The sequence below is a fragment of the Haliaeetus leucocephalus genome, unplaced genomic scaffold (assembly GCF_000737465.1).
Source record: "Haliaeetus leucocephalus isolate CR32 unplaced genomic scaffold, Haliaeetus_leucocephalus-4.0 Scaffold730, whole genome shotgun sequence".
In the NCBI taxonomy this organism is placed as follows: Eukaryota; Metazoa; Chordata; class Aves; order Accipitriformes; family Accipitridae; genus Haliaeetus; species Haliaeetus leucocephalus.
The window spans coordinates 2,050,708-2,120,093 of record NW_010973166.1 but is presented as its reverse complement, the minus strand read 5'-3'; the positions used below and the strand labels follow the sequence as shown (position 1 = coordinate 2,120,093).

Here is a 69,386-nt window from a genome sequence, read left to right as displayed (position 1 = left end):
AGCTCTTGCTCTGTACTCCCTGGATCCAGAGGACGTGAGCTCATGGCCCCCTGATTCTTGTGGGCAGAGATACTTGAGGTGGAGCTGTCTTGATTTCTGAGGGGAACACATAAAAGAACACTCACTAGGAGCCACGCTAGGATGCTGGCTCACTGTCTCATGTAGTCTATACTTTGGCTTTCAGTGCATGCCTTGGCATGCATCTCATTGTACAGGCTTATTTTGGGCTTGAAGATGGCTCTGTCCTGTTGTGTTCCAAACTGGATAGAGATTTGATTTATATTAGGAGTGTCTAGAAGACTGACTATAATTACAGTCAAAATCTGGTGAACAATAGCATCTCTGTTTATTGGAGGGTTAAATGGTATTAGAGGGGGGCAGTGGTAGACTTCTAACACCTGGTCTGGGTGCTTTAGTAAAAGAAATTCCTTGGTCTCTTCCCAGGGTGTGAACTGGGAGCCATGGAAAGGCCATGAATTCTCCATCCCTTTTACCGAGATGAAGATCCGTCCTCAGTCTCCCAGTAATGAGCCAATCCTGGAGAGGAAGAAGAGGTCTCTACCAGGGAAGAGGAAGGAGATTAGGTTTTAAATTGAATGTTGTGCAGTACCCAAAGATAATGATTCAGTATTTCTTAACAAAGTCAGATTCAGATAGCTTTCTCCAATACATTGGAGACAATTGCTGACCAACGTGCACCCGGGGACCTCTGGATCTGCAGCCCAGCCTGCTTCCAGCCTTTGGAGCTCCTGATGGGTGATCTGTCAGAGACTGGGAGGGGGCTTGTGGGGAGCATCCCATTTGTAGCTCCCCTGGTTGGCTAAACATGACAAGGACCTGCTTGATCCAATGTGTGCAACTTCTATGAATTTTACATAAACCAAGCTTTAACACATGCTGTTCTTTCTGAAAACCCAGGCTCCTGACTCCTCTTAATTCTGTCCTCTGGTGTCATCCACTTCAGACTTCAAAAAATTAAATTTGAACCCATTAAAATATAATAGTCTAACTTACATGAGAGAGTTTTCCTGAGATGATCCCCTCTCCATGTCCTGGTCTGTGGTCCTCTTTTCCTTTCCCCTCATCATTTGGGGCACATACCCTACTCTTCCTGCAGTCAAAGAGCTGGGTTTTGGGAAATGTCAGGCTGCTGGCAAGGCTTGTTAATCCAGATGAGGTCTGTAGTCTGGGTTCCTCAACCTCCAGTATTGCATCTCTCCAGGTTAAAATCCTGCTCTCTATTTTGCTTGTCTCTTCTTGTCTCCCACCCTGAAGAAAAGCCTGAGGAGACATGCAATAAATTAATGTTCACACTCCTGGGTGAGGCCCAGAACAGGGTGAGTGTAAGGGCTGTACTCCTCCAAGCTCTGCCCCCCCATCTCAAACCTGCCTCTTGCATACTCCTTGTCTAAGAGGCTGCTTACAGACCATAAAAATAATTCTCTATCTGATTGTCCCATCTGACACCTTCTGCTTTTTCATTAGCAGTGTGGTAGCTAGTGATGCTGAAGTGATAATGCTTATCATCTGCCTCTAAAACGAGCATCTCAGAGTTAAACTGATCCTGCATGCCTTCCCTCGGGCCCCAGTGCATGTTTTCACATTTGGCTGCTTGTTTTCCTCACAGCCATAAAGGTGAGTTTTATTTTCTTTCCCTGAGCAGATATTAAAATTCTGGACTACCAGCTACAGCCGAGGAAGAAGTATGATCTCACCAAATGATGCTTGCTCAAAGGCTTCCTTGTCTGAGCAGATTGGAACGTGATTGTCTTATGTCTTAATGGCCTTTCCTATCCTAATGCTAAGCTGAGTAATACATTTTAAAGAATCCTTCCCAGGCTTTGGGGGAAGTAATAAAATTGCAAATAAAGCAGCTCTTAAAATATTTCTGTCTTCTTTGCTTTGGGTGGCAGAATTATTTTTCTTCCTATTTAAACTAAGCCTTCCTTATGGAGATGGAGCAATACCCAGGCCCAGACCAGGGCTGTGAAAATTAGATCTTTGGAGTCTGCTCCAAAACAGGGATGGGGACTATATGATCTCTTTGTGACTTAATACTGCAAAGCAATTAATTGATCTATAATTGCTAGGACCTGGCTGAGGAGACCTAACTAGAGAGTCATCTCGAAGGCGAGTACTAAATTCTTCATAGTACTTTCAGGACTGTGCCTCTTGCATGGGTGGGCAGGCAAAGACTCATCTGAGCTGCTTTAAGATATCCAAGCCCTGGGTTGGGGGAAGGAGGAGAGGGAAGGAAAATTGCACTTGAAGTGTTTTGCAGGCTCTGTGCTAAGAGCATGAGAGAAGGACACAGGAAAACTACGAGGGTGATGAAGTGATTTCTCCCTGTTGCCCACTTGTCTGTAGGTAAGGACAGGTTTCACTATGTTGTTCAGTTGAAGGGCACAGTGTAGACATGAGGAAGGTGACTGAGGGGGACCGGAGGACTAGCCTCCCACATGGCCCCTCTAAAAGTAAGCATATGCTCTAAAAAGCAGCAGGCGTGATTGCTGCCAGCAGCTCTTTCCTGTGCAGAGGCAAAACATGGTTCTCTTCTACAGCTGAATCTTACTCGAGAGTAGAGAATATTCTCTTGAGCGGTATGAGCTTTGTATTTCAGAGATAAAGGCAAATGAGACACGTTATTTGCAGTTTCTGAGGAGGGTTTACTTGTCCCTCCTAATGACATGCCCCTCTTTCACCATGAAGGGCAGTCAAAGTGGTGGCTGCTGGAAAACCGCTGTGGGAAGTCAGTATTTCCGAACAGCCACAGGATGGCATCATCTCTTCATGCTACTAGTGCAGGAGAAACGTCCCTGTATCCAGCTGGCCCCTGTGGAAAGACTTTCTGGGGGTTAACCAGAGTCTGTGCTACAGCTTTAGAAGTTGGGACTGCTCAGATGATGCAGTTTGTTTGCCTTAAGGAAATGTCTGTTCTGTTTTCAAGGCTCAGGCTGCTTGGGGTAGTCCCATAAAAATTTCACATCCTCTTACTACCTGTGTTTTGCTGCAATACCCAGCTCTGTAATGGTGATACTGTAGGGCCAAAACAGATTTTTGAAACCTCTGCCCTGAGATCACTTAAATTTTATAGCCAGTGAGGTTTGCAACATGCCCAGGAGCAGAATTTGAATCCCAGAAGGATCCTTTCTGCCTCGGCATTACTATGTCGATGGGGGCTGTCCTGTGGCTGGGCCCCAGAAGCCGGGACCTATCTGTTGTGATACATCTAGGGTGCAGCACAGCCAGTGCTCCTGTGGGGGACCCCAGTGAAATGCCACTGCAGGGGAAGAGGTGGTGGATTCTTCAGCCACCTCCCCACTGTCCCAGCACTGACCCAGGAGGAGGAGGGAGAAGGCATGCCTCATCCCAAAGATGCTGCTCTCTGGTGTAATTTGAAGAGAAGACAGAGTGCCTTACTGCACTGGGCACTTTCTTGGAAAGCAGCAGTGTTACTGCTGGTCAGGGCTCTAGGCTTTGTTGGCTCAATAAATAGAGGAAGTCAGTGAAGGTCCCATTCTCCCCTCCTAGTGGGGTTCCATGAGCCTGTGGGGGCAATTTTTGTATCCCCCTCAATCCCTGGACTGCTTCAGGATGCTCAACTTGGCTTCAACCCCTGCCTGTTTCTAACCTGGGACCCAGCAACCTCCCCTTCCCTCCGCAGCCCATGCTACCGATGGGCACCTGGCCCTTAATATGTTGTGCAGGGCTGCCGTGTGAAGAGAAGCAAGGTGTGCACTGCTCCTTCCTTCCCCCCAAAAGTCTGTCTCTGCCACTTCTAGCCACTCATCGCTGCCGTCCTGCACATCTCCTACTGTCAGTCTGCTCCAGCAGCTTTGTCGGCAGGGTGCAGCTTGGTGCATTGTCCAGCTGGGAGGCAGATTTATTTTTGGCCTTGTGGAGGGAGAGCTCAGCAGTGCACAATTTGGAAAGGCTCTGCCCAACAGAGGTGCGTGCCTGGTCCTATGACTTGCCCAAGGCAGACGGCTGCGAGAAGCTGCAGACACTGTGAAATACTTATGCTGCTGACCCTCTGCAAGGATAAAAAAAACAAACCCTCTGCAGCCCACCTCCTGCAGTGTACAAACACTGCTTTTCTTCTTCCCACTACTTTTTGCCCTTGGGGAAAGGAGCTTGGTTGTGTTCATTAACAAGGCAAGGCCATTAAACTTGATTAAGCTAAGCTGTTTCTTTAAGAAAATGTCTCTGGGCTGCACAGCCTCTGCCCGCTGAGCTCTCACCATGTCTTATCTAGGGCCAGGACACAGATACAAGAAAGATTTCCCCAGGAAAACAAACACATGACTGAGATCTAGAGACACATTTGTTTGCAGTTTGAGAGTCATTTATTTTTGGTTAAAAAAAAAGGCAAAAAGTTTGTTGGTTTTTTTGGCCGTCGCCCCCCCCCGGCCTTGCATGGACTGTTTAGGAAAATAAAAGGTAGATACTGAAATGCAGTTGTGGGGAGGCAGTGCAGAGGTGTCTGGAGCGCGGGGACTCACACAGCAGTGTTTCTCTACCATGCATCTCCTGCCACCTTCTTAGCGTGGGTGCTGCAGGGTTGCTGCTGCCTGGCTGATGGGTGACAGGTTCTGGTGTACCTTGGGTTGTCACTGCTCTTTTGCTTTGGTGTCAAGAAGCAGCTGATTCAGTGCATGGTTTGCCTAAAACAGCAGTGCTCGAGCAAAGTCAGCCATGGGGCTGCCATGCCTTACGGGGTGCAGAGACATGGACCATCCGCTGGTCGGATGGATCAGGGCAGGGTTGTATCCTGGTCCCTCCCTGTCCAGCCCAGGGGTGGTTTGAATGATGATTTTGGGGAGATCTTGAAATTCAGACCTGGTTCTGAACTCCCTAAAGCCTGGATCGGAGATGCTGTGTGTGACACAACACAGACATTTTCTTGACAGTTCTCTGGTTCTTGTAGGAATCGGCTGCCCTTGTCTGAAACATTACTTGCTAACCCTTGCAGCGAAAGACCTTCTTGCAGGGAGCCCCGCAAAGCCCAGCAGCTCCACAATAAGTAGGCTGTACTCTGCCAGAGCCGGCTGCCTCCATGCCCCTGCTTGTTCGGGTAAGCCTCTGGCCTCCCATTGCGTTACCCTTTGCTCTGATTTTTTTCCATTCCTCCAGGCAGCACCACCCTTCCTCCGGGGCTGCTGGTGCCTCTGGATTGCAGCAGGAGCACCTGCGTGGGCAGCTTTCCTGCCCGTGGGAGGAGACTACTTTGCCCACCTGGTGAGCATGGAGGCAGGAGGGCTGGGAAAAGTACCTGCATGGGGGAAAGGAAGGAAGGAAGAGAGAATAATACAAGTGCAGTGCTGGTTCTTTGGGGTCCTGGACGGACTGAGGGTTTGGGACAGAGACCAGAGCTATTCTCGCATGTTTCTCTCGAGGATTAGGTGTGTCAAATCCTTATTTTTTTATAGCATTCTATGGTGCTTTCTGTTTTGGAGGAGAAGGGAGTCACTTATTTCAATGCTAACAAAGCAAGCTGGAAAATAAGGTACATATGGGGTCAATTTAAAGGGCTGTGCGAGGAGGAGCCTGGCCTCTCGGCTGTTACCAGCACAGCTGCACGCAGCCAAACCCCGTGACGTGATGTTATAACATCATCGCCCCGTCCGCGTTGGACAAAACAGGCTGTGCTGGGACCAGGTGGCACAAGTGGCTGCTTCTAACCAATGGCTTTGCCCCCCCCCGCCAGTGCGTGCCCCGGGAGCCAGGGGAAGGCAGCACTGCCCTTGCCTGGGCTGGAAGCGGTTGTGTCCAGCAGCTCTGTCCAGGCTTGCCCACATGGGTTTGGCTGCTTGTCCCCCAGATGTCTGGCTCTGGCTGGCAGCTCCAGTCTGCTCCAGCAGCTTAAGAACTGGAAGAACACAGGAGGAAAACATCCAGTGTACAGACACAAGGCAAAAACCAGATGTGATGGGGCTTCTCACAACACGTGTGTATCCCTTGCTGGCAAAACAAGCTGGGGGAGACAGAGCCTTGCGGGGTGGGGGGGCAGAGGAGACCCCCAGCTCCTGAGGAGGTAGGCTGGGCACGCAGGCCTAGGGAGAGCAGAGGGTCAAAACCAGAGTACGGGTGAGAGCTGTGTGTGGTCTCATTAGCTGCTGTGCCCGGCCGAGCCGTCGCGTGGCCAAGGGAGATGAGGATGGACAGGGTTGCAGGGTCCAGCTGTACGATGCATCCCTGGGTAAGGGATGACTGTGGGCATGAACTTTACTCCCCTCTGCTCCTACAGCACATCCCAAATCCTAGAGTTGTCTGGTTTGACAGCCACACAACAAGCCCTCTGTGTGGCATACGGAGCTGCCCACGTGGCACCAGCTGGCGGTGGGTGCTGGTGGGTCTGCGTATGCACAAGGGCTGCAGGGAGAGGGGACGGCCGAGTGTGCTGGGAAAGCATGTCTGCTGCTTCAATACTGCTTCGGTGTGCCTAGCCCCACAACAGAGGGGCCTTTGGTCCTGCTCTTCTTTAGTAGTCATTCAATAAATAACTCTAATGCCCATAGCTAAGCCTTTACACAGCCTCAGCTTGTGTTTCTGCTCTTGCAGTAGCGTGGTGGGCTCTCTAAAGGCAAGTCTGTATAAAACAGTCTTTCAAGGAAGATTTTTTTTTTGTAAGTAAGTGCTGGTGCAAAAGGGCTGGTCTTGCAGCCTCCTCTCTCCTCCCTGCCTCTAGCCTGGGTGGCAAAGCATCCTTCTGCTTCGCTGCCTTAAGATGGTGTCTTGAGGTCTCTAAGGTTGGGCTGAGGGCATCTAGCTTCAGATGCTCTCAGTTGCCTTTGGTTTGGTGGCCGGGGAGATGGCACATCTTTGAGCTGTGGGGTTACCCTGCTCTCGGCTTTTTTTGCATCTCCAGTGTGAGCTGGGTTTGGATGGAGCCTAGACAGTCAAGCTGTGCCATCTCCATGGCAGGGCAAGCAAACGAGGCACGCCTGAGCTTGATTCACGTGCAGACGTCCGTGTTTGTGCAGGGGGAGCGTGCAGGCAGCTTGGTCTTTTGAGTGCATGTGGTCCTGCACACCCTTGTCTGCGCCATGGTGCCTGTGCTCGCACACAAGTGCAGAGGGAGAGCCTTGCACCCAGTTCGCTGCGTGCCAGCCCGGTGCGTGTGCGTTGTGCTCATGGCGGGAGGTATGTACAGCCTGGTGGCAGGTCACCCTTGCGTGCTCAGCAGGGCATGTGTCCGTGTGAATGCCCGTCCTTTGCAGGGGTTTCTGCCCTTGGGCACACCGTCATGGTGGAAGGGAAGGGGCTTGCATAAACCTGTGCCCGACTGCCTTGCCCTCTGCTGGCCTTTCAACACGCTGGTTAGCTGCTGGGATCAGCCTATTTTGAAAGTCACCATAAAGTAGCAGCTTTGGCATCTCCTCACCCCTCGTGCAGAGCTGAAAAGACTGGCAGCATCTCAGAGGGGAGGGCCTGAACGCCCTCCTGTCCACTAGATGGGCAAGGAGGGTCTCTTGTCCAGCAAGAGCAGCTTGGGCTGAGCCGAAATCCACAGGTCCTCTTCATCCTTCTTCTTCTTCTTCTTTTTCTTCTTGTTTTTCTCGGCATGCAGCTGCCCGTTGCTGCTGGGGCCACCTTTCTTCCTGCTTTCTCCCCTCCGGCTGCAGAAGCAGCAGTGGCAGCAGATGAAAATGAATGCAATGAGGACGACGAAAGGCAGACCCATCAGCACGGCCAGGCAGACGGTGTTGAAGACACCTTCCTCATGCTTGGTACGGATGAGCTCCAAGATGGAATTAAAGAAAGAGCTGATCTTCTGTTCCATGTCAGCTCCCGGGCAGGTTGCCTATGCTGCTCCCTTCGCTTGAAGGCCCTTTGGGATATGTTCAGCTCCTGCAAGCAGCTAGTGGGCTCCACAAACGTCCTTGGATGGTGCCTGCAGAGACAAGACCACATGGATCAGGTGCCTGCTCCCTCAGCAATTTCCTCCACGGAGCTGCCAGCACAGCCAAAGCCGCAGCAGGGTGAGAAGTCTGCTGCCACAGGGGGCCAGCCATGCTACTGGCCACATCCCTTTGGGTGTCCCCATCTGAGAAACGCAGTCTCCTAACCTCTCCTGGGGTTCGTTCCTGGTGGTGGGGATGGGCAAGGAGGGCTTTGGTTAGGCATCCCTACTTGCCTTGGCATCTGGCTGAGCACAAATGCTGTCCCCCTGGACATACATCTCAACCCTTGCTTGGCAACCAGACTGTGGAACCTTTACAGCCCTTTGTAGGGTTTATTTCTTGGTGGACGAGGAATCCTCTGCAGTAGGAGCTTTCCTGTCTACGAAGGGACTTGCCTGGTGTGGGCAAGGGACCACCACAGAGAGTGGTAATGCTGCCATCAGAGCCAGGACTCAACACGTCATGGGTCTCTCCTTAGCCCCGATCCACCCTGGGACAGGGTGTCTGGTTTGGACAGTTTCTCATGGTCTGTGGTCTGGGACGGGCAGCCGAGCTGCTGTGGGCAGGGCACTGCCCGGTGTCCGGGAAGCACAGAGGCAAGGTGTGCCTGTCCCGGGCACTGCGCTGGGGTCTGGTCCTGCTGCTCTGGCCACCGCCGGCAGGTTTAGGGTGGGGGCTGCGGTTAAACCACCTGGATTTTTTATGGGAGCTACAGTCAGTGGGACTCGCAGGCAGTGGTGAGGTGGGTGGATGTCGGCAAAGCAGCCTTGCACACAGGGCTGTCTCTGTGCACCCGGGGCTGGCTGCAAAGGCGGTGCGGGGGGAGGATGAGGGTTGGCTGGGGATGGAGGAGCCATCGCCGTGCCTCACCTGGGAATTGCTCCAAGGGTTTGGGTAGGGCTGAGAAGCATTTCTGTGGTCTGACGTAAGGTCTTCCCCTCCCTCAGGGAGGGAGAGGTGCTGCTGAGAGGCAGGGCTCCGAGGGAAGCCCTCCTGCAGGGGAAGGGAGCTGCTGCCTCTGCTGGGGCCAGGCAATTCTCCCAGGGGTTTTGAATAGGGCAGGGGGCTTTGTGCCATGAGTTTGCAGTTCTGGTTCAACGTGGGGGTCACTAAATTTTGGGTTGTACAGATGAAGAGCTGGCAGGGGCAATATCAGGCTCTAATACCATGTTTCACCCTCGCTTGGCATTTCATACCAGTGTCTTTGCCAGCCTTTGGGATTCAAGCCCCGCAGCCTCTTGAGGGAATGCTGAAGTCCCCGTGTGCACAGGAGGGGAAACTGAAGCACATTAAAAGGAAAGCCAACACTTCCACCTAACAAAAACTTGAGAGGTACAGCCTGAACTCCAAAGGTGTCCCAGAGGGGTTGCTCCACTCATTCCCTGTGACCACCGACTTGTTGGTTCTCCCTCTGGTAGCTCTCGCAGAGCCTGGGCATCTCTAGGGAGGAATGGGAAGGGGACCCAGGCTGGGTTCAGATAAAGCCTCCTTGTCTAAAGCGCTACTGTTCCTTGCTCTGAATTGCATTTATTGCTGTCGTGGCACCTGCTAAGGGACGCTCTCTTGTACCGAACGTTTTGGGATGCGCCAGTTCACCCAGTTGGCACCACCGCGCATCCTCCCGCCTTGCTTTGCAATTACACCCTACCTCCTAACAAACAACAAAGCTACCAGCCTTGCCCAAAAAAGAAACCACGAGTCCTGCCTAACCACAGCCCTCGTGCTGCTGCTGAGGCACAAGCTGGTGGGCATCCCCCAAAAAGGCGGCTCCCAAGGGAAAAACCTGCCTTTGGGAACACAGTCCTGGGACCTTCAAAGCTGTACGGGGTCTTGTTTCACCAGGCACCCCTGGCCACTGGCTTTTGGACCCAACTGCCAGGACCCCAAGAGCCGAATCCTTCAGTGCAGATGCTGAGCTCTCAATTTGGGACTTCACAAATGCTCAGATCCTATTAAAAAGAAGGGGTTTACCCTCCCTGCCCCTCACAGAAATAGACTGACCGCTGCGAATTTATTGTTTTGATCTGCACGAAAGCATAGCTGAGCGAGCACCAATTAGCTGGTGGTTTCTCTTTTGGACATACACATGGGAAATGTGATGAAAATGCGCGTATGAATTTCTGGGGGTGACTTTCTGAAAAACTCTCATTTGAGATTTACCAAATGAGACACAGTGCTCTGGGAGATGCTTTGGGCTTTGGCTAAACGAAGACATTAGTAGCTAATGTTTTATTGCTGGATTTTTGTCCAGTCTGCTGCATCTTCCAGTTTCTGCTTTGCTAGAAGGGGAATTAAAAAAAAATAATATATATGGCGGGGTTTGGTTTTTTTGGCAGGTAGACAAGCAGGATGGTGGGGATGCCAGGCATGCACCCAGGAGGGAGGGATGGCACTGCAAGAGGCAGAAGAGCCTTTTCCACCCCACTGCTGCTGCAGAGCAGCTTCTCAGCCTCTGAAAACCAGCTGCTCCCTGCATTGCCTCATTCCCCTGCCCAGCAGAGGCTGGTGATATCACCGCCGTCCCCACCTGAGAAATCACGGGCTACCACCAAGGGGTCACAGACTGAAATCCCATCCATCCTCTTCCTACCCCTTGCCTGGAGCCAGCGGCGAGTGTTACAGATCTGCTTTTGCTCACAGGGGAGATACGCAAGGGCTCTGGGTGCTGGTATCTGCTGCCCGCAGGCATTACAAGCAAAGGGGAAAGTGGAGAGAGCTGCTGCTTAGAACTGCTCCCTGTCCCAACCTTCATCCTTGCTGAGGCCTTTTTTCGGGACAGCTGTAACAAAGGTTAAATTGCAACACAAATAAACAGAGCAGCTTTTCCTCTGCCTGAATCATCTGTGTGATGCAGGTTTGCCATTTATCCATAAATATCCTGACAGCTCATTATCCAGGCAGGAACACTGGACGCCTATGATACACTTCACTCCAAAAAAGAAGTAAAAAAACCAACCCCAAAACAACCACCGCCTTAATTTCAGACAAAACAGGATGTACAATTTTATTCCTGCGCTGAGCTGCTTTATATTTATTGCCTCTAAACGTCAGGGGAGGGGAGGAGGGCTGGAACTTCCTTTTAAACTTGTAATTAATTGTTTACAGAGAAAGAAAAGAAAGAAAGAACAAAAAAAGTAGCAGAGCCTTTTGAAATGTTTCCACTTTAAACTGAATGCGCTGCAGAGGCCCTCACTGCTTGTACCCTGGAAGTGCCCAGCTAGGGATGTGCGGCCGCCCTGGGCAAGCCCAGAGCAGCAGGAATGTGGCCAAGCATCCCTTGTAAGGGAAGGCAGAGGTACCTGCCACCACCCTCAGCAAGCAGCGCCAAAATCCCAGGGCCATCTTTCAGCATGGCTATGCAGCTGGTTTTCAAATGCCTTTTCTTTTTGGTGCGTGTATCGCCTTTTGTTTTGTAGATGAACGGATGTCTGTGCGCTAAATAAAGGGGTTCTTCAGTTTACTATAAAAAAAAAAAACAACCAAAAACAAACGGGGAGGGGCAAGTAGAAAAACTCGTGCTTTTTGAGCTGGCAACTCCAAAGGCAGAGGGGTTACCCAAGGCCACCCATTGCCAGCTGAAAGCCTGTGTACGCAGCGAGGAGCTGCATTTAGGAAAAATTTGTGCTGCTGCTCAATTTGGTGTGACAGCAACATCTCCCCTTAGCGAGGGGACGAAGGGGGAGAGCTGTGCCAGGATCCACCACGGGTGTGAACTGGGTGCCCAATGCACATGGGAGCTGCAGCTGGGAGGTCGGCTGGTTTTTTGGGTCAAGGTATGGGACCAAAAAACGGGGCCAGGGAGGCACTGGGAGACAGGGCAGCATCTCAGGGAGAGAGCTGCTAATTGCCCTGCTAAATGAGCTCTTTGGTTTTGGATAGCCGGTGCTGGCAGCGGGTCAGGGGAAAGCTGACATGGTAACTTGCTTGGGAAATCCTGCTGCCAGGGATGGATGGCAGCTCTGCACGGCTTTTGTAAGTTTTAATCGAAGTTGGGCATCCGACATGAGGTTCTCTAATCCATACTGGCTCTGAAGGAGCCGGTTTTTTCAAGGGTGGGGAGCATCCACCACTCCTCTAGAGTTACGGGCGGCCGTGGGTGGAAAACAAGCTCCTTTTGAGGGCCAGCTTGGGATGGCACCACAAACCATCGGCGTGCACAGCTTGCCTGGCTGAGCTGGAGGGGTAAAGGCTGCCAGCATGAGCATGGGGAAATCAAAACAGAGGGGTTGCCTTGGCAATGCTGGCTTGCCCACATCCTGTGCACTGCAGAGCAACCGCAGCGGCTGGGGATGGAGGTAGAGTTTGCAGAAAAAGTTGCAGTTTGCTGGAAACAGGGGGCAAAGGGCTGGAAGCTGCTACACAGGGTCACGGTGGCAGAAGGGAGAGAGCTGAACGTGTTTTAGGACCTGATTTTGCAAGTCCTTTAAGGCTCAACCCTCGACAGGCTCTTACGTCCGTGTGAAGTTCCCTCCAGCCTAACAAAGCTCAACCCACTCCTCTCGGCTGACACGCAGCTCAGCTCAGGCAGGAGCAGGGCTGCTCTAAGGTGCTTATCCCCGCATCCACACTGAGAGCAGGGGCAGCTCAGGAGGACAACTGACCTACAGCCCATGACCTGTGGGGTTTGGCCCCAAGTACTTCTGGTTATTTGAACTCCCCCGCACTCGGTGTCTGGCTGCAACTCAGGACTGGTCAAGGTGACATGAAAGGGTCTGACCTGCTGCCACCCTCATTTCCTTAACGCAGATGAGACCTCACTTCTGGGGAGACCTCACGTCATGCAGTTGATGCTAAGTGGTGCAAAGCAGGAATCATAATATTAAACTTGACCATTTCCTTCTGTTATTGGCTTTATAACAGCTTTATACCCACTTTCCTCTGGCAGCGATAGCTATGGGTCAGGCTAAGAGAGGCTAACTTCTCTGACAGAGCCTGCAAGCTCTCTGATACGATACAACTAGCAGAGACACAACTACGCACACACACACGAGTGACATCTATTTTCCCGTTTGCACCTGCAGACTTAAAGGAAAATTGGATGAAACCTGACACTGAGGCTGAGCAGTTTCCTTAGCTGGGATTGCACGTTACTGTTTTGGAAATGGTGAATAGTAAGAGTTTTGCCGCTGGCCTCCCAGAACTCACAGCAGGCTCCAGAGACTTTCCTCAAACTTTAAAAAACAAACACTAAAAGCCACCACCTAGCAAACAAAACCAACTAAAGCTTCATCTTACTCCCACCGCCGTCAAACCTTCCAGCCAGAAGCTGCGTGTAGATGCTTTCATCCCTTAAAGGGAACAATTTGGAAAACTACTGATATGAACGTTGGATAACAGGGTTAAAGTGAAACTATTTTGCAAGCTGCTGCCTGGAGCTCACTCCACCATTGCCATCTGCACACGCGCAGCTGCCATTGGCCCTGGGATCGGCGCAACTCCTGGCCAAAAGAACCAGTTTTGCTTTTAGAAAAGCACCGCTGTTATCTCTGGCAGCACTGGGAGCTCCCTTGAGCCATCTTGGTCTCCTCTAAATTATGGTAGAGGCAGCGCTGCCTCCCCCGGGCTGGCAGACAGCCCCCCACCCGGCCCACCCATGGCCCTCCCTGGGGTGGATCGCAGGGATTTTTGGTTGCGGGGGCTCAGGGGGCTGCGGATCCACCTGGGCCAGCCCCGCAGCTTTCTAGGGGCAAAGGAACAGCAAAGTTTGTTGGCTCAGCCTTACCTCTAGCTTTCGCGACCCAACCCCCCTGGTGCCGGGCAAGGCTTCTTCTGACAAACGTCCCCTGAGAGCTGGTTGCTCTTCATCGCCATTTCTCAAGTGCCACCGTCCCCAGCCGGCTCTGCCACCACCTGCCCCGCAGGCTGTGCCACGGTCCCACCGCCCCTGCCCAAACCCCATCCCAACCCCGCCGCGGCAGAGCAGCTGCCTGCACTGGGGGTACGGGCAGCGGCTGGTGGGCCCGTAAAAAAAAAAACCAAACAAAAACCCCACCACCAAAAAAAAGAGAAAAGCCCTGCCTTTGGATAATACAAAGCCAAAAGATAACGCCCAGCCCGGCTGGGCGATGCCCGGCGGCTGCGGGGAGCGGCTCCCCCCCGGGACCCCTCTCCCGGGCGACCCCCGGGACCCCCCAAACGTACCTCGGCGGCCCCTCGGGTCGTCCTCCCGCCCGCCCCGGCAGAGGCTCCCGCCGGCCGGAGGAAATGGGACGCCCGGTCCCGCCCGCCTCCGCCCCCGGCCCGGCCCCGCCGCCCTCCCTGCCCCACCTGGGGCTCCCCGCCGCGCCCCGGCCCCGGTTCTTCCCCCCCCGCCTCACACAGCCCCGAAACCCTGCGGGGGAGGGGGGACCACGGCCGCTGAGGAAGGGCTGGCGAAGTTGCAGTTGTTTAGTCTAGGAAAGAGGCGGGAGAGCGGGGGGGGGAGCTACAAAACCGGGCCTGAAGTACGCCAAAATTTGCCGGGGAGAGGGAGAGAGCAAAGTTTTCCCGCACCGGGAAGGAGGCCTGGGCTTCGGTGCAGCAGAGGTTTCCCCAGAAGCTTTTTTTTTTGGGGGGTGGGGGGGTGGGTTGCAGGGGCAGCGATGCTGCTTCTGGTGGTGGGAGGCTTTTAAAGGCAGGGCAGAGCTCCCACCTCCCGAAAAGCAGCACCCCGGGTGCCACCCTGCACCCTGGTACCACCGCGCCGTCGCGATGCCCACGCTCTGACCCTGGAAAGGGGACGCTGCAGCGGGGCAGGAGGGGACACCCTGGGGGGCTGCTCTCGGCCGTGCTCAGCACCCGGCAGCCTTATGGGTGCTGTGCACCCACGGAGATAACAGATGATGTTTTGACCTGAGGAAGGCACTCCAGGTCATGCAGGGGTTTGATATTTTAAAAATTTGATTTCAGTTCAATTTGGATTGCCCCCCAATTTTCACTTGCTGCTTTCTCTCCATCTTATTTCTTTTTTACCTCCCTATGAGGGATATCCAGGAATCACCGGATCCCAGTTGCTTTCCATTCCGGGGCTGAGCAGTCTCCACGCAGTGTTGTGATGTTGACAGCCGGGGCAAGCTGCGACTAGAGAAAAGTTTTGTCGGAATTTTTATGGCCAGCTTGAATCTTTTCGGCTTGCAAAACCCTCGCACTTGCTCTCCTCGTCCTCCTTCACGCTCCAGACCCAGCGGCTTCGCTTTTCCACTTTGGCCTCAGTGCTAACTCATCGGGCTGGGGTAGCTGGGGCTGCCCGACCCTTTGAGGCTGCTGGAAAAGAGCCTGGTGCTGCCCGTGCCACGGCCCGGCAGCTACAGGAGCAAAGCTGTGGTGGGAATATGAGGAAAGAGGGGCAGAGAGGAGGGATGGAGGCAAGCTGCCTGCCAGCCCCGACTGCCTCCGCTGCCCTCCCTCCTGGTGCTGAGGCCGGAGGTGTGAGAGACCCCAAGAAATGCACGTTGCAGGCTACAGCTTGTGCTAAATGCCTCCTAGTAGCCTTTGGCAAGGTGTTCATGTGCTGTGGAAAGTACCAAACATTTTTTTACCTAAAGATTTGCTGCTTGTTAATGCCAGAAAATTTTTCCTTCGTTTTATGTTACAACACGGAGATCCCTGGGCTTTGCACCATGTCCATGGCTCACCCTGTCCCAGCTTACCCCGTCCCATCTCACCCCATCCCGGCTTTCCCCTTGTTTGTGGGTACCAAATCCTCCTCGTCACTCTACGAAAACGCCCTTCCCAGGGCACGCAGAAGAAGCCACCTGGCTGCTGGCAGTCACCCAGGAGACACCCGGCCACCCTACAGCACCAGACAGCGTAACATCACCTTTGAAACCACCCTTAACAGGATTGCCTGGAAATATTTATTATTGGAGGTCCCTAAGGGCAGGCGTGGCTGGAGGCATCAGGCTCAGGGGTGCCCATCCCCAGGGTCCCCCCGCTGGTTTGGGCACCTTCCCTGGCTTTTCGGGGACCCCTCCGAGCACAATGCTTTGGCACCCACTTGGCTTCAGGCAGGAGCATTGTGATGAAGTGGCAGAGCTGGTGGGCACCGATAATGCTGACCTCAGCATTTAAACCTCTTGTGATGCTGCTACCTGTAAAGGAGAGTCTTGATGCCATTGAGTGTAGCAATACCATTAAACCGAGTTGGGGAGCATCGGATAGACTTAAAGAAACTTAGAATTAATGCAAGAATATACAAATATAATCAGTCAGACCATGGCTCTGTGTAGCCCGGCATCCCCTTCCCCACAGTGTTCCATAGGAGATGCTTTGAAAGAGTCTAAACACCATTTGATGCTTGATCCTGTGCATGTCTCCTGCAGCAAGGAGTTCCACAGCTCCTTCACATGCGGCGTGAATAAAAGTACATTTTGAGGGGGTATATCTGAACCTGCCACTTCCTAGTTTTGTTTGGCATCCAGCGTATCTGGGCTTCAAGGGATCGCACTTTGTTTTTCAGAAACTTTAATGGGCGAGAGGAAGCCGTGACTCAGCCGCTGATGAATCACTGCTGCTCCAGATTACGCGTCTCCCTGGTTGCTGGTGCCCCTCAAGCACAGGAACCAAGTAAGTCCGTACCAGACAAGCTCCTGTCACATCATGGGATTTCAGTCTGAGCCCAGGCCTGGGACCATCTGGAAATCAATTCCCACTTCCAGCCCCTGTTTTCCATCTGTCCTTCCCAAACTCCTTACTTCCATCGAGATCAAAGCCTTTTCCATGCTGAAAAGCCCCCCTGATAGTTTCCATTTCCTCCGAGGTCCCCTCAACCCATAATTTTATTTGGAAAACACTACTAATTTTACACTGAAAATAGAAACAGCCTCTTGTTTCCCCTTTGTTTCATTGCGTTCAGGTGATTTATTTACCAGTTTGCCCCATTACACAGCTGGGAGCCTCACTCCTGCGTTGATAACACTCAGCTGGTACCCAGGGCCGGTATATTTGGGTTTTTCTCGGCATGGTGGGATGGGAGAAGATGTGAAGTGACTGCAGACATGATCACACCTTTCTCTCCAGCTGCTTGCTCTGCTCTTTGGTTGTCATTTCTGTTTGCAGATGCTAGCCTGGCTTAAAGTAAGCAATGGAAAACTCTGCTCCTGGAGAAACATTCCTCTCATTTTTCCCCCATGTTTCTGCCTTTCCCCCTCCCACAAAAAAAGCCTGCAGTTTAAACACCAAAAATAAAACATGTCTGGCCGTGGGCTGGATAAAAATAGCAGCCCTTGGTATTTACTTTAGCAGCAGCAATGGGTTTTCCGGCTTTGGAGGAGAACAGGAGGAGAACATGGGATGGGATGGGATGGGATGGTAACCCCTGTGGGGGTGGAGAACAAACACTGAGCTGGTGCTTTTGGGGCTGGCAGGCTCCGTGACAGCTGTTTCATCCCCTTCTCTCCCTTGGTTGGTGCCTGCCGGGCTCTGTCCCCTCCCAAAAAGACAGGCTGGGCTCAGGTGTCCGGCTCCCACCTTGCTGCCGATGGGCTGGTTTGGGGCTGCCCTTAAATGCCTGGGGCTCAGTCTTGTGTGGGCAGTGATGGGGGAAAGGCTGTTCTTAGGTGAAATGCCCCCAAACTGGTGAGATTTTTGGTGGTTCCTCTTCGTGACCCATCACCTGGGAGGCTTTGGGTGCAGCTAGGCTTGCTGAGGTGGGTCGGGGTCTGCTGGAGCATCCCTCCCTGGTGCTTAGAAAGGTCTGGGGTGGGGAGTAAGGTGGGGTCCTCAGGTGCATCCTCAAGTTCCACTTGGTGCTTGCATCGAGCAAAGACAAGGTACAGGGACCTGAGTGTGTTTGGGGAGGAGGGAAGGTGCGTGTCTCTGCCCGGGGTGTGTTTTGGTATGTGCTGCAGGGTTTGGGAGGAAAGCAAACCCATAGGTAGGGCTTTTTTGTTATTTTAGAGCTGATGATTGTTTTGTGTGCGCGAGCCTTCAGGAACTCCTTCCTGAGGAAATCCTATGGGCAGCGCTGGCGGCGGGCGAGGGGGAGAGGAGACGTGCTGGGAAGTGGGGAAAGCGCTGGGGCCAGGCGAGTCCCGGCAGTGTGACGTGGTGCCTTCCCATTTAGGAACGGCTCAAGGATCAGTTACGTGAAGGCCAGGGGGTGAAAAAACCATGGGCGAATGGGGAATGCTCCTTCCCTCAGCATGGAAATGGGGTCACTGGCAGCATCTTGCTGTCACCTCCGGAGGGCTGGATTTGTGGGAGGTGTGAACCAAAGGCAGAGGAGTAAGTGATGCCCTTTGCCCTCCTTAAGCTGCTTCCATGGGGGAAGCTGTTCCTGGAGATCTCTGGTGAGCTTGGGACCACGTGAGGATTTTGGCTGGTGCCACTGGAGCGGTTGGCCAAGGCGTGCCCTCGTACCAGGATGTTTTGTGCTGCCTTTGGGGCTTAGCTCCTGCCTGGGGACTATTTGACCCTTGCTCTTCACAGTTCAAAATCTTCCCGCTCCTCATGTCATTTGCTAATGGGGGCTTGGCAGGGAGGATGCAGCTGGGCGCTGGGGCTTGGGCATGGCCGCTCAGCGGGGACTCACCCACCCGCAGGGAGGGAACCGAGAGAGCAATGCAAATCGTGGCGCGTGAAAGAGGAAAAACACACCCAAGGCCTTTCTCCTGAGGGTGTTTCGTCTCTTTCCGCCCCCCACGAGGGAGAGTAGGTTCCTTTATTTGGAGGGGCACAGTCCCCCTGGGGCAGGGGAGAGTGGTGGCCTTGGGTCACAGGTGAGGAACTGATACGAGACGGTGAGCGGGCAGATGCCTGCTGCTTTTGGCATGACTTGAGTGCAGTGGGGGACGCAGGACCGGGAGGAGGGTCAGAGCCTGCGCCAGGAGCGGGGGGATGCCGGCTGCCAGTGATGGTCCTCCAGCCCTGTCCCCTCAGCTGCTCCTCTCCTGGCTGCCCGTTTCCAGTGTCTTCTCCTGAAATTCTTAGAGGGAGGGTTTCTCAGTTCATCCTCCCCTTCTCTCACGTTTGGGGAGGATTTTTCTCACAAACATTTGTGGAGTTACTTCCTTCGAACCCCTCTTTTGTTGCCATGTCACCAAACGCAGGGGACAGCACGGGGACAAGGGGCTGTTGTGGCGAACAGAGGCGGCTTGTGTTCCCACCAGCATCCCGGTGTGCTCCGCTCTGCTGTCCAGCAACCGCACCAGGCCCTGGTGCTTGCGGAGGAGTAACACCGGGGAGATAACTTGGGTGGGAGCAAGAGGATTAGCCATGCTGCTGGGAATAAGTGTGCTTATACATTGCATGGTGCGTGCTATAGGGGGCTGCATACCTCTAACTTCCCTACTGACAGCAGAAAGCAAGCTAAAATACTGGGAAGGAGAGAAGTGCCACTGTAAGAAAGTCCCTAATCACAGCTAGGATCTTGCTTCAGATATGATGTATGTAGTATGGATTATTTTTTTTGGTGTGGAAGATTGTTGAAACAGGTTGGAAGAAGAAAAAGCACTGCATGTTGAGGCTGTGGCTGTAGCGCAGGGAAGGGGGAGTAAGCCTGTGGGCTGCTATTCACAGCGCTTCTTATCCCAAGAAAAGGGGACAAATCCATAAAATTTAAAAGCCCTGCATTTAGATTTGATTAAAAGAGATTTTTTTTTTTTTTAAACTCCACACAATTAAGCTTTAGAGCTTGTAGCCACAGGAGTTGAAAATATAAAAATGGGAATGAGGGTTTTAAAGGGATGATGTGCACATCCAGGCTTACGAGCGGGAATTAAAACCCAAGAATGTTAAAGATGGTGCTATAAAAATCACATCCCGCAAGGCATAAGCAGCTGTGAATTCATGGGACAAGGATGCCTCTTCATTGACCTGCTCTAGCCTTGCTCCTGCAGGCATTACACCTCCTCCCGCAGTGCTGCTTGCTCCTGGGCCACTATTTCCCTTGTTTTTTTGGGCTGTGGTTGCAGGGTGTGTTGCTGGGAATGCATTGCTTGAGCTCCAGGTTTGGGATTCACGCCCAGCGCCCTTGCTGAGGACCTTTGTACACCCTCCTGCTGTTTGCTGGTGGAACAAAGTTCCCGAGCATCAGTCATGCAAGAAGGGGACTTTGGTAAGAGGGCTGTGTTGAAATATCTCTGTACAAAGTGCAGATGGAGAGGGGGGGTGGCAGTTGGACAGTTGGATGGTCTCTGGTGGCTGTAAGTGCCCCAAGATGAGCGTGGCTGCCAACAGCGTGGCCATGCTGCCTGTGGGTGTTGCCTGTGCAAAGCCTGGGCTGCCCGGGGACGTGCGCTCCTTGGAGAGGCTGGAAATGTGGGATCCCACCATGTGTGATACCGCAGGACCGTGTCTGGAGTATACAGATGGTTTTGAGCTGTGCAAGGGCAGAGGGGGCCAGAGTGATGACAGCGGTGGGCACCTGTGATGGGTGATGGGGCAGGAGCTCCCCAGGGGTCGGTTTGGTGGGGCAAAACACCTCCCTGGCTTAAGTCACAACTTGGACTTCTTAGGAAAGGGCTTGTGCCAGCCCTCACCCCCTTCTCATCCCGTCTGAAGCATGGAGCTGGGCCATGGCTCTGAATTTTGGGAGGTCCCAAAATGTTATGGTCCAGAGGGATGCTGCGGCTCCACATGCTCCTGCCTTCTCTAGGTACCAGCCTCCAAGTGGTGTGTGCCCACCTTGTGCATCTGGTTATCGCAATGGGAAGTCTTTTTTTCCTTCAGGTGAGCTTTTTTGGGGTGCTCTGCAGGGATTGGGGGTCCTGGGAGCCCCACTTGGCCCCAGATGTGCTGAATGGAGAGTACAGTGGAGGGCACTGCCCTTCTCTGAAGAACTAGAAGTGACACCCGCTGCATCGGGTCAACTGCTTGGCCAAGCAGGGTGAGACTGGGATGACAAGCATTAGCGCAGGCAACCCTTCCTCTCCATCCCAAAGCCATCTCCATCCCTTGGCTCCTCCATGTGCAGGGAAGACCCCCAGGCTTGCCTGAAGGGTATTCCATGGCATTTACCCCGTTCAGACATGAAGAAGGTAATTTAATCCAAACAGTTGAGTCCATTGGGCTTCAGGCTCAGCTTTTCGGTGTGCCGGTGACCCTGGCCAAGGCAGGGGATCCCCATGCTCACAACTTCCTTTTTTTTTTCTTTTCTCTTGAATCAGAGCAAGAAAGAGAAGTGGAGAAGCTGCTGCAAAGCAATTTCCCCTGTTTTGTCTCTCTGAAATTAAATTTAGAAAATATTCAAGCGGTCTGGCAGAAGAACTTCTTTTGGGCTTTCTCATCTGGCCTGGCTACGTGTCAAATGTGAAAACTTAAGACAAGGAGGTCTAAATAAAGTCTGCAGGTGAAACAAGAGGGAACTTTCAAAATCCTCTGAAATTCATACTTGTCCCAGAGATTTTTGCTAAATCAGTGTTGGTTGGGGTTTTTTTTGTTTTTTTTTCTTCCACAGGGAGCATGTTCTGCTGGAAATAGCCTTGCAATTTGGTTTTCGGTTGTGTTTTCATCATGCTGGGAACAGATTGCTGTCTAAATCGGGAGAATGGCTTTAACTGAAGACTTCGGGGTTGTTTTGCTCTGCTCCTGAGCATTTGCACCACAGCTTTGCTTTCTCTGGCTGCAAACTGCAGAGCTGAGGGCCTCTCTAGCTCATGGGAGCAGCTAAATTTATTAACAAAACATCTTGTGCTGGGCTGAGGCCAAAGTGCAGCTCCCTGCCTTACTGAGGTTAAAGGACCAGCCACGCTGACCCGACTTTGTGGTCACTTTCCTGTTATTTATTTTAACAGGATAACTCGGGCAGGGGGAACCTTGGGAGCCTCTGGTCCAACCTGCTGCCCAAGGCAGCCCTGGGGTTGGACGAGGTTGCTCAGGGCTTTCTCCAGCCTGGTCTTGAGCACCTCCAAGGATGGAGATGGCACGACCAGTCAATGTTGGGCTACCCCCAAAATTTCCTCCCTCTGTTTTTTTTTTTTTTTAATCCTATTGCATGTACTTTGTCTCTCAGCTGCTCTATTCCTCACGGTTTGTGTTTTCTGGCATGCTTTGCAAACGAGGAACGTGCTTTCTTCCAGCTGCTGCTGGGCTCACCGGGGTGGCTGTCTCAGCTGTGCAACACCTTGCAGCTCAGCTGCAAACCGCCGAGTGAAAAACCAAGCCTCTGTGGTCACCTGCTTCGGATGCAAAAGTATCTGAGCTCCACTGGGGCAGGGCATGCCCTTGCAGGAGGGTGAGAGCATGCAAATCTCTGCTAACGAGCCCCCCCACCCCCAGTGCTCCTTCTCACATGGGATAAATGAGGATTAGGGACAGGGGACACACATCCCCGCTTGGCAAGAGGTTGGGGCTGTGATGCTGGTGGGCTTGGATGTACCAGGACCCTGCTCCCAGACAGGCACACGGCTCGCTCCTTCGGTATCTTTTATTAATGTATAGAAAATGCATTAAAAAAAGGAACTATACATAGCCTAAGAGCGGTCAGGACTAAAAATACTAGTTAACAATGGTTAACAAGCGTCGATCCCATTCTCTGAGCTACGTTTTCATTACGGGGTGGGGAGGGTTGTTTAATATATTATTTATTTATATTATTTATTTTATTTATGCATTTATTTGCTTTTACCTTCCTGCTTGTTTGGTTGCGTTGGTTTGTGTTTGAGTTCATCAGAACCTGTCCAAGGGATTCGTTGCCTCCGTTCTTCCTTCTTATTTATGGTTTTTAATTTTTTTTAAAGTAATAAACACAATTCCAGGGTAACACCTGTACACAGGGGGCTGCTTGTTTGTTTGTTAGGTCTTCGTGTCACCATCCTTCTGAGAAACCACTGGCACCTGGAGAGCTGCAGGCTGGGTACTGAGGTGGGTCTGGGCATCAGCATCTCCCCAGGGAAGAGCCTTTCCCTCCCCCTTACACCGAACCTCCCCCAGCAAGCAGCTGCCACCACCATCTGGGCACCACCAGGTTTAAGGAAGGGGGAAGGTGACCCTGCAGGGTACCAGTGGTCCCCAAGGGGCTCGGTTGGGTTTGATGGCCATACTGGGGTGCTAGGTTGGCAGAAACAGGGATGGGCTTCTTGCTTGGCCCTGGACAGAGAGCTTCATTAGTGGGTGTAAGCATGAATTAAAGTTTTTTTTGGGGTAAGAGCTCTTTGCTGGCAGTGTCTGGTAAGGTCAAAGCTTGTGGGCATTGCTGGGGAGGCACAGGGCAGGGGGTGTGTCGTGAGCCCAGGGTGCGATGGTGGGGACGTACCAGGAGGGTGGCTCTGACTCTGGATGAAGGGCACGTGCTGGCACAGAGGCGATGCACCAGCTGGGTATTTTGGCTCCTGCTATATTTTAGCAGGTCACTCTAAGCCTGTTGCAGGCACAGGGCCACTCCAGCGTGGGGACACCACTGCCTGAGCCCTCGCCTGCTGCACCACTGGGGATGAAGGTGGTGTGAGCTGTGCTTTCCACACCCTGATGCTTCACCTGGGCTAAGCATCACTTTGGGAAGGAGTTAAGAGGTTGGGGCAAGAGTGTGTTTAGACTGGTACTATGCTTTGAGATGCTCATGGTAAAGTAATGCAAAGATAAGGAGTAGAAACAAAAGCTTCTCCCCAGTCTTTGTGTGGATACTCTTCCAGCATCTGTCTCCCAAAACCCAGCTACCTTTGGGGAGGGCCTGGCCTCTCTCCTTCCCCAAATTATTCCTTCATAAATGCTGTCTTAAGGATCACTTTACTAAAAGCAGCTTTTCCTTTTAGGGCTTTGTTTTTCTTTGGTTATGTTTTAGTGCAGTGTGTAGTGAGAAGGTGGGCTTGGAGGTCTGGCAGGAATGGAAACAGAGGGAAATTAAAATTGGGCAAGAGATGAGAAAGTCCCTTGGTGTTTTGTTCCAGGATTTGGGGGTTAGAAATAAGAGGCAGCTTTGAAAGGCTGAGAGGGTCCTGGGCATGCGTGGTGCTCTGCTGGGTGAAGGACCTAACGTGCTTCTTCCTGCTTGATGTTATGGGAGTTGGCATCTCGCAGTAGGTAGTGTGGTTTGGGTAACATCTTCAGGTTCCTTTTTGGGCTCTGGGCCAAGCCTGGGTCATATGAGCTGGATGGCAGAGGACCCACCAGAGCCCAGCAATGGTTCACATGCTAGAGCCAAGGTCTCTTGAGATGAGCACTGTACAGGAACCAGGCTTGGTTTCTGGGAATTTCAGGCTTGTTGCCAAGACTTCATTCAGTCTTAATGCTGTGCTGATGGGGGACAGGGCCACACTTGGTCTGGTTGGAGAATGAATTCAGAAAAAGGGCTTGCCCAACCAGTGATGGCGGGTGAAGAGAGACTGTACTTAATCACCTGGAAATTCTGTAGCATCAACATTAGGCGCAAATTTGGTTGAAACCACTGGCAGGAACTTCATCCAAAAAAAATTCATCAGGCAATGATGAAAAATAAATTTCTGGAAGATTGTATCTTGTATATGGACAATGTGAACAAGTGACAATGGCCCAAATGTTCGGGTCGTCGTTGCTGATTGTGTGCCTAGGCTTGGGTTAGGTTATCATCAGGAGAAACCCATGACATGTAGCAGTCTTTCCTTTAAAAGATTTTTAGCAGCTGCGTTTAACCATGGTAATGGAAAGGCAACACCCTGGTATCATGCGTGAGATCAAGGACCAGCATTGGTATATAATGGCACCGGAAGGTTGGATATTATCTCCAAGGGTGTCCTTCAGACTTGACGATGGAGTTGTGTCAACCGGGCCCTCTCATCCCAGTTACAGGACTTGTAAAAGGGATGACAGACATGAGCAGGGAGCGAGACATATACGTCAGTAAATCTATTTAGAGAATAATCAGCCTTTTTGAGGATCTTCTTTTGAACCTCCTGGAAAAGCTTGGCCTGTTTTGATTTTCTGTTTGACTCGTACTTTTGAAAAAAGAGGTTTCTTGCCTTCCACTTGATTGTGAGTGATGAGCTCCCATGTTTCCACTGACGTCTCTTCCTTTCACCTGGGTAGATGAGCAAAGAGCACCATCTGAGGTAGGCGATGAATGCCATCCACTGCCAATCTCTGCTCCTAGTTATAACCACTGCGCTATAGTGCTTTTGTGAGGACACTTCTTGCCTATAAACTCTTGGTGATGTTGGGAAAAATATTACTGTGCTGGTCTACTAGGAGGCTTCTTAGGTTTTAATCAGTTCTACCTGCTGCTTCCTGTGGGCTTTTGGGGCCTAAAATAGGGCAGGTTGCTCGGGAGGCGTGACATGCTGCCACCTGTGACACTGGCTGTGTCCTGCAAGAGATCCCATCATCTGTAGCCTCTCTGACTAACCTGTTCCTCAACTGGTTGACTTGTTGCCTGATTTGTTGCTGATGGGAAGTAAGAAAAGATGCCACATTTACATACGAGATGTTGCTGAGCTAGCAGCTTGTAAGCTGACCACTTGAAGGAATGGACCCTGTATCTAATCCTGACCTTGGTGTTAGCTGTGATTTTGTGTGCCAGTACATGGCATTTGAACAAGGACGCTGCATTTTCCGCTTAACGCCCTTTTTCAGCTCTGCAGCCGTGATGAGTAACGTCAGAAAGTCCAGGAGCATGACCATGAAAGAGGCACTGGCCTGAATTATAAGCTACTGCAAAGATGCCTTTATATTGCCATCTGGAAGATGTTTCTTGAGACAAAACAGCTTCAGTGTAATCAAATCAAAAAGCAGTGTTTAGCATTTGTAATGCTCTCTTGGCTGCGAACCCAGCGATGAGCTGCATTGTCCTTGAGCACGGAGATGAGTGCCTTCTCCGGCACCAGGTCAGTGACAATGCCCAGCATTGATCAGAGCCCTCGGCAGAGGAATGACTCCAGCGTGGTGGTTGTTTGGGCTACTTGGAGGTGGTGTCGATGACAACAGAGCGCAGCCACAGTTATCTGAAGGGTCCATATTCCTTAAGATAGGAGAAGTTAAGGATGGGAAGAGTGAGCTCCTCTATTCTTCCAACGGTCTTGAAGTGCTCCAAAATCTGAATGGACTAAGCCTCCCTTCCAGGAAGGGAAACAGTTGATTACCCATTAGAGAGATGGTCATACCAAGGCACTGAGATTTGTGTCCCTCTTGTGATGGCGGTAAAGAGGGATGGTGTAGGAGAAGGAAGGGAATGGGCATTTCTCAGCTTGCGCTTTTCTTCCCTTGGCTGTGTCATCATCCTTCCCCATGTGCATGGAGGTCCCTGAACAAGAGCACCTGGGCTGTGCCAGCTGCCGGCTTCAGGCTGGGCTGCAGTTGTGTGATACGTCTTTTGGTTGCTGCTCCTAGACTTCAAGACCGCAAGTAGTCATTTTGCTCCCACGTCATCTAATTTGACTCCTTTCTTCTCCATCAAGCTCAGCATAACCGAAGCAGATGTCATGCGCTTGCAGTGGGATGAGTTCAGCTTGGAGGAGTGGCTGATGCAGGTTGGGGCTGGTGGAGCAGCTCTTGTTCCCCTACACCCCACGGACACGAGGATGACTTTGGCTGTGCTGGGGCCAACACGTGAGCTGTGGGCTCTCTACGGTTTGCCTACAAATGCAGATATTTGCCAAGCCCTCCTGGTGTGATCTGTGAAAACTGGGGATGGGATGAGCCTTGTGTTTGCTCATCCTCGCTTTGTCTCCATGCATACAGTGCCTGTGCATAGGGGAGGGATGACCAGGTCAGAAGGAAAGATGGGCCTCTGTCTGCTGGAAGAGTTGGTGTCTACAAGATGGCACAAAGCTTGGGACCTCCCTGCCGCGAAGGGACAGGGAGAGGATGGGTGTCCCTGGCCATGCCTGGGGTGCAGGTGGCCACACCAAGGTCCCTGTGGGGAAGGGTTCTGCCACAAGCCCCATGGCAAACATTTCTAACAGGGTTTGCTGGGGATTTCTACATATTTTAAAAAAATATCAAAAAATCTGTCTGTCTCCCTCTCTTTCTTCTCATGTTAAGGGCCAGAGTATTGGGGTAGGGAGATTGGAAATTTGGTATTTCTCTGGGACAGATGCAAAGCAATGAGGTCTTTCCTTTCCCACGGCCTTTGCTTGTGCTGTGGTTCCCTCTAGCACTTGTGAGGGGCGGGTTGCTATCTCAGACGAGTAGTAATTTTGTTTTTCCCTTTTCATATTATAAAATACAAACAAATGACAGAAAAGGTCAGGTGGTGGGAGGCAGGAGGGGGTTCAGCTGGCTCAGAGCTGTAGGGACCGTCGTTTCCTTCCAGAGATGTTACGGTGGTTGTAAGGTCGCATCTTCATTTCCACGAAGGGGATGGAGAACTCGTGGCCTTTCCAGTGGTACCAGTTAATCCCCTGGCAGGAGGGAGAGAAAGGCACAGGGTAAAGAAAGACCCTAACAAGAAACTAGAGTGGGAGAGGAAGGAAACAACATTGATCACTGTAGAGAAGCCAGGAGGAAGAACTTGCTACAGCAGGAGCAAGAAACTCTTCTGCTGCTATGGTTTGATTGTTTTTTCCCACCACTCGAAGGCCCCAAACAAATTTCATCTATGCATATTTTTTTAATGTAACTTAACAAGGTGCTATGGTAAATGCCTGCGGCAGCCAGGGTGAAGCACGAAGCATCAGCCTAAATGGCTTGAAGGTGGTTCCCTTTGCTCCAGCTGGTGTGGGGTCACCCCACCAGTGCCCCTGACCCCTGTGCACTGATCACACAGCCCCAGCCATAGCCTAGGCTTGCTGTTGTCCTTGGTCGCATCCCTAGAAGAAATGCTGAAGGCTTTTCAGCCCAGCTCTGCCCTTACCTGACTGTGGCGGGACTCTCCGTACTTGCCATTGAGGTTGGTGCGGTGGCAGTTCTTATACCACCAGGCCCCTTTGTAGGACATGGCGCAATTGGTCACAGCGACATCGTTGTCCCTGTCCTTGGTGGAGAAGGGGCGGCCCTGGTGGTAGGTGAGGGAGTCCCCTGTGAAAAGGGTGCTGTTAGAGGTGGTGGAACCCAAGTCATCTGATCCTTTCACAAGGAAATTGGGATATTCTGGTATATGTGGTAGCCTGCCAATCAACAGCTCAAGCAGCTGAAGGTCTGGGAATAATGTTAACTGGAATTGCTCACAATTGGTTCATCTGAGGTCCTCTGCTGTCGGTTTAGGATCAGTACAGACCATAGTAAAACTTAGAGGCTGCTTGGGTTTGGCAGATAAAATGCTATATGGGTTTGGATCTGAATTTCAGTGTTTCAGAAATGAATTAAATGCTAGATTTGGGCATCCCTGATTTCCTGAAGCCTGTCTCTGCTACATAACTTCAGGATGCTTTCTGCCTCTTTCCCTCCTGTTAGCCAAAGGGAACTTTTTCTCCCAAAGGAGACCAAGCATTCATCTCTTGAATCAAGATGCTTGGCCTTCTTTTCTGCCTTTGGATAAGGGGAAGAAGCTTTTGGAAGGTGTGTGATGTTTTATTCCACCAAAACCACCAAACTCATTTCCCCTCCTAAGGAACAAGGGAACTGCTTTTGGGTGAAAGAAGAGCCGAAGTGAAATATGGTTATTATTACAATTGAGTGATGTACTTACTGGAGACATTCATAATATACTCCTTGGTGGTCCCTAAGAAAATACAAAGTGGACCCATGTGTCTGTGTGCAGTCCAGCCACCAAAAGGCTCACTAGGACACCTCTTGGCAATGAACCATTTGGTGAGTCTTGGCTCTCTTTGCTCAAGGTGGAGCAGAAGCTCCTTGGTTGGACGGCTAGAAGAAGAGCTTGCGTGAGGAACGGGAGAGAGTTGTGTCTGCAGCACTGTTACTGGCATTTTTGGCAATAGGTTGCGTGCCTCGTGCCCTGGGACTTAAGGTCAGAGCAAGTGCTGTGTTGCACGCAACCAAGATCACTGTCTCTTCTCGTCCAGTGGCAACTACCAGATACTGTGTAAGAAAATTCCTGCATATTAGATATGGTGTGGGGTTCCTTACTAAGTACATGGCGGTAGAGTTTTGTATAGATCACGGAGGCTTGCAGTCATTGGGCATGTCTATCCCAGCTAGAGGGACTTCAGCTGTACCCCTCTACCACTTCTCAGGGAAGAGACCCCCCTCCCTCCATCACCCACTGTTTTCTAGTGGGCAAAGCCTAGCCCTGCTGCATCAACCGAGCAAGCAGGTGTGACAGTGTCCTTGCAAAACTGGACCATGTTTAGCCTCTGCATGAGGAAATGATGCAGAGGATTTCAGATTTTTTCCATTGCTGTGGGAGGGCAATAAATACACCCTCCAGCATGGCATCAATAGTGAGCTGCGGTGATTGCCAAGTGAGATGACACCTCTGACAATTGACCTGGTTATTTGAACAGCAATGCCTCTGATATTTAATATCTAATCCCCAATGGAAAATTCCCTGTGTCCTTAGTGGGATTTGTCAGCCTGGTTTACATGATGGACTGCAGGAAGGCAGAAAGGGCTATGGGTTAGTGTCTTTCTGCTCCAGACAAGTAAGCTTTGATATTGGGATTTCCTTTACAGTTTCAGACCCGCCAGTCCCAGCATTTCCCTGCTACTTGCTAGCAATGAGGTTGTACCTGAAGTGCCGTTGTAGTCCCCAACTCGCAGCTTGTACAGGCTCCGGGAGTCGCCGATGGAGAACTTGTCGTAGTAGGCATACGCCGCTTCCTGGCCATCCCTCATGTCTATTCGCAACTCGTAGCGCCCTTGGGACGTGATCTTGTGGATGTTGTCCAAGCCTGGTGAGACAAGCAGTGAGACACCTGGTGAGACCTGGTGCCTGGATCTGCTCTGTGAGCAAACAAAAAAAGCTCTATGCAAATAAAACGGCTGTGGGAAACGAGAGCGAATAGAGGAATCAAAGAGCAACAGCACTTCTGGTTAAGTCTTTGTATCTCCTGGCACTGGTAGGGTCTGAACTCTCTGTTCCCACTCAAGCTTCACCTCCCCGTGGCTATGAGAGGTGGGCTCAAGGCCCAGGTTCAGCTTTCTCCATGCTGCTGAAGCTGGGGGCGTTCAGCTGTGGAGCTCTGGTGCTTCTCACGTTGCTGTTAAGCTCCCGTACAAGCCAAAGCGTGTTTATGCTGCAGGGCTGGCTTTGGCTTACATTCAGGTTTTGGGGGAGCACACTCCATTTTAGAGCTGTGCTGGGTCTCTCACTCACCCCTTTCCTACTTTCTTTGGACAACTGTCATGTTGGCCAAGGCCAGGCGAGGCCCATGAGCTGTAGATGCCACCAATGCAACCTGTAGTCACCCAAAGGAGGATGATGGGTTTTGGTCCATGAAGACCCCCACAGTACTCCCTTCTCTCCTAGGAGGAGCAAATTAGGGAGCTGCTGGCCTTCACAATGTGCTTTTATGTGGTGTGCCCATGAGTGACTTTCTAACGTGCCAGACAGGGAACAAACAATGGAAGGAAAACCGTCCAAGGGAGAGCGTAGAGGAGTGGGGTGAAAGGCGAGGAACCAACAGCTGGCATGGGTGAGCAGCACAGTGTTCGGGGAGCTTGGGTTTGACGTGTCGATGAAAGACAACTGGTTAAGGTCTTACCCAGCCAAAACTCATCCTCCAAGTTTCCGAAGCCAACCCGGTAATCTGCCCATTTCCGGAAGAAATCAGTCAGCCCGTTCTGCCGCCTCTGGAAGACCTGCGGTGGGGGAAGACCGGGGAAAAATCAGTGTGAAGGAGAAGAGGGATGGCCTTGCTGGGCTTTGGGGCACACAAAATAAAGACAATACTTTGTCTTTCCCTTGCGCCTTTCAGGGGGGAAAATTGCAATGCTCATCCAGTTAGTGTTAATTGCAGCCATGCAATTAATTCCTGTGCAGATGGAGAAACTGAAGAGGTGTTAGATGATGTCCAAGGCAGATCAATGTTATAATAGGAAGGAATTAGCCTTCAGCCTTTCTGCTCTACACGATGTGTGGTGCCTCTGGTTTTCTAGCATGTGATTCTGCTTTTGGCTGGCTCTTTCTGGGATATCCAAGGGGATGATCTGAGGCAGAGTGAGATGGAGGGAAATTTCCTGGGTAAAATAAAATCTGTGCTAGAAATCAGCATTTGAGGAAGCCCATTTTTTTTTTTCAACTATATATCTAGCAGAGTTTTGTGTAATGCGTGTAAGTAAGTGTTTGACATGAATAAAATCAAAGCACCAGAGCATTATTTACTTAAGCTGTCAGTCCATCTACGTCAAGACAAGCAGTGTTTGTGCAATTCAAAAGCCAAACAGGCATTTTCCTCTAAAATGCTCCTGTGCAGACTCAATCGGGGTGATGCCTGACACCCTCCTACTGCAGGCAGTGTGAATCATTCCCCATGAAAGCTATCGGCCATTAATTTCATTTTTAGAACAATAAATCAGCTTCACTCTCAGATTTTGCTCTCCAGAAGCACAGCAAACATGTCAAATAAATCAAAGGGCATTCCTCCAAGTGTAACTGTTATTACTGGAGCGTGGGCCATTCCCTATGGCGTGGGAAATGAAGCGTGCGATATTAAGCCTTCTGTTGTTCCCGCGCAGCGTGGTTCTTGGCTTTGCTGGTAGGATGAGGCTGGGTTACTTTGCCATGGGGACAATGCGTAGGACAACCACATGGCTACTCACAATCCAGCCGCCTCCATCGGTGGTCATGTCACAGTAGACCTGAACCCGCTGGCTGAGGTCCCCATTGATGGAGATGGTGTAGACGCCGCTCAGCGTGTCTCCATTCATCAGGTGCTGGGCGCAGTCCTGAGGGTTAGCAAAGACACGTCCACCTGCAAAATTAAAAAAAAAAAAATCAAAATTTAAGCAGAATGACACACTTTCCACATGCCTCAGGCCCCACTGGTTATGATCCAGGAAAGGTCTAACTTGCCTTCTGCTTCCCAAGTTATTCTGTGAGGCGGTGGGACTTTACATCTGCCAACAACGTCAGAGGATTTAATGGAAAAAAATGTGTGCATATATTAATGAATGTCCTATACATCCTATATTGGAAAGGCGCATGGTAACATAGCTATGAATGATGAGGGATGTCACTTCTTGGACCATCTTTCTGCACCATGTCTGAAACCCTGGGGTTTAAGCTGTCACCAGCATATTTAGACAGCTGTGAAAATACCAAAACCTGTTCTCCTCTCAGGATTGCCAGCTCCAAACAAGTTTTATGACTTTACTGATTCCAGGGGGATTCTCCTGATCCATGCCCTTGGAAATGATGGTGGACTTACACCAGGCTGATTGTCACTTGCAAACTGAGCAGGAATTAGGTCGTGCGAGATGCTAGAGATGGGCAGCATGGGCTGTGTGGCTGTGCCCCAGGTGTCCTCTAATGAAGAAACATCTCATTTTGGGGGCCAGAGTTTAAGACAGTCTTAACTAAAAGGCCCCAGCAGTATAGGGATGTCGACTCTGGGTTCAGTTTCTTCTCATTTAATGCAAAAAGAGGAAATACATCTTTTTCTTTGCTGTTGGTGCATGTGGATGATGGAGTAAATGAGTGCAGAGCTGGCAACATGGATGTGGCTTTCGAGGGTGCCTCAGTTACGCATTGAGAAGGTATGAAGGATGTACTGTGTGCATCCGTCACAACTGTGTGATACCCCACAGGACCAGGGTACAGACCCTTGTCTGTTATTTCCCACTTGGGTGTATTACCCCCACCCTTGCGACCTGAAGATTCAGAGGTCGTCGCTTTGTCCAAACGTTGAAGATCCCCTATTTTTTTCCTGTCTCCGTGGCCTGTAGTGGAAGGTCTGGTGAGACAGTGTTTGCATTTTATAGTATCCAACAATGAAAACTGCTTCAAAGACAACCACTTCAGGCTCCCCTGAGCTCTGCGGAGGTTACTTGTTTCTTAATTTATATTCATATCTTTAAGAGCCAAGGAGACCTTGAAAGACATTTCAAACCACCATAAATTATAAATACTGTATCTGTTTCTTCCTTTTTTCCCATCTGTATACAATTCCCCAAGAACCTTATGCAAACATGAAACAAAGAGGCCGAGCTATTACTATGTCAGAGGGAATGGAAGAACCCTGGGATGTGTACTGTGAGCAGAAAAAAGCAAAACAATTTAAATTAAGTCTGGTTTTTTTTCTTTTCTTTTTTTTTTTGTCTCCTTAAAGGCAAGTCCTTGTTCTCTGCAAAGTGCCCTGATGCACTGCCAGAGTAAATTGAATCCCAGACCCTGATTCTTCGCTGAGGGGTGCTGCCCATGGATCGCATTGCCTCGGTGATTGTTCTTGGGTGCTTCTGTCTCATCGATATATGGGGTAAGTAGGGAGAAACTGGTGTCTTGCTGATGCCTATCTTCATCTTAAAAGCAAATTAAACCTGTGTTTGGATGTTGCATCAGCTGGCAATGGTGTCTCTAATGCTACTGAGGTCTGACATTTGAGTTTAATGGAAACGGTGCTCTCCTTGCCTGATGTGAGTGGGTTTCTGCTGCTTTATCCCAGCTGAGAAGCCAGCCTCATGCAGTTTCATCCCTGACTCCCTAATACAGCCTCAGAGATTACACACATTTTTCCATCACCTGCCTGAATTGCACTGGCTTTATGTGCCCATGTAAGAGGCGAGAATAACAGGAAAGCCTGATCCATAGATGCATTAGAGAAGAGTCTTTTCTTTTTTTGTTGATGTAAATAGTTTCTATTATCTCTTAAAAGCAGGTGAAGGGACCTTTGCATGTAACTGGGATGGGGAAATGTATCCACAGCAGATTCAAGAAGAACTCTCCTAACTGAAATGGCAGAGCAGATGGGAGGAATTTCAGTGGACATCATCTTCAGGCTTCGTAGTGCTTTTGAAGCCCAGGAGAAATGTAATTAGATTCAGCCCTGAACAAAATGCACTCTGTCTGTTAAATGCCCATGCCTAGCAAGGCTTTTCAAAGAGGGTGAGGGACAATATGCTTTGCGCAGTTTCTAATGTGAACAGTTGCAAAGGGTGGAGACAATGGTGACAGTTTCATGCAAGCTTCATTCTTGTAAGCATAAGCACTCTGTCTGTGAGGGTTGCAGTGGCTGTGGATGCCCACCCTTTCATTTGGAAAGGAAACCATTCCCGTTGCCTTAGTGGGTTGTGACTTCTCTAGAATTAGAGAGGGGAGGAATAATGCAATTTGATAAAATCAGTGGGACCACAGTCCTGCGGGCATGATGGCTTTGCTGTCTGACTCCACTGATGGTGGTGGAGATGCACTTGCTTGGTATTTCCAGGGATGCCCCATCCCTGGAAACATTCAATGTCAGGTTGGATGGGGTTCTGAGCAACCTGCTCTAGTTGAAGATGTCCCTGCTCATTGCAGGGGTATTGGACTAGATGACCTTTAAAGGTCCTTTCCAACCCAAACTATTCTATGATATTTGTAAGAGATCAGACCACGCCTACACCATGGAGGAAGCAGCTGGGTCTCTCCCCACTCGCTCCAAGAGCATACCTGTTGATACGTGTTGTTGACTTTTGTGTTTTTTTCCCTCTGTTTATGAATTTGAGGAGGGGCAAGGGCAAGGCAGTGGGCCTGGTAGATAGTTCCTGGTCTGAAGCTCAAATTCCCTTGCCCTGGGCTGGGTCTTGTGTTTGTATTACAGATCCTTCAGCCATTAACTCTTCGTAGCAAAGCAGCACCGTAGGTCATGGCAATGAATGTACCTCTCTGTGGATCATGGTGAAATGCTGCCTGAGGAGGGAAAGCCCATAGAAGCAGTCCATGTCTACCAGATGTGGTGCAAGTCCTCACCTGTAGTGAAGGTAGTGGAGACGAAGCCGCTCCGCATGGCGTTTTGGGCAGCTTGTAGGCGCACAGTGTACTCTGTGGTCTCAGAAAGTCCCTCCAGGCGGATCCATGTGTCATCAGCATCCACAATCAGCTCCTGTACATGGGTCCCAGAAGGAGGTAGACACCAAGAACAACAGATGAGAAAAGTGATGGGGAGCCTAAAGAGCAAGTGAGGAGGGAAGGGAAGCGACAAACTACCGCAGCCCTTGGTGCCTGGCCAAGGAGTGTTGCATGGCCGCTTACACCCCTGGACTAAGTCAGCGTGAGATCAATGAATATGTTCAACCTTTTGGGATGGTTTGGGTGGGAGAAAGCTAGCTGGTTTGGACACAGGAGATTTAAGTGTTTGCAGTCTGTGTGCTCAGTTTACCGACTCTGTTGGGATCTGTGTGTCCTCAATACGGGGCATGACTGATTGCCCAAGCATCACAAGGAGTAGAGCTGGCCAAACCTTGTTATCAGCCAGTTTTGACTCTGTCAATTCCTGTCATGTTAATTTTTCTGGTCATCAGCCAATGCCATATAGCATTATATCGAACCCCTTCTGCAAAGCTATTATCCTCTGGCTGCTGTGAGCCAGTCACACTGGCAAAAGAAAGGAGACTATTTGCAGTGATGTATTTCTGATAGCTCTTCCAGACAGGGAGATATGGACACATTCATTAAATAATCAAATATATTGTATTGTGGGATTAATTAGCTGTCTCTACCTATCTTGCTTTTTGCAAGAAGGGCAAATGGCGTTTTTAGCATCTCTCTTTGCAGGAAAATGTTCTCCTGCCTCAGCTTGCTTGTGTTTCACAAGTTGTGAATTTCCCCTGTTCCTCCAAACTTTCCAGGTACGTCCTCTTTGCCCAGACCTGCAGGTGTGCATAAAGATTTTGCCCTAGGAAATCTCTTCCTGCTTTTCCTAATTGTTTATCTAAAGTATTGCTTATGCAGAAAGTAGTGACTGCCCTTCTGGTCTCTTCCTGACCTAGTGACCATTGTTCTTTTGCTTTGTTGGGTTTCTCTTGCTCATTTCTCCACAGTCATGTTATTCCCTGCCTTAATGAGCGTCTTTCTTTGTGAGGACTCACGCACCTTCCGGCTGCCATCAGTGGATCTGTAGGTCATGACGTAGTTCTCGATCGCTCCCACAGGAGGCACCCAGGAAAGCAGGGCGCTCCGTCGAGTGACTTCACTGGCAGTCAGATTTGTTGGAGGATCCAAAACTGCAAGGGTGGATAGAGACACAGGGAAGTGCAAGTTCTCATGCACAACTGTCCCAGCCCCACTTCCCAACTCAGTGCACTGGATTCAACCTTGCAACCCTGAGCTACCATCCAAAGTCCATCCTCACCCTCAGTTTCCAGACCTCATCACCTGTCTCCAGCCTTGAACAGAGCTCTGCAAACCCTCTAAAAGTCCTCCTCTACCTGCATGCTCTCTGAAGGGTAACGGCCCTGAAATTCATGTGCTATGGGGCCTGTCAAGCTTCTTGTAAGTAAATTGGGTTGTAGTGCTCTTCTGGACTATGGCCTTGGGCAAGAAAAAGACCTGGTCAAGGGTCTTCTCAGGAAACCACATCCAGGGGAAATCAAAGAAAGGGGTAGATGGTTGTTGAAAGAGTGAAAATGATGGTTGATGCTTGTTGTGATTAAAATTCTGTTCTTGTGTTGTGCCCAACACTGGTATTTGGGTGTCATTTTGGCACATGCCTACTTCTACACCCACATGTAGCCAGCCTTGCTGGCTGCTTTTCCTGGGGTGGATGTATGGCTAAGGATGCATTACAGGCAGTGGGGGAGGTGATTGTACGTACGAGTTGTGAAGTTGGTGCTGATGGTCTGGCTGGTGAGAGGCCCACTGGTGGCATACATAGAGACTGTGTAGGTGGTACTGGGCAGGAGGTTGGTCAGCTGGTACTCCTGGTTGACTCCATCCACGAGAATTGTTTCTGCTGCAACTGTAAGCCAAAAGAGATGAGTTAGGGTAGATGTTCAAGGTGGTTCTCCAAAATCTCTCTATGAGTATCACCTCGTGAACAAAAGCACTTACGTTGCTGAAACACCATGAGCTACTGTGCAGCAGCTGAGCTGTAGTGGTGGTGTTCAGTCTGAAGGATGGTCTTATTTTTCCCACAGTCCCTATATTTGCCTGATACTTTCTTTCCCTTCAGTAGTGGATTTCATTGAGTTTGCCACACATCAAGTTTCTGTGGGATGGGTGCTTGCTTGCCTGTGGGCTGCTGCTGGTGGGCCAGTTAGCTAAGTGGGAGGATCCCAGTCCCCCCTGGGGGACAGCCATGCTCCGAGGCTTGGTGGGGTCAGTGGAAAGCATGTGCCATGGGACCTGCATGGGAGGAGCTGGCATCTGGGGATGGGGTACAGCCCTGCCATGTGCCAGCTGCTGCCCTCCCAAAACAAGGGCTCCTTCCCTACTCCCTCCATGGAGGGCACCTGCCAAGCCCTGGGCTTTGGGACAGGGGAGAGGTGGAGGTGAGCTGAAATGGAGCCCCAGCGTACCTGCGTGGCGGGTGAGGATGAGGACGTAGCTCTCCACCTCCGACAGTGGTGGGTTCCACTGCAGCAGTGCCTCGGTGGGGGTGACATTGGTGGCCGTGACCCCCAAGGGGGCATCCATGGCTGCATGGGGGACAGATTCAGAGCGTCAGAGGCATTAAGAGACTGGGCAATGAACTTGAAGGGCTTCTTGTGGTCCTGCCTTGCTGCCCAGGCATGTGTGCCTGCAGAGGTGTAATTGCTGCCCTAGCTGGAGAGCAGAGATGTCATAGCTTGTGCTACTCTGCTACCTGGGCTGCTCTTCCACTGTTTTCCTGAGGCACAGCCTGGGATGTTAGGGGGTTCTTTAGGTTTTGAGGAGTCTGAGGATAGCGGAGGGTTTTATTCTTGCAGCAGATGCTGTTTGTGTCAGGGCTTCCCCAGGGATTATTTCTGGAAGTCTGCACTCCCTTTAGGAAAGGTTGTCATGGTTGCCCATCATCGTATCTCTGGCTTCCCCATGCCTGGTACACAGATTTATCACTCCGCCCTCATGCCTACCCATGCATATTTGGGAAAAGCTTTGCTTAGACATACTTCAAAAATCCACATTGGGCCCTTGTGAGCCTTGCTTATCATCTAGAGCTTGCATCAGGCTGGTGTGAGGTCCAGCTTTCTGCCAGCTGCCTGATTGCTAGTGGAAGCAGGGGCTGCCAGCCCTGCCCAGGGCTGGACCAGGCACTGTTTGATTGCTACGTGCCCACCAGAAGCTCTTTCCCACCTGTGTGCACGGTGATGGAGGCCACCTCGCTCTCCTCCCGGCCCCGCACGCTCTTCACCCTGATCTCGTACTTGGTGGCAGGCTGCAGGTGGCGGAGGGTGTACTCGGTGGCATCGCTGGTGATGGCGGTGCTGTCTGTCCTTCCTGCGGGGATGGAGCCAAGAGCTTTGGCATCACGGCTGGCCACATCCCTGGGGTACAGGAGGTGCTCGGGAGGGGAGGGCAATGCCACAAGCCCTCTTCAGGGCTGATACTGGGGGTAACTGGATTTTGTGCCTGCAGGTGCACACCTGTGTGCCCATCACTCTGCTGGCTTGACATTTTTTGCATCAAAGGCAAAACTGGAGCCAAGGGAGATGAGCGAGGGGAAGCAGGATTGAGCTCTGAATTAACCATCCCTGGGGAGGGCACACTGCAGGGGTCACTGTCTGTGCCAAGCTGGCCCTTGACTGCAGTTGTCCCTTCCCATCCTTGTCCCAGACACCCCATCCTCTGTCCCCACAGCCTCTTGGTCCATCCCAGCTATCGGTGGCTTTGTCCAGGGCACTGGCATGCTGCCTGGGGTGAGGATGACCTGGTGGCTTGCTCATGCCAGTGGATGGAGGGAGGGTTGGCAGCTGTGAGCTCAGGGCATGAGCAAGAGTGGTCTGACTGGTTACCTTCGGCGGCACGGTAGGACATTCTATAGTGGTCGAAGGCAGCAATGGGAGCGCTCCAGTAGATCATCATGGACTCCTGGGTGACATTGCCCACCCTGAGGTCCTTCGGTGCATCAATCCCTAGTGAGATGGAGCAGAAAGCACGAAGCTGTGGGAGGCAGGTCCACTCCCCATCCCCCTGCCTGCCCTCCCGGAGGGGTCCCATGCCTGGTGGGAGAGGGGGTCCCATGGTACCTGTCGTGATGGAGCCCACGACAGGCTCGGAGCTGATGGCACCATGCATGGCCACCAGTGACACCAGGTACTCGGTGGATGGCTGCAAGCCTGTCAGGCTGGCATGCCTGCGGGTGCCATCGAGTGTGACCTGCTGTGCCTCCTCCTCGTCCCGGGGGCTGTAGGTGAGGATGAGACGGTCTGCTGGTGGGGATGGGTCACTCCACGTGACATTCACACTGGAGGATGTCAGTTGGGAGAAGTGGAGCTGCGTGATGGGCCGGACCCCTGAAAGATGGAGAGGGGAGATGCAACCCCAACTGTCTGGAGACCCCAGCCTCCACATTGTTCCCAGCACTTGTACGGGAAATACCCAAGAGAGGTGGCAAACCTGGAGCTCTGGGCTCTCCACTGATCTGAAACTGTGCTGGGATCAAGAGGCAGAAGCAGGAGGTGAAAAACGGTGCTTTTCTCAGGTCTGCCAGCAAACACTCTCCATCTCAGACCCATGTGGTGGGACTGTCCCACTACAGATGGTATGTGTTGTCTGGGCTTCTTGACTGCTGGCTTTTCATCCAGAGGTCCTTGTGAGGTCCCTCAAGGCTTCATTTCTCCTTCTTATGGACACACAGGCCACCCTGACCACAGAGGACAGCATGAGCTGTCCGTTTCCCCAACCCTGCCTTGTCCTTATGGGAGCCTCCAGCCAAGCAAGTGTGCTCAGTGGTGCTGGTGAAGGGGACAGTGCCTCCACACCAGTAGGGCCATCCTCCTTCTGAGGTCAATGGACCTGCTCCCATGTGGCTGCATTGCCCCCAGCTCTCATCCCCATCATGACCTCAAGAGTTTTGGTGCTGGGGACACAGTGGGCTGGCAGAAGTGCCAACATTGGGTGGTGGTCTGTGCCCTTGGCCCCATCCAAACTTGTCTTTCTCTACCTGTGAAGGCATCCACAGTGGCCTCCAGGCTCTGCTGGCGTCCCCTCTCGGCAATGATGGAGATGGTGTACTCTGTCCCGGGCTCCAGCTCCGAGAGGGTGAGCTGTGACTTGTCCCAGGGCACCGTCACTTCGGAGGCCATCCCAGAGGCAGGAGTAAAGGTGACACGGTAGTGGTCAATGGGACCCATGGCTTTGGTCCAGGCCAGTGAGATAGATGTCTCTGTGGACGCTGTCACCAGGAGGTCCCGGGGGCTGTCAAGCTCTGTGGGAGAGGGTTGGTGCAGACCTTTGTCCCCATCCATGGACTTTTACATGGAGACATCTGAGCAGTAGGAGCCAGCTGTGCTTGGAGCACGCAATGGGGCCAGACTTACCAGTTCTGGCATTCATGGTCGCTGGCACGCTCTGCTGGCTGTCCATCACGGCCGAAATCCCGATGCCGTACTCTGTTCCCGGCACCAGATCTGCCACGGTGTGCAAAAGACACGAAGGGGCGTGAAAGCCTGGCTGGGTGGATGGCCTCAGGGTGCGACCCCCCCGCCTCCCACGGCCAGGGACAGGGGGGACCCTCCTGAACATCCCTGGGGTAAGCAGCCCTCCCACAGGTCAGCAGTTCCTCCGTGCACTGCAGAAGAGCTGAGCCTTTTTAAAAAGCCCTGTGGATGCCTTTGGACAGGGAATTTTGATTATTCTAGCTCAGAAATAAGCAATTTTTTAAAGTTGTTGCTGAGGTCTGCTGTAATTGGTGGCATCGAGATAGAAATTGTGTGTTTGAGAGCTGAGGTGGGAATGATAAAGTAGCTATATTTGTTTCCAAAGTGATTCAACTTCAAATATTGTCACAGGGCTGCTGTCTCAAAGAGAAATAAATTATGCAGAGTAAATGAAATGCACATTAATTAGGAAAGGTGCAGTCTTTCTGGGAGCAGAATCAAGCGCCGCTCCTTGGGGTGGACATATCCTATGGTACCTCTCAAGGGACATGGGAATGGAGCTCATCCAGCTCCTTTCACACGCACCTCTTGCTGATCACTGTTTTATCTCCGTGAGACATCTCCTGCCTCTGCCTGTCACTTCTGCTTCGCTGCTGGCAGCTTTATTCCCCTCATCCCTGCACTTCATGATCTTTCCCATGGGATTAGAGAAAGCCATAAACCCTCCAGCCTGGCCTCACCCTGCCTTGCCCAGGGACAGCATCCCCTGAAGCCACCAAAACCTTCTCTGAGAGGCCAGGAGGGAGGGAAACCCCCATCCCCTGCTCCTCTCCTCTTGCTATGGCACAGTCTCGGTGCTGGGGGGGAGATGGACCTCCTTCATCCTTGCCCAATAAGTGTCAGAAGTATCCTGGAAAGGAGGAGAAGAGCCTGGGAGAAAGGTGGAGGAGAAGGAAGAAACGAGCAGGAGCATATAAAACGATGCCTTTTCTCTCCCAGCTCTTTTGGGTAGAGCAAAATTATGGATATTTCTGTGCAAACGCTGATTTTGAAGAGAGACATATGGAGCATGGCAAGGCTTGCTGTATTTTTAAGCTTAAATCTTTGATAAACTCTGCTCAGCGTCATTCCTCACTGCTTTTCCTGCAGGCAAATAAAGGCAGCTGAAGGAATCACTGGTTGCTTTCACACCATGGATTCCGCCACATCCCAGGTGGCTGGAAATCCACCCCAACGGGCTTTGTACCATGTGCAACAAGACTTTGGAGGACAGGACTACCACGTGTGTAACGGAGCTATGGGAGAGGCTCATGTGCCATTCATACTATGGCTATCCTGGCTTTTTTTGCCAGCAGAATGTTTTTTGGGGTTATTTTCTGCTATGATTAGATCTTTTTTAAGAAATTGTTTGTTTATTACATAGTACCCTGGGAACTAGAAGCAATGCACTTAGGTGATGATGGAGGCACTATATAAAAATTGCTCACCACTGTCGACTTAAGCCTCTGCATCTCTGGAGCTTGCTCTGGCAGGGTTTCTTGTAGCCCTGCCTGAGTCTGGGAGAGACTTGGCAGCTTTTTATATTTTTATTGAGAAAAACAAGAGCTTTCAGGCTGCCATGTCCTCCAAGGCAAGCTCGGGCTCTGCCATGGGTGTCATCACAGTTTGGGTCACTGGGGTAGTGTTAGACCTTTGCCCCAAGGAGGGAGATTTGGCCCATTTTTAATGCTCCTTCTCACCTTGAAAGGCAGTAAAAGTCCTAGAGGAAAGCTAGCAGGTGACCAGCACTGGGTCCCCGATCTCATCCTGCTTCTCCATGCATGTCCTCATCACGAACGCAGCACAAACTACCCCTAACATTTTTCTTTTTTCCTGCGTACCACATTTTTCAAGCTAACTGCTCTAATTGCTTTCCTGCCCTCCAGCCTTTCTCGTGACTTGGTGCCGCTGTGCCTGTAACTTCGCATTCGACTTTCCCACTGAACTTACTCCTATAGTTTCATGCGGCAGAGATGCCTGAGCCCTCTTTGGGGAGGTCTCAGGTGGGCAAAGAGAGTCAACATGGAACAACCTGGTGTCCTGCCATACTGAAGAGCTTCATGCTGAATGAGTGATCTTTTTGGTAAGTGTGTAAGTCTTTTCTTTGCTCAAAAAAATGCCACCAGACCTGCAAATCTGGCAGGCAAGGAGTTGTAGTTGAAAAAAAGGAAACCAGATCTCACATGGTGTTTTGCTGTGTTGCTGCAAAAGGTGTTTGGGACTTTCCTGGCAGTGGGAGGTGGGTGGTGTTTCCAGCCCCCGGTGGCACCCCCCTGTGCTGGCCTGAATAATGTACTGCTTGAAGGACTTGCTCAAAAATAGCATCCTTGGATTTGTGTCTGCTTTGTGCCTGATTTTGAAAAAGGCAATGAACTCGGGCAGCCTGGCTCCCCATCACTGCTTACGGGGCATCGGTGCCTGCAGCTCTTTCCCAGCAAGGAAAAAAAAGAAGGGTGAAATAGTATTTTCCTCTAGATCAGCCTAAAAAGGCTTCCTCTCCCCATTTCTCACTTTGCTCCTTGCCAGCTCTATTTGGCACCTGGACAGACCCTTGCTGGAGGTGCATCACTTGGAGGTACATTGCTTGGAGGTGCATCGCTCAGCTTGTGGATAAGCAGCGCCCAAATCCAGACCCACAGAGGGGAAAACGAGCTTCATTCCAAGGAAAACCTTCTCTCTGGTAACTAGTAAACTCCAAAACAGCCTTAAATATGTGCCAGCATAAGGGCAACTGAGCATTGGTGCTGATTTGGGCTCTCCATTACCCTACCTGCTTGAGAGGAGGAGGAGGGGGAGGAAGGGTGTGTGGGTGCACGCATACCTGTGAGGGTGGCCCGGGTGGTGGGACCGGTGTCGCGTGGCACCAGGACTTCGTGGTAGTGCTCCCCGGCCAGGGTGCTGTAGACCACCCTGTAGCTGTGCGCCTCGGCCTCGCTGTTGTCCCAGGCGAGCTCAAGGCTGGCGGGCGTCCGCGAGCCCACCCGCAGGTTCTTGGGGGCATCGATCTCTGTGCAACACAAGGGAGAGAGGCACCGTCTCACCGCCGGGGACCAGGAATGCACCCCATAGCCTTGGCATGGCTAAACAGCAGTGGAGGGGTACCCGGGTGTGATGTCCATGGAGTCCCATGTGCCGTCCCTCCTCCCCGGGGCACGTCCCTGCAGAAAGGGCTGGGGCATCAGCTCTCACCTCCTGCTCAGCACAGACCGGGAGATGCCACCCACGAGACCGACGCAAGTGCTGGGGCATTCACAGCATCCCTCAGTAAGTTGCTTCGGGAGCTAATTGCATGTTATTTAAAAAGAAAAGCGTTTTCCCCTTGTATTAGAGTAAGGGAAACTGAGGCAGCGTACATAAGAGAAAAGGGGCACTGTAGGAGTCACGCATTGGCCTGAACTGCTCTTAGAAGAACCTCGAGCATCTTTACAGGCTCATTCACACTCAGATATTTCCCAAAGGGTTTGTTTATTAGTGCTGCTGAGGCTGTGTGCTGAATCTGCTCTGGTTTGCACAATAAACCTCTCTGGTGAGTGACGGGCTGGTGCTGGGCAGGGGCTGGGCACCAGCAGACAGGGGGTAATTACTGCTCCTTGATGGATCTGAGTTTAGAGGGGGGATTTTGTATGTTGCCTTTTAGAAATAAAGCAAGGAAGGCCAACGCAGCAAATCAGTCGGGGTGAACATCTCATCCGAAATATTTATCTATAGAGATATATACACACACAATTCACACACCGCAGTTATTATAGTAGGAGCCTAGTATCCACCAATAATGTACATGACAAGTAATTTATATACCATAAACCAGCACTGAAATATGAGCTCTACCTCCTCCTTTATGGCACGGTAAATTAAACCTGTTAGCTATCTGCAGGCTTAACATTAATTAAAGTTTTACCGACCAGTTAGGGTATTCAGAGAAGATATAAAATAAGATAGCCACGTTTCTGACTGGGCTGCTTTCAGCCACTTGTCTGCTGATTCCTCAGGCAAGGCATCTGCCTTGGGTCTTCGTGCTGAATGGGAGCGAGCATCGCCTTGAATTCAGACCTGTGCTTGCTGTTCTGGTGCTTTTGAGAATTGCACATTGATCTATGGGTGCTATTAAGGGTGTAAACTGCTAGGTTTTAAAGTTTTAGCCATGGGCTCAAGCTGAGCTGTGGGTCTGAATGGGCACTGAAGCTGGTGGGGACATGTGTCCCAGGCAGCAGGTTCAGTCTTGATGCTGCAGCAGGATGTGGCCAAGGTGGGGTTTGCTCAGGGGTTGTCATCTAAATGTGGGGTTTTGAGTCATCTGCCTGGTTGCTGGCATCTGGGATCACCTGGGCTGCCCTGGGGACCGTGTGAGCATTCCTGTGGGGCACAAGGCATGAAGAAGACCTGTTATACTGGAGGTTTAGGGACTAAACAGAAACATAGGCACTAGTGGAGGGGGGCTCATAGGGTGGTTTTAGGGTGTGTGTATTAGGGTGAGCTGAATCATTTGCTCTGCCTTGCTCTGCACCGGCACTGTGACGGGATGCGAGGCACCTGCATTCAGGTGTCTCCATTCAGACCTGCATCTTAACCATCATGTTTTCGTTGCACTGCTTCCTCCCAGTACAAGCCCAGCTCACTTCTGCCAGGGAGAAACCAGGTACCACTAAATTCCAGATGCAAAACCCCCTCGATTTGGCTCTGGATATGCAAAACACCATGCTCATTGCAGGACAGCCCTTCTGCAGATTGCAGCAAGCCATCTGCCCATGCTTGCTCGAGGCTTAAAAATTTCATGCCAGTTCTCCTAGCAAAGCCAGCTAGCTACCTGTGGTGAACTGGGCGAGGGCTGGCCGGCTCTCGTTGGCACCCCGGAGGGCGCTGACAGCGAGGTGGTAGCGGGCGCCGGGGCGCAGGGCCTGCAGGGAGTACTGGCTGAGGGGGGGCTGCAGGCGGAAGGTGGTCCTCCCGCCCTCCCCGTCCACCAGCCCGTACTTCAGCAGGATGGCGTCCACCTTGGCACGCGGCGGTGTCCACTCCACGAAGGCTACTGTGTCGGAGACGTCCCGCACCAGGATCTGTGTTGGGCCATCGATGACTGTGGAGGAGGGGGGAAACAGGCACCTGTTATTTTGGGACAGTTGGATGGGGAAAGGTGGCAGCTTTGGGGACATCAAGCTTCAGGGATGCTTCAACCCGACCTTCAGAGTAGCCTGAATTAGCAGCTGGGGACAAGGCAGAGAGGTGGCATGGGCAAGAGATGTGACCCCCTGCCCCAAGGTACTCAGGGCATTTGGTCCTGGTGGGTTCCCAGTCCCTTGTCCCAGTCTCCTGGCTCTTTCCTGAACCACCTCCACTTCACCAATGTCTCTCCCGAGCTGTGGACACCAGAGCAGGACCCAGCAGCTCTCCCATCAATGCCTATTACAATGCGTCTCATGCCCTTCTCTCGAGCTGGTTATCGGCAACAATTCCTCCCCAGCTTTTTCAGGTGGCATCTCCCAGGATAAAACCTCCTATGTCTAACTGCAGTCCACTTTCTTTGCTCCTAGATAACTGCTCGTACTTCACGATGCATTGAAAAACATATAGTATTCCTTTGTGCCCAGCTCTTTGAGCCATTCAAACTGCTTTTATCGATGATCTGCTTCCACTCAATTTACTCTTTTCTAAGCCTTCCCATTACTGGCAAAATTTATCAGCAACAATATTGTGTCTTTTGAAAGGCGTTGACAATGTGTTAAATAATGTGGGGCCAAGGACTGATCCAAGCACTGAGAACTGAGGAATGTCTCTAAAAATGTTCCTGCTTCAGTGCCAGCTCCTGGTTTGTCATTAAGATGAGGGATCAGCTCGTAAAGCTGTTGATGTCTTATCAGTGGGGAGAGAGGAGAAAATGCAACTGCTCTGGCAAGTCTTCATAACTAGCTGGGTGTGGGGCTATGGTGGGTGTCCATCAAACCCTCTCAGAAAAAGGGGTTTTAACTAAATTCTTACCAGGGATCTACTGGGATACCATTTCGGACATTTCTGCTTTCTTTTGCAGAGAATCAGGCCCTTCCCTCCTCTGGATCCACCAACTTCGACCTCTGGAAATCATGCGCTCAAGTCCGGGCGATGGGTGCTTTGAATCCAGTAGGACCTAACCACTGCACGGATGGATGGATGGGGAGGCCTGGCCATCGCTCCTGTGCCATGGCAGCGTTGATGCACGGGCCCTGCTTGGCAGTCCGTTTTATCACTTACATGATCACAAGGTGGGTGAAAAAACCCACGCTGGTTCTGTAATTCAGGCTGTACTGCATGCAAATACATCTAATATACAGTATATATTAGAAAATGACACTATACAATAAAGATGTGCTGAATGCTGCACCCCAGGGTGGGAAGTTCTGGGGGACATGTGTGTGGGCAGGGGTAGAAAGGACCAGGGAGGGTTAGAAAAAGACATATGGAATTGGGAGCAGTAGGGTGAGGTCTGGGGGCAAAACAGCAGCAGAGAAGGGAGGACAGCTGGGAAGCATGGTGTTTAGGTAGGAGCTGGGTGTCCAGCTTGGCCAGGACCAGGTCATGCTTATCCAGACCCTGAATCTCCAACTACCTCATATTGTCCAGTCGTCCAAGTGATGCTGGGGAGCATCAAGTTCTACTTAGCTGTGCAGCATGAAACCATGCCTTGCTCCTTGATCCCGGCACAAGGTGTTGAGGCCGAATGAGGATGATGGGGGCAGAGCTACGGGCGTGCCGCAGAGGAAGGCAGACACACCAACATGGGGACGCCTTCACGGAGCGGAGAGCTGGAAGCCCACCCCTCCATCTGCGTTCCCCTGCAAAGGTCAACTACTGAGTTTGAAGTACCAGCCTCTCTTTATATTTTTTGCTGACTTCCTAGGGAAAATAAGATTTGGGCTTGACCAGGAGATGTCTCTGTTAAGCTACATCGAGCTGAGCATAGAGGCAGAGCGGGAGGAGAGGACTGTGCCAAGGAAGCTCAGACCTGCAGCAAGCTGCTGCTGGTGGAGGGACCCTCCCTTCACTTTCACCGTTGCCTCAAATTAGCAGCCTGGAGAGAGCATCACCTCGATATAACCCTCCAGCAGCTATTTAAATGCTGTTTCCGTTTGCAACAGCTTGGATGGAGGTAGATGTCTGCCTGGCTGCCAAGGCAGACTGCAGCAGATCTGGTGTGGAGAGCCTCTTCTCCCCTGTGAGCTCTGCCCATTGCCATGTCTCCTTCGGTGAGGAGAAGACCCAGTTGAATTTCCTCTAGCCTATGGGATGGACCAGTGACCAGCCAAATAAATTGGTTAGGAAGGGATGTGCTGTTGCTCCTGGCTCCCTGCCCTGCTGCCTGATTTGCCTGAATTGGTGGGAGTAGAGGGCATTTAGTGGCACAAAAGCAGGTGGGAGTTTTAATCTGTTATATATGAGTAGGCAATACATTTGTAGAGATATTTCTTGGGGGCGTCCAGCCTCCAAAATGTGAGATTAGTGAAGAAGAGGAATTTATGGAGCTATATAAGAAAAGTGGCCCTGAGCCTTCACTCCTAACCCCATTAACCTCACCATGGTTTCTGCGCTCACAGTAATTCGGGAGGGAGAGGGACAAAATACCTCACGAAGAAGCTGTTGCTGCGATGCACCTGTAGCTTGAGCAGTTGGCTAGTGCTAGTTTTATCCCTGCCCATGCAGTGCCAGGCTGCTTTCGCTGATGGGACCTTATTTTGGGGACCAAGCCCTGGGCACTGCCGTGCTGCCCAGGGTCAGGCTCACTCACGGGTTGAGATGCTGTCGGAGGTGGGAGGGCTCCTGGCTTGTTCCTTCAGGGCCACCACAGTGACGGTGTACTCTTCCCCTGGCTTCAGCCCCGTCTGGTTGAAGGTGGTGACGGTGCTGGGGAGCTGGGCAATCACACCGCCCTCGTTATTCTGGAAATAAGCATTAAAAAAATGAACAAAAAAGGTGTTTTGGGGGGACTGATGCATGGAGAGGAGGTGCTCCCCACATTGCATCCTTCCACACCCAGCCCTGCATCCCCACATTGCATCCACACCTGACATATCCCACCATGGAGGTGCAGAAACCCAGGGTGAAGTCACCCACCAAGCATGGAGCACCCCCATTGCTGGGCTGAGAAATCCTCCCCCATCCCTTCTCCCCCCCCCCCCCCCAACTTCTGTATTTTGCCATCTCTGTGTCTGCTGTTCTCTAGAAGAGAAAAAATACTAAAACCAAAGCCTGGGCTGGACTCCTTTTCCCTGCTATTCAGGTGCCAGGAGCCTTCTGTTGTTCATATATAAGTATGAAACTGTAAGGTCTTTATTTTGCCATCCCCTGCTTTTTAAGTATCTTTATTAAACTCATTATACTTTGCGGTTTTGCTCTAAAAAACTGTAAGGCTTCCAGCAACTGCAAATGTCACCTTTCCTGCCAGTGTTTGGACAAAGGATCTTTTCTTGCCGCTGTCTTCACTAATAACACGCTAAACAAATCTTTGCACATAGCTCTCAATTCATATTCATCTCTTTTCTCATTAAACAGGAAATCTTCCATTTTAGCCATAAATTGCCATCTTACCTTTCCTAATTTCCTTTTCTAAATCTGTCTGCACTTCATCTTCCCCCTGCCCCCATCCCCTGTGCACGCAGCAGATGGGCAATCCCCGCCCGACCCGACTTTCAGGGGGCAAGAGCATCGCAGGGACCACAGGAGGAGGATTGCTCTGCGGGAGAGTGCGAGCATCCTCACAGGGACGCTGAGGACCAAATTAGCATCCTTTCGCCCAGTTTTTGGGAAGATGGAGCTCGATTTTGCTCGTAGAGATTATTTGTGATGCTGCTGTTCTAACTCTGTTGTTTTTAGCCTCTGGGACTAGGGTTTGGTTTTATTTGGGGTGTGGCAATGGTTTAGCATTTGCCCAAGCGAGTGTTGCTTCCAGGCAGTTAAAGAGACAGCACCCTCTGCCTTATTTTAGGAGAAAAGCTGGTGATGGAGACTTGAGAGAGCCCAATTTCAGCAGCTGACGGGCAGGAGCATGACTGTGCCTTTAGGGCGCAGGACCACGCGCTTGACCGATGGTTGCAAGAACTTCAAACCCTGCGAGCTACATCCCTTCCCCACCCCAAAAGCATGCATCCTTTTGCGCCTTATCTCTTCCTTTAAATTCTGAAATGTTTCCACGTGGTTTTAAGTTTTAAGCTTAAAAAATGGAAAGGAGGACCAATGGTTTGTATTTTTGGGCTGGCTTGAGAAAAACTATCGTTGATTATCCTGCAGGGAGAATTTTGTTTCTATCCCATCAATTCCTCTCCCTAAAATGGATATATCTGCATATATCTGCTTCAGGGGGATGCTGTTAAGCTTAATTCCCGAGTATCAGTGAAATGTTTGAAAGATAGCTATTTTTTGCTACCAAAAGCTCTTCCCTGACATAGCCTTATTTTTTTGGCTTTTATCCCAACAGTGAATGAAAATTATCCCGGTGTTTATACCTGCAGTACCTGAACTTTGACTTCTGACACAATTTGCATGTGGATGTACCCAAAATTGCACCCAGATCCTTGTAGCCTTTTTGGAAATGAGGGAATGAGTTATTTAAAGCAATCGGGCCCTTTCTTCATGCTGTATAATGATACATTACAGCTAAGAGCATTTAAAACTTTGGGGCCAAGTTCTGCAGTTCTCCACTGCCCAGAGCTGCCTTTGACTCCAGCGAGGGTTTTGTACAAGTGAAAACGTCATAATTGAGCCCTTAATCAGCATTTCTTTTACTGCTGGGGCTTGAATGCTCCATATACAATTGAAGCTATACTTATGGCTAAATGGTGTAGAAATTATGAATATAGATGAAATACTTGATGTACAATTTTTGTTGCCGTGCATAGAAAATATGTGATATTTAGGGCAACATTTTCATCCTTTCATCTTTTCTGGCACCATTTCTACCTGTTCATCACTGTGATTAAAATTCTGTGGCAGGAATTAGCTGTGCATGTGACTCAGGGATGCTGAAGGTTGTTGTCTGAGAGCCGGTGGCTGCTCGGTTTGATCCAGGCTGCTTTGGGTAGCTTAGCGTGCAGAGAGCAGGGGCGAGGAAGAGGAGGAAGGGTTATGGCAAAGGAGATGGAAGGGAAAAAGAGGGGGTGACAGCAAGAGGCAGCAAGGCTGGAAGGTTTATTTATTTCTATGCTTGTCTGTTGATTTTATTGGGGAATTTCTTTGAGGACATATATGTCTTGACACCAAAGACTACTGGGGAAATGCAAGCTGGCAATTGGAGGTTGAGGTGTTTGGGATTGTCCAATGTGAAGCACACAAATTGCAAACAGATGTTGGGTTTTTTGGTGGGGGGGTAATTGGAAGCTAATTTAGCATCCGCTCACTTGGTGTTTTTAGGGTGACTGGGTGTACCCCGCAATGCCATGCATGTGGCGGCGGTACCTTGGGGATGAAGCTGATCTCCCAGCCGTCGAAGGGGAAGGAGAAGGGCTCCCACTGCACCTCCACCGTTGTCTCCGTGATGGTCTTGAACTTCAGTCCCTGTGGTGTGGCGAGGTCTGGAAGGGAGCAGAGGGTGATGAGCAGAGTGGGATGGGTGTGCGGGTGCTGCTGGTGCCCACCCTGCTCCCTGTGGCTGTTTTGTTATCTGGGCAATGAAAATGGGGAACCTTGTGGTAGCTGTTAGCAGAGTCTCTTTGTCCCCGCTCTGGGTTGGAGGGAGAAGAGGAAAGTGCCTGGGCTGCCGGACACCGAAGCATCCCACTGCATTACTGTGCAAACAGAGTGAGAGGTAGGGTTGCAAAAGAGGTGTCTGCATAGTTTATGTTTTCCCCTGCCCTCTGTATCTTTAGTTGCTGAGGATCCTTTCTGGAGGTTGCCATTACAGCTTGATACTCCCATTTTCATCTGTGCATCACAGTCCTGGTCAGGACTACGTATCTCCTGATGCGCAGCAGCATTCCCTGTTGCTGCACTATCACCCACGTCATGGGGATTCATTATGGGGAATCTGTCCAGAAGTGGGAGGAGAACCTGTGACTTCTGTGATATATTGCAATATTTTCTATGAGGAAAAAGGTGTAATATTTTGGGCCATATTCTGGGGTCTTCAATCAAACACTGAAAGTTTATTCAATTTTTAGTCATTCGAGTTTTCATCCAGACTGAGTCTTTCTGCAAAGGGCAGACATATTTCCCCCTTTCCTATATCCCCATACAGATATAAATGGGGATAAAAATATGCCCAATATTTGTTTTGAAGGCTCAGTTTTCTGCTGCTAGAAGGTTTTTATGGAAAATGTGAGCCAGCTTGAGCATCACCTCTGGTTATCCAGGTACTAAGCAACAAGTGCAGTAGGATACTTACTGGTCATCACTTTGGAGGTAACAGGGATGCTCAAGACATCGCTGATGACTGCATAGATGCTGACATTGTAGGCAACGCCGGGCTCCAGCTCTGTGATGGTGATGCTGCTCCAGTCCCCGGGCACCCGCTGCTGGAGCTGGGTGCCCGCTGGCCCCACTGGCTGGTATGAGACGACGTACTCGGTAGCTGCCCTGGGGCTGTCCCACGTCAACTCGATGGAGCTGTCGCTGATCCCTGTCACTCGCAGGTTTTCAGGAGGAGCCACTGATGGAAAAGGCAGAGGTAAGGAGAGTGTCAGGGTGTGTGTGGCTTATCCTCCCACCCATCCGTGGGGAAGGGTGCGTGGGTGCGCTGGTGGGACATGGGCATGGGCTTTGGGCTGGGGGTTATGTGTTATCTCTGGTTGTATTAACTGCTATAGCAAGGCAAAAGCTCAGGAGAGCCTGCCTTCAGCTGCTCTTGCACCAAGGGTTTACCACCAATGTTGGGATGAACCTTGCTGGCATTTTGCTTGCCTCCCAAACTTTTGCCCATGGTGTCTTTGGGGACAGGGACGACAGGGAGGCAGTCAGACTGCAGGGCTTGAGTAGGTCCTATGTGACATGCTCTGCCAGGTATGGGTTTCTCCCAGGCTTCTTGGTGCTCCTATGGGGTTCTGGGCACCCTTGCTCATACATTAGGATCTGGCTCTCCCCACGCATGCCCCCACTACCTGCCGAGCAGTCCTGCCCTTCGTAGCCTTCCTCGCAGATGCAGAGACCGTCCTGGCAGACCCCACGGCCGCTGCAGGTGTTGGGGCAGTGCAGCCACCCGCAGTCCTCCCCGACGTAGCCCTCCCAGCAGATGCACGTGCCGTTAGCGCAGTGGCCCTTCCCCGAGCAGTCGCGGGGGCACCGCAGCTGGGAGCAATCGTCCCCGGTGAAACCCTCCTCGCAGACGCACTCGCCATCCACGCAGAGCCCGCGGGAGCCACAGCCGGCGGGGCAGCGGAGCTGGGAGCAGTCCTCGCCCCCGTAGTCATTGTCGCAGATGCACTGGCCCTCCAGGCAGACACCACGGCTGGAGCAGCCCCGAGGGCAGTGGGGCTCGGAGCAGTTGCTGCCCGCCCAGCCCTCCATGCACACGCAGCTGCACGACTCCAGGCTGAAGTTCCCGTGGCCGCTGCACTGTGGGGTGTAGTCCAGCTGCCCTGCAAGGATGCAGGACCGAGGGTCAGAGCCCACTGGGTGGGAGGTGGAAAAAGGTCAGCGTTGGTCCCAGGTCAGCCCATCGATGGGCTGTGGGGAAGGGGAGCAAGATGTGGGGAAAGCAGGGGATGGTCCTCCCTCTGGTTGAGCACGCCCAGCTCTGGGGAGCCTGTGGCTTTAGGGCTGGCAGGGGCAGAATTGGTGATATGGACTCATGGTGGGGTTTGGGTGGAACTCCAGGAGTTTGTCTGTCCCCTTGGGAGCGCTGGCCTCCATAGCTATGGGTGCATCAGCCTTGTTGGGTTATAAGTGCTCCCTTTGGTTTCTCTGCAGCTCAGCACTCAGTCGATGGGAACCTCCCTACACCTCTTGCTGGGAAAAAGCCCTCTCTGGCCAAGCCCACTGCACCAGCCATGACTCCTGTTGTTTCCTTTCCACCCACTGTTCCTTTTTATAGGTGAAAGAGCCCAATCTGCTCACTCTCTCTCCTACAAGAAGCAGGTATGTACCCAAAGACATCATCTTCATCCTTATACTGGTGAGTCTGATTAAGATGAAGCTGTTGGCTTTGCACAAAGTATCAGGGGTTTGGGTGTGCTGGGATTGTGGGAAAGTGGGGAAAGCACATGGTCACCACCTCTAATGTCTCCCCTTTACCTGGCAGCCTTGCGCAGGATGCTCTGGGGCAAGGAAGGAGGCACGGGGACCAAGGCACCGGTCACTCTGACATTGCCGACACTCCCCTGTTTTGCCCCGTAACATGGACCCATTGCTCCAGCTCGGGGTTTAGCCCAGCCAGGCTAATTTTTCCTTGCTAATTTTTACTGCTTTCCTTCTTCGTGTGAACCAGGGAAGAACAGAAACCCTTTCTGTGCTTCCTCCAACCCTTGGGAAACCTCTGCACCATGAAGACCCCAGGCTGCAGGACTTTGCGTCCCCCAACTAAGTTCTCCATCCTAGCAGAGATATCTGAGCAGCTCTTCCTATGGGAGGTGCAGTAGGTGCTCATGTAAAAGGGGTTCAGTTACATGCTGTGCCAGACAGACCTGTTTGGGTTACTTTGTGGGATGCTTCCCATCTAAACTGTGAATACTGGGAATGACGATCAGGATCTTTTCAGATCTCAGCCTCTAGTTAAGTTATCAAAAGATGAGAGAAGCTGCTTGTAAGTGTGCTGGAAGAGAGCAGCTTTCCTTGGGGAAATGCCTCGGGCAGTGGGGTAGGGATCCTGATCTCCTTTGCACTGCAGTGAATTGAAAGCAACTCCGGTAAAAATAAAAGAAACTACTCCAGTTTTAGCTCAGCACATCTGCGATCGGAGTGGAGACTCCACCAAGTGATGAATGTTTAATGGGACCGTCTGCGTATGTTGCAAGTAACCCAAATAGGCCCATCAGAGTTTCAAATTAATTCCTTTAAAACAGGTTTTTCCCACTGCATTTCCTACGTGATTTTAACCCTTGCTTTGCACACAGTGGTGGCACGTATGTGTGTTTTCCATTTTGTCTTAATTATTAATGCACTGCAGAGGGATGTGGGCTGAGCCTGCGGCTGGAAATGCAATAACTACCACCAGTGGCACTGGAGACGTCAGCCCAAGCCACCCCACTGTGTGTACCATCCTGGTTTCTCCCTCCCCGACCCACACACCTTTGGTCCAACTCTGTTGACCTGAGTGTGGGTTGCACCCATTTCATTTTAATGTGTCCTACACATTAAAGGAGGAGTTGGGGGTACCGCCAGAAAAATCACACTAATACCTGCAAAACTTAAAAACAGGCAGTGGGCACTGGGGGGAAAAGGGTTGCTTTTAACTTTTCTTCCTCCCTGTTGTTGTTCTTGGCCTGAAAAGCAGTTTTCCCCTAGAAAAAATGCCCTGCATGGCTCTCCTTTCTTGGTGGCTTTTTCCCACAAGGAGCCCTCATGTGTCGGTACCCCGAGCAGGGCTGGGCTGTGCAAAGGATGGATGCCCTTTGGGACAGCCCCTCTTACCAACCTCCCTGAGACGTCAAGAAAACCGTCAGTATGCTGGGTCCTGTGCTATCGAAATGCAGCCGCTAGCCCAAACCTCTCCTAACCCATCTCATTTCAACTGCGTGCTGCTTCTCTGGCTCTGAGGAACAGCTGCAGTGAAACGAGGGGCTGTTGTTGATGGCATAAGCCTAATACGGGCTCTCAGAGAGCTTCACAAATCACACATATTTTTATTCAGATGAAATATCCTGTTGATGGTTTTGTGCCTTTGCGGAAAGGCAAAACCATCTTTGTTGATGGTTTTGTTTGCATCTTTCATGGCAACAGAAGTTATTCCCTGTATTTTTTATTCTTTTTTTTTAAATTCAGCTTTTCATATGCATTTACTCCTCCTACAGAGAAGATGAAGGGGTTTATTGCTGGCTCCCACAGTGCTGTCTTCAGCCCAGGGACAGCTTAGGAGAGCAGCAGCTATGTCTCTCCTCCCTGTCCCACGAGCGGTGACAGATCTCTAACAGATTTGGAAGGACTGCAGGGTTGGGAGATCACCCTGCTCACCCCTTACCAGTGGTAATTTTATCTGTAAAGGGGCTTTAGCTCTGGCCAATACAGGGTTTCTGCAGCGAGGGGGGTGTGGGGACTCAAGTGACCAAATCCCTCCCAGGAGTTTTCCTGCCTTGGAAGACCTAAGCCGAGCTTTTCCCCTAAAGCCACAGCCACAATCACAGGTGAATATAGGTTTTCCTCTGTTGCCACTCTGAGTGGCATCACCAGTTTTGTATTCATTTCTCCTGCCTTTCGCTCGAGCCCTCAGTCCCCAGCAAGAGCTAACAGGATGGCATTACTACCTGTGGCTGCATTTTCTTGGCAGCAATTGGAGTTGCATTGGTCCCGGAGCATGGAGACCTCCCTCTCCAGCATCTCAATCCTGCTCAGCAGCTCCTGCAGGGACGGAAGGGAGGTGGAGCACTTGCAGGCCTGCTTGGGCAAGTTTATCCTGTGGGTGAAGGTGACCTGGCTCTCGCTGTCGGAGGTCTGCTCCGTGTACTCTGCCAGCTGGTCGTCTTCTGAACTCACCTCCTCGGCTGAAGACTTGAACATGGATGAGCAGCAGCTGTCCACAGGGATGTTGATGTTGTAGATGTGGTGGAAGACCATGGGCTGCCCTTTGATGGGTGGGCTGCAGTTGGCAAGGCCACCCTCCTCATCTACTGCTGGCCTCTCGGCCAGCTCTGTCACCTCCAGTCGGCACTCAAAAGGCTTGAGGACAGCTCCCAGCAGAAGCAAGTTGAAGCTGATGAGTATGTTCCTCAGGACTGGGTTTTCACTGTCAGTCCCCATTTTCTTGGAAGAGGGAAGAGCCTTCTAAGCCAGCCTTGGTCAGCCAAGCGTGCGGAGGACCTGGGGACACAGAAGAAAAAGAGCATGGTTGGTGTTAGCTTTGAAACTGTGCTCAGCATAGAGAGGCAGGTCCTTCTGGGCAAAGTCATCCAGAGAGATGTGGGGCCAACTCGACGCACACACAGTCCTGCCGGCTTTGGTGGAGCCTCAGTCAACACTGAGTGGAGGCCATGGCTGGTAGGGACACCCTGCCATAGCCCTTGAACAGTGACAGAGGCAGATTCTTGTTGCTATTTTTCTTTTTTTTTTTTTTAAGGAAACAGTTAATCTGGTACTAACAAAGCACCGAATACCCATGTTTTCAGCAGAAACACCGGCTTTCAGTGCCGCATCAGTACACTGTGTAGGGTCCAAAGGGTTAACGCACGGGTGATGGTGATGGTTGTCTCCCATGCCCCAGGAGCTGTGCCTGGGGTTGCTAGGCTTCCTCCAGTAGCTATAGGAATAGCAGCCTTGATGTTAAACACCGTTAAATTACACCATGCAGGCTCCAGCTTGTTCAGGTCAACGCTCTGAGCAGACAAATCCCTCCCATTAAAGTAGCTTCACCCCCTGCCCATGCTCTGGATTACAGGTAAACCTTGCCTTGATTTGGAACAACACAACTTCTCGTTCTGGTATCGATCGTGAGCCCCTGGGTGGTAATCCAGCCTCTGAGGACCACATTTATCTCCAGCCTAAAATCACCAATGCCAGCCCAGTTGCGCTGGGGATGGATTCACCCCCATTACTCTTGTCAGGGCTGTTGTCTGCTGACCAGTACTTAACTCCAACTAGTTTACCATGAGGAATTGCCACCTGGTTCATCAGAGGATAGTGCTAATGGGCAGGCGAGGCTGTGTCTACAATGTCATTGCACCCAAAGATACCATTTGCCTTGTGTTTTCTTTGCAGGAGGTAGTTTACATGCAGGCCAAGTGGGATTGCTAGAGTGTGGCTGCTCAGAGTGCATGTTGTGCCGTGGTTAGAGGCTCTCAGCTGAGCCCTGGCACTGCTTTGGTGTCAGTACAGCTAATTAAAGATTTCCAGCTAATAGCTACAAATGCTTGATTGGATTTCTTGCAGCATTGTAGGAGGGAATGTAAATCACCATGTTTGCGGCTCGCTACCTGTGTTGGGTTTGTAGGACCTGGAATGACGAACACTGGAGATGTGCTTTGTGGTTCTTTCTACACCAGGAGTGCAAAAGATGCAGCAGGCACATTAAATCTGGTCGACAGGCTCTTTACAGTACTGGTAAAAAGATGCAAAGAGCTGAGGACCTCCTCACTGCATCACTAGAAACTTTACCAAAGGTCCAAGAAGTTGTGGGGTTTAGGTATTATTCAAAGCCAAGACATGGCTCTTGCAGTGTCCAGCCTTAATTCATAATTAACTTTAATAAAGCTGTATTTAGTAATATTAATAACTCTGTATTTAGACTCTAAGAGGGCTTAGCCATTCATACAGATTTGAAGACTATGAATAAGCATGTGGGACTATGTGGTTTAAGAAGGACTTAAAACCTCAAGGACTTACAACCGCTAAGCACTGGGGTGACCCATTTGGATGGGATCTGCCTTGAAGGGCCACTACGTGGAGAGGCGCAAGTTGCCACATCTGCCAGCTACAACATGGTCCTTCTTCTGGGACATTTGGTGGCAAAAGGAGATGTTACATCAACCTGGTCTAACTCATGAGCCTATTGCAGTAGCTCTTATACCAGTTCCTATAACTGGGAAATAGAGGTGCAAAGGAGCGGCAGCTTGAGTGTTTCCAACAAGCCGCTTAAAGCCAAATCTCCCAAGCTGCATTTAGTGCAGACCCCGTAGGGTCTGGACTTGGGGTTTCACAGCTGGTCCATACTAGGGCTTGCTGTCCATGGTGAGCATGAGGTGCAGGGTGGTGGGGATGATACCCTGATGGCTTTTGCTGGATGCTTCCAACCTGCTCATGTGGGGTCTTTCTCCAAGCCATGGGAGCTGGCCTGGCAGAGTGGGTGTGATACTCCAGTGGTTTCATTTTGGTTTTTTTTTGGGGGTGGGGGGAGGGGTAGAAGATGGTGGCATGATGCTCAGCTGTCATCCACAGCTGAGCTGTGCTTGGGGCCACTCACTGCATCTGACTTTGCCGGTATCTCCCAGTGCCATCATCTTGAGCAGATTACTACCCTTCCTTACTTCTAATGACTCTCCTGCTCTGGAACTCCTCTCCAGTTCCCTGGGGAATGGCTGTGCCTCCCCCATTCCCTGCTGCTGAATGAAAATATTTGTTTACTGGTTTCTCTCCTACAACACCACGCTACCTCAGGAAATACCACTGTTGAGCAGCCCCACAGCGTTTGCAGGGTTATTATCCCATATTACTGCAATGTTTCTGCTGCACTTTTCTTCTCAGCTCCCTGCTTAATGCCTGCTTCTCATGAGCAGGCACCTGGGACTCCTTTGGTAGGCTCTCTTTTTTTTCCTGGCTTTAGAAAAAGCAAGAAAAATGGAAATTACTCCATGGTGGGATGGTCTCCTCCTCACCCTTGGCTTCCATGGTGGCTCTGGCCATGGTTGCAGAAGACAGAAAGAAGGAGGGCACTGGAGATGACAACGGGAAGGAGTGAGAGGGGTGGGATTGATGCTTCATAAGTGGCAATTTGGGGCTGCACTCTCAGATCCTGACCCCCCCAAATTCTCCTCTGCCTTCTGGGCTCTCCAGCAGCTCCTGGGTGGTCCTGGCTGACCCACAGAGAGACTTTTGTCCCTGCGTAATGGGGCAGCCGTGACAGGGGAAGGCACAGGGACTAATTAGCGCTGGCTGCCTTTGATTGACTCGTCGGTGTTTGAGGCTAACTATCCGCTCCTTGGCCTCTCGCTCTTTTTTTTTTTGTGTGTGCTTGGAGTGGAAGTAATTGTGGCTATGAGCCAGCTGCTCCGAGCCAGGCCAGAGCTTCAAAGCAAGCCTCCTTGCAGGATTACAGGAGCAGCTTAGACATGGGGAAATGAAATCCTCCCCCTTCCCGTTTGTCAGATCCAGCCTGGCTCAACAGAGACACCAGAGCCTGTTTATGAGCACAAGTGGAGCCAAGGGATGGGGGGAGAAGGGCTCCAGGTGGATGCAGAGATGAGGGAGTGGGAGATGGGCCGGTGGATAAAGCGGGGCAAACAGATGCATGGTGGAGATTGCTCACTAATGACAGCGAGCAGGTTGGGTAGTTAACGACCCTCTAACCCATAGACTGAAAGCCATCCATTTGCTGCTAGAAACCACCAGGCTCGTTGATCTGAATCTCTTTATCAGTATATTCATCACAGCAGACACCAGTGGGATGCTGCCCAGCTCTCATTTCCGAGTGGCAAGTCACGGCATCCCCCTCCAGCCCTGCTCAACGCGGCGGCCTTGGGCAGGGGGTGATGCTGTGGGGGTGGTGGTGTCCCTGTGGAATGATGCTAAGGGAGCTTTCTCTTTCTTATTATTATTAGAAACAGGATCACGGAATGAAAAAAAAAAAGAAAGAAAAACTAATCCTGCATCAATTAGGTGCTGGGTCAGGCTTAATGCCACCGTTTGGGCTCTTTGCTGTGAAATGGTGAAAAGTCAGTCCAGTTCGGGCTGTCCGTGGCTAAAACCAGGCTGAATCCATGGGGTTCTGCAGGGCAGGAGGATGCTCCTTGGTGTCCTCCAATGCACAGCAGACCATCTGAGCCATACAGCCCTATTAATCCTTGACTTCTTCCTGGAGGCTTGGGCTGACAGCTCTGAAGCCTTGCCAAATTTGTGGGTGCATTCCCAAGGTCTGTCATCTCCATTCCTTAGCTGGTCCTGCTTTGTCTCCTGCTCCTCCTGTCAATGATTTGATTTTCTCTAAAGGAGCCCATCACTGTGAGCTCAGCCAGGGTGGGTTAGTGCAGGGATTTGGCTGGCAGAGCTCCAGGGCTGTGTGCACAGTCTGACAGCTCAAGGCTTGTCTGCTGGAGAAGAGAAGTTGCATTAACTGCTTTGGGTTCCTTGTCCTCCTGTCCTCCCAGCACTTCCCAGCCCAGCTAACACTGCCCGTGGGAAGCGATAGAACCATTAGAAACCATTGACTGAGCGAACAGATCCAGGACTATATATTTTTTCTTTCTCCCTGTATGAGGAAAAAGAAGCAAATTTCTGTGGTTGTTTCATGCATAGAATTAGTTGCATTAGGGCAAATTTATCTGGGGTGCATTTTAGTCTTTTTTTTTTTAATTTTGCCTTCATTGTCACCAAGTTCAGATAAAACTCCAAGCTGGTGACTTTGGTCCCTCCATCCCCAGAGGTGGCCTTGGAAAACCTCCTGGCCGGGGCAGCGAAGGCAGCTTTGAGCCCAGCACTTTCCCAGCATCTGACAGCAATGTCTTCTCCTTTGCTTTCCACTGAGCTGGGGCAATGCCTCTCCATCCACTTGCACCCAGGACAGGACAGTTTATCTCCAGTTGCCTCTGGCACAGCACAAACTTGGGGCTGCTGTTTTATTTTACCAGAGCTGGTTTCCCTTAGTTTGTTTTGCTTTGCTTTTTTTTTTTCCCCTACAGTCCTCCAGAAACATGGGTGTTTGAATTAAGGTTCAAATTAAAGAGTTATTAAAGTTAATTATGAAGTTTGGCAGGCACTGAGCTCTCGGCTCCAAAGCATTTCAACTTTGGGGAGCTGTGAAAGAATCAATCTGCTGCAATTTCTGTGTGGTGATCAATAAAAAATACACACAATATAAAACTGAGAAAAATATTTGAGGGCTTTTGCCAAACATATACCACAGCAGAGCGCTCTCTTTCCCTCCTGACTGGCCTCTCTCCATCCAGGATTTGTGTCTTATGGGCCAGCGAAGGAAGAAATAGAAAAACCCAATTAAATCCACAGTGCATCTACCCTAATTATATATTTTCAGCTATTTTTACATTTTGCTGATGGGCTGTATCTGTGTGAGCAGCTTGGTGCTGGGAATGCAAAAGGGAACCTGTGTGTGGTGACGCTCACAACAGCTGCACTAAGGAAGTCATTAATGGTGTGGCAGCGGTTTTTTGGGGGGGGCAGCATCACCCAGAAATGCAGCGTCATGTACCCCAGCAGCATCTGCAGCCCCTTTTTTATTGCTTAGCAATAGGAACATAGCAAATGCAAACTGTGCCTCAGGGGCTGCTGCGGGACGGGCGCAGGGACATCAGATCTGCACAACGGGGATGATGCCAGCAGTTTTATCTCCAGCATTTTGCTGGAGATAATTTAATATTTGGATGGTCCAACAATATTTCTATTTTCATGCTAGTTTTGGTGAATTGCTTTTTTTCCCCGCCCCCCCCCCCAGTGCTGCCTGGAAAGATGCTTGAAAAATGAAAGCATTTGTTTCTCCAGCCAGATATTGTGTATTAAAATGTTTTTGAAGTCACTAAAGATGTGAAAATGAAGTGAATGTTTTGTTTTGGGTGAAAAACATTTTAATCTACCCAGAGCACATAGAGATATAAGTGTATGTATACATATTTATATGCATTTATTGCATGCTCTTTTCCTGAATGCTGGATAAACCACAAACCCCTGCTTTTTGGTGCAGATGGCAAACTGGAAAATCAGATCTATCTGGAGTTCAGACTGGCACTCATACTTAAAGCTGACCAACAGACCATCAAGAAATGGAGTTTGCTGACTGCTTCCTTGGCACGGCAGGAGCAGGCAGATATTAGCTAACACCCAGCGGTCCCTGAGCCGTGTCAGGGCTGGCTGATTGGAGCTGTGATGTATTCCCTGCCGGAGCTCAGCTGGCAGAAGCCAGACCGCCGCGACGGATTTACTCCTGGCTGCTGCTAATAGTGGGAGTGAGCCCGGGGCATGGCCATGTGCAAAGCAGGCAGGAAGCCTCCAAGTGTATTATCTGGGCTTTTGTGTCGAGAAGTGCGTTGGAGGTTTCCCAAAAGCCAAAAACCACCCTGCTGGATGGTTTTCAAGGCTCCCAAAACCGCCCTGGGGACACCCAAGCACTCAGTGCAGATGGTGCCTGCTCCATGCTACAGCGAGATGCAGCCTGTGCAGCTTTCCTCCCGCTTGCCAGGCTCATAAGGAAGGAAAGTCAGCTACGTGGTGTCCCTGATCAGCTTCCCAGCCATGCACTTTCCATTCCAATGTGACCACACAGCTGGGAAACCGAGGTGGATTGAAAGCTCTGAAGCCCAATCTGGTTTTTCTTAGACCTCCCAAAAGAGGCAGCAGTACTCACTGGTTTAGAGCAACCTATCGCTCCCGTGCATCAGCGTTGTTATTGGCTGTATGTGGAAATTGCTCCTGGGTGCCACGGTCCTCCAGCCATGGCAGGTGAGGATGCGTGCACGGGAAGGCGCACAACTTGCTTTTGCTTTGCTTTGTGATCTGGTGAGAAACTCTTGTGATTTGCTGGAAAGCACTTGCGTTGCATCCACTGCTAACCAAGAAATAGTGGAAATAATTGGGTCGGCTCCTCAGCAGCTTGAAAATGCTGCAAATTTGGTGTTGCAAGGCTGATTTGCACCAGTAGGACCCTCTTGAGCAGATGTAGAGATGCAGCATGTCCCGCAGACCTGATTCCCTCCTGCAGCTTTCCTGGGGGGAAGAGCACTGGCTGCCAGTTATTCCTAACCTACTGATGTATAATTTGTCTGTTTGAAAAGATTTTCATTGCATTAGTTCCCTGGGCTTTATGGCAGAGCGAAGGTTCTTGCTACATGCAAGCAAAGTCCTCCCCCTGATCAACTCCTTCTGCACTCTCTGCCTAATTGCAATCCTTTTCTCCCCTCTAAACACAGACTGTTGCAGGCTTTAGGGGGAATTAAAGGAGTTGGAAAGCTTAGAGGAGCCAACCGTCACATCTCCCTGTAATGCTGGTTAGTTGAAGGCCAGACCCTGCGGACTCATAGGGCCGGAGCTGAGGACCAACACCGATACCTGCACTGCATCAGAAAAACCCGACCGAGTCATTTCACGCCACCACCATGCAGCACTAAGAGAGGGAACAATCTTTGCCTGCTGACTAATTACATATTTAAGGATGAAATACTTTGATGCTTTTACCAGTGTTCCCTAACTATATGTGAGGGAAGAAATCTATAGTTCCCCCAAATGACTGAAAATGCTGCCAGCTTAATAATCCATGCACTCCTCTGTGATTGCAGCCTACATTGTATTTTGCTTTCACTACATATTCTTTCATTGAGTTGCCATGGCATATATCAATAGCCTCTATAAGCTCCCACAGGAAAGCAGGCAGTGGCTTAGTGCAAAGTTTCGGGGGGAATCTCCTTTCATTTTCCCATTAACAGGTAAAGCCTGGATCTGGCGTGTCTGGCTTCACATCGTCTCGTTCAACTGGTGCCTCCCGCCCGCTCTCCTGCAAAGCCCGGGGAGTCACCAGGGTAAGTCTCATTTTTGCAAGGGTGCTGGCTCTAATCTGAGCCTATCCCAGCATTCTACTGAGCAAACTGTGGTGTCAACTTTCTTCATTTATATATATTTACAGGCAGCAGCAGGTATGTTATCAGGTCCCCCCTTCAATGTGACTGCGCTCAACTATGTGCCATGTAAAACGCTTGCTCCGTGCAAAATTCACTTGTGTGACCAATTTGCAAAGGTGGGCACCTAATTTTGCAATGAAAGCCAAGGTGGATGCCTAATTTTGTAATGAAAGCTGTTAGCAGTGGGCTTGGGCAGTGGCCTGACCGCTGCCCGTACCTCTTCGCTGCGGCTGGCCCCAGTGCTGTGTGGGCAATGCTGAGATGCAGGCGCAGGCTGCAAGCCCACGGTGCAGCACATCACAGCTCATGGTTAGACACTTTACTCCATCCTCTAATGCCAATAAAAAGACCCATGGTGTCCAGTGTCCTGCAGGAGGGTGACCCGCTCCCTTCTGGGTCCATATGTGACACCCTAGTCCGGAGGTGCCTGAACTTCCAGCTCATAATGGGAGTTGCTGGCTGCTAAAACTGAGATCTTCCTTACCTACTTCCGAGGCAGGACATGTGATTTGAGTTGTGGCAGGTGAGTATTTGGTAGCCTGGCCCTTTGAGCACTAAGATTTGATGTCTGTTGGAGTTGGCCTTGGCTGCCCCGCTGCTGGAACAGCCCCAGCCCTCAGGACTCCCTGCCCATGAAAGGTCATCACGTCCTGCACTTCACACCATATATTTATTCACACTCAGTTATGAAATAAATCCCCCTCAGTCAGCCTGTATGTTGCAGGAGGGTTTGTTTTATCCTTATGCAGTGTCTCCTGCAGTTAAAGCAGTTTTACCGGGGAGAGGCTGGGATGGCTCCTACTGCTCTCCCCTCCATTACCATTTGCCCATAATGATGCTCCTGGGGGCATCGCTCCTGCCCCATGCCTGGGGAGAGATTAAATTTCTAAAGAAAGATCTTGGGACTGGGCCAGGTCTTTCCAAGATGCTACCCTTCAGTGCTAAAGATGTGCACCGTGTTACTGAGCCCAATGATGGCCACTCTGCCAGCCCCGGTGGCTCCCGGAGCTCCACCGAAGATGCTTGGAAGCCATAAAGGAGGAATTAACCATAATTATGGAGCATTGCAGGGCATTAACACCCTCTAAATCCTCTTTAATTATGTGGTAGCACTTAATTACATGGCAACTGGAACGTAAGCACAAAAATAAATATGATTTCAGTTTTATCTTCAGCAGGGGCACCAGTAATTAATTTTGGAGGGTAATGTAGGACCCAGCTGAATGCGGGCATGGTGTGGACTCTGCATGTACAGTACTGCAGAGGTGCTGCCACCCAGGACGCTCAAACCTCCCTTCTTTTTCCTCTCCAACAGCCACGGCTTTGCCACCCCTTCCCATTCCCCCTCAGTGGCATCCCTCCTTCTGTCCATCCTTGCATAGGCAGAGACTTGCAGATGTCAGGGTAAGGCAGAACCAGGCCATAGGGTACCCGCTCATCCTCCAGCATGGAGAAAACCAGGCATGAGAACGTCCATGCTTAATTCATCCCACCTCAATTATTCTGTGAACCCACAGCCTATAACCAGCCGGCAGGATTCGGATTGCTCTCAGCCATGGGCACAAGGGTTTGTTTTTTTTCCCCGCTTGCTCCCAGCACTCAGCTTGGGTGCTGGCAGCAAGTCCTCGTGCATGTGTAGCTGATGTTTGGCTGTCACGTTGCATTAGAGTCTACCCGGACCTCCTCAGGGCTTAGCTGAAGCGAATGCAAACAACCCAGGTTGGGATGTTCCGTTGCCAAAACGCCACCACCCATTACCCCAGGTGCAGATCGAGCGTACAGCTTAATGAAGATGAAGGAGATTGTGATGAAGTGCCAAGTCATGTTGAAGAACCTGGATGTGCTGCAACCTCCATCACCCTGTATAATCACCATGTGCCTCCAGCGCAACCATGTTTAAATGGATAACAGCACTGAGGACCAGGAGAGGAAAATCCCTGCTATTATCACGGCTTTCCCCATATAATTAGGGGATTGTGGCATATTTCCACAGGAACCTTGAGCAGGAGCACCCAGGAACTTGGTTTGCTTTCAGTAAAATCAAACCCACCTGCTAAAGTCAAATGAGCACAGTTTTTTTAACTTGCTTTTTGGTTTGCCTAGTCATTTATACCCTGACCCAAAGTTGGGGGAATGGAAAAGAAACATTTATCTGGTGCATTTTTGCATTCGTTTTCCCCCTGCACATGTATTTTTACACTGCAGAGATGAAGCAGAGCTGTTGTGACCAGGGTCGTGCATGCTGTGGCTTTCCCCCACCTGCTTTATAACCCCCTTCCTGGAAAAAAATCAGGTTTTCCTTCCTGTTTAATATATTGCTCAAACTAAACTGTGTGTTACGGCTGATTTAGACACATATGCAACCTGGCAGGTAGCAGCAGGGATCACGCTGTTTGAACCCTCCAATAATTGATATTTTCTACTCGCCTTCCCATTGTAATTTCCCCCTGAATATTCAGAGCAGCAGCAGATACTTGTGCTATACATTTGGGGCTGGAGCAAAGCCTCTGCAGCGGAGCTGGCTGTTGCTAGAGGGTGGTTTTGCTTGGGCAAAGCTTGTCCCAGGTCCCTTTTGGGGACCTGCAGGGTCTCCTCAGGAGGGGAACAGCCTTGTGGCAGAGACCACAAGAAGCCTGCAAATGTTTTCTATCATCTCCCATCGAAAAGACAGCCGAAGAGAGCATGAGCAAGCTGGAGCAGACAAGTGAATTGCAGTCCTGCTGCAGAGACTTCATTTGATAAATAATGTATATAGAGTTTGCAGTAATAACTGCTTTTTTCCGACCCAGGCAGCTGGGCTGGGTTTGACACATCCTGGATGTATTCCTCCTTCCAGGCGGTGAACGGGATGACAGGCACTCGCTCCTGTGGCGGGGAAGGCAGGGCAGGCAGTGACAGGCTCTGTTGTGTCAGATATGTTAATCTGGGGCTTTTCTTACTTCTGACGAGCCACGCATGTGTGTGTATAGAGAGGAGGCGGCGTTTCCAGGCACTGCAGGAGGAAAGAGATGCGCTGGGGCACAGTGTTTAGGAAACCTCCCAAGGTTAACGCGTGCCAAGAACATACAGCCAAGAAGAGACGTATAGCCCTGGGTACCAGCTGCCCCAACACCAGGATGCTGCACCCTGACCTGCCCACTAGCCCCGGTCCAGCCCGATGCTGGAGATGTGGCTTCCCCATCCCAGGACCATGTCCCTCATCCCTCCCCTGAAAAGGTGGTGGTGGTGGTGGGGTCGTCCTCTGAAATATCTTTTTTGGCTTCAAGCATGCTTCCCAAAGAGCACATGGCATTGCCCACAGGTGTGGTCCCCCAGGAAAGATGGGACCTTGGAGGTGACCAGATAAATCACCCCTGGTTATCTCTGCATAGTGCTGGGAGCAAGAATTTCCCTCTGCGATCCCATGCTGCTGTTACTACAGTGTGAAGCAAGGTGGTCGCATCACCTCCCCTCCCCAATTTGCTGTCTCTTTGACCCAAACAGCCAACACAGTGGGGCAACTCAACTGGTGGGTTTGGCCCTCGTCCTCCCTCTTCTGACATCTTAAGATGTGGAGGTGGGAAAACAGTGGCTGAAAGTGGGTCTGTTTAGGAAGCCAAAAAAAAAAGGGGAGAAATTCCCCCCTCTGCCTCTCTGCCCTGATGCTCTTAAAAACTGCTTTCACAACAAATAACAAAATCTGTGCACCTTCCCGAAGAACAAGCTGAGATTCCAGATCTCTTAATGTTTCAGGGGCTCATTTTTGGGCTCCTGAAGAAGGGCAAGGGGGGATAGGGGAGGAGAGAGGAAGACCATGGCCACTCACTGAGCCTTGGAGGCCACGGTGGCTTAGGGCTTTCCTAACCTGCAAGACCCTGTCCAGCCCCAGGTAGCGAGAGGGGCTTGCAGGCATAGGACAGAGCTGGTCCGGGCTTTTAGGATGGGGGTCCTCTACAATAAGTCATGCTGAGGTGTGCAGTCAAAATCCCAGATTTCCTTAGGTTATACATTCCTGCCAGCTGGGACAGCCACCATGGACACATCTGGGTCTGAAGAGCTGGCTGGGTGCCTGCACAGACCCCCCAGTGTCGCTGGAGGTATATAAAATAGCTTTAATCAAGGCATGCCAGAGATAATACTCTTTAATCATTTTTATAGCAGGCTTTGAAGGTTTCTACTGGAGCTATTTGGTTAAAAATAGATTTGCTTCTTGTGGACTTTGGCGGAAGACCTGGGCTACCATATTAATGAAGGTGAGTGGGAAAACCCATGTCTCTCCCCATTTTACATCCCTGCAGAAGAACTGGAAATAGCCTCAGCGCTTTTATCGCAGGGAAAACCAAGATCCCTGGGATGGAAAAATTAGCTGTAGTGAATGTGAGCTTGCACCAACTGAAGATCTGAGTCAGGTTGGGTTTTTATTGCCCTATAATAGGTAAGTACCTCATTAAGGAGAGGATATAAATGCATAACATAATTTCATTGAGCCTGCAGCTGGTGCAGGGCATGGGAGCTTGGAAGCAAGCCCACTGCTTTGTGATGTTTTTTAAGCTAGAGCTTGGTTTTGCTCACTTTAGTTGTCCCACTAGTATTGTAAGTGTTGGGGTTAGACAGATCACAAGCGAGCATTTAAAATCAATTTTAAGGCTGTTTTTATGCTGAAGAACTGTGTGTAGATGTACGACTCGGGATGAAGGAGACCCCTTCAGTCCTGCGACAGGTAGTGATGTGATATAACCCCTTTTACAAAAGTGTCAAAATTCATCTCTGCGTTGACTCTCGTGGTCCCATGTCCCAGAAGGTTAGTTCAGCACCTCATATTTCCGAGACTTTTATAATTTCTAAGCCAAAATTAACCACAGTCAGTTGAAATACACTTTCTAGCCTGCCTTTGCTGCTCTCCCTCACTTCTGATCAAACAGATAGATAAATAATGGTAAATAACATGCTGCGGCCACCCAAGTAGGGCTTGATGAACTGAGAAATGAGATCATTTGGGCAGCAATTGCAGCACTGTGAGAAGACAAGAAACAGCCAAAAATATTTGTAGAGTTGGAGCGCAGCAATTTGAAAGCAAGGATTTATTGGCTGCATCCTATTCCTGCAGAAAGTGAGGAGCAAACGCCCCTTGATGCCTGCTGGGAGCAGGACAGCCCTGTCAAATTAGGCAAACTCAACCCACTAATTGAGGTGGACACGGACTGCTTCTCCCACACCTTAAACGGAGCAAATAGAACAGTGTTCAGAGAGATGTCTTGGTACATGACTGCATCTGGTCACTCCCTGGCTTCTCCCACCTACCACCAGCCTGTAATGGGCCATGCAATGAGGGCTAAACAATTGCAATTTTCTCTTCAAAATCAGAAGCATGAGGCACTGTGGTGCCTCTGCTACCTGTAATGCCAAGCTGTGACTGCTGAGCAGGGCAGGGAGGATGGCACTGCAGAGGATGGGGCTGTTTTGCCAGCTCTGGAAGCTGGGCATCCCTGGAAAACTGCTGGTGAGGCCACCAGCTGGGAAGGCTTGGGGTGCATCATGGTAGGACTGGTTGGACCTCCGTGATTCTGCTGAAGTTCAAAGTGCTGCAGCAGGAGAAAGGCTCTGGGGTTGAAGCCTCCAGGAGATTTGTGCAAGAAGCTCTGCATGGGAAAACGAGTGGGAAACGGCAGAAGAAACTCTGTTCGCCTTAACTGGCAAAGCAGGATCCCACCTGGGAAGATCCTTGGGTGGTTCCTTGCTGCAAGGGACAGATCCACTGACATTTCAGAGTAGTCCTCCTTGAGAGGGGGACAATAACAAGGTAACAGCCGAACACCTGCACATGAGTACGATGTCTCCAGTCGGGTTTTGCAGTGGGTTAGGGCATCCTTCTGGAGGAGGTCACCATGAGGCTTTCAAGCAGGCTTATATTCTAGCACAGCTATTTCCATTCTGG

General features: G+C 50.9%; 3 protein-coding genes across 4 annotated transcripts in view; 1 reads left to right on the top strand and 2 right to left on the bottom strand.

Moving 5' to 3' along the window:
- The window catches only part of TNN (tenascin N), a 22,405-nt gene extending 21,511 nt beyond the window's left edge, over positions 1 to 894 (top strand). Inside the window, 1 exon segment of the mRNA XM_010580726.1 lies at positions 445 to 894. Coding sequence (XP_010579028.1) covers positions 445 to 591 — 147 coding nt within the window. The 3' untranslated portion in view covers positions 592 to 894.
- A 4,776-nt stretch (positions 895 to 5,670) lies between these two features.
- On the bottom strand, positions 5,671 to 7,894 carry KIAA0040 (KIAA0040 ortholog). Its single transcript, XM_010580651.1, has one exon. It carries the CDS (start codon positions 7,781 to 7,783, stop codon positions 7,451 to 7,453), a length of 333 nt encoding a protein of 110 aa, XP_010578953.1. The 5' UTR covers positions 7,784 to 7,894; the 3' UTR covers positions 5,671 to 7,450.
- A 19,078-nt stretch (positions 7,895 to 26,972) lies between these two features.
- TNR (tenascin R) lies at positions 26,973 to 55,943 on the bottom strand. 2 transcript variants are annotated; one of them, XM_010580648.1, is made up of 21 exons: positions 55,451 to 55,943; positions 52,154 to 52,630; positions 51,442 to 51,705; positions 50,517 to 50,632; positions 47,854 to 48,004; positions 44,905 to 45,174; positions 42,922 to 43,107; positions 40,002 to 40,091; positions 39,626 to 39,889; positions 38,709 to 38,975; positions 38,475 to 38,594; positions 37,816 to 37,959; positions 37,059 to 37,178; positions 36,356 to 36,499; positions 35,635 to 35,765; positions 34,513 to 34,645; positions 31,389 to 31,540; positions 30,332 to 30,428; positions 29,357 to 29,518; positions 27,583 to 27,746; positions 26,973 to 27,130 (listed from the first exon to the last, which is right to left on the bottom strand). In XM_010580648.1, exons 1-21 carry the CDS (start codon positions 55,941 to 55,943, stop codon positions 27,011 to 27,013), a joined length of 4,065 nt encoding a protein of 1,354 aa, XP_010578950.1. In that variant the 3' UTR covers positions 26,973 to 27,010. The 2 variants fall into 2 exon arrangements, with proteins under 2 accessions (XP_010578950.1, XP_010578952.1); XM_010580650.1 differs by having other exon boundaries at positions 36,356 to 36,493.
- Positions 55,944 to 69,386: the final 13,443 nt, after the last annotated feature.

Bases quoted from the DNA above. Each gene is read 5' to 3' on its own strand.
- KIAA0040 (XM_010580651.1), bottom strand. From the start codon at position 7,783: ATGGAACAGAAGATCAGCTCTTTCTTTAATTCCATCTTGGAGCTCATC.
- TNR (XM_010580648.1), bottom strand. From the start codon at position 55,943: ATGGGGACTGACAGTGAAAACCCAGTCCTGAGGAACATACTCATCAGC. The intron at 51,706-52,153 runs GTAGTGGGGGCA...CTTTTCCATCAG, and splicing joins AGGGCAGGACTGCTCGGCAG to TGGCTCCTCCTGAAAACCTG. The intron at 45,175-47,853 runs GTGAGTGAGCCT...CCTCCTCCACAG, and splicing joins CTCCGACAGCATCTCAACCC to TCATCGATGGCCCAACACAG.